We start from the raw sequence: 72,089 nt of genomic DNA, 5'->3' as shown, positions 1-72,089 counted from the left end.
CTCGGCCTAATCCTATCCCCAAGAGTACTTCTTGAGAGTTTTAATAACGACTTGAGCATTTTTTGGTTTTGCCCACGAATCTTAGTGACAATCGAATCGTGAGACTTTGAAGTGGCTTATCCCCCCAACCAAACAAAAGCTTTTCCATGGACTGAGCTCATGAAGATAGTAGAGATTTTACCGACCAATCTCAATAACCAAACGAAACTTTTACCGGGATGAATTCTATAACAGAACAAAGATTTTCATTGGTTTATCTCTAGAACCAAACAAGAACCTTTAAGAGAACCACACTCTTAAAATAACCAAACAAGGGCATGAATACAATATAAAACTTTCCTCAAAAATATTTTTCACTCACAAAATACTAAGGAAACTTTTGATAAAACAAAAATTTCAAATAAGGAGAAGGAGAGTAATTAATAGAATATGATAGAAGAAATCTGAATTCTATTGTAATTTCAAATAAGGAGAGGTCTCTTTTATATAGGAGAATATATGGCTAAAACATGAAATAATCCATGAACCATTTTAATGAGGTAATCTTTTAAACTAATCAATTATTACAACAAAATAATCGATTTTCAAATCACAAATGGAAGGTTTTGATTTCTAACCATTGTCAATCATTAAGAGACTACTCCAAATGATTATAGGCATCACAAAATGAAAAGAATATATCATACCACTAAATTTAGAGTTGTCAAAATGGGTTACCCAACCCTGAACGAACCGTCCCTAACGTCTCCCGGGATTTTTCGAGTCGGACCAAAAAACACTATTGAATATGGGCTCAAAACTTACTACCCAATCCCGGCCCTACACGAGCTTCGGGCCAACCAGGCTTTTACATGCTATTTTTTAAATATATTTTCATAAAAAAATTAAAATTAAACCCCATAATACTTATAATAAATATAATAAGAAAACTACAACATTAAAATTTGTGATTAATTTAAAAAAAATATTTACTTAAAATAACAGTTTGTGTTAGTATTGAGATAATACAGAGAAAAGCATCAAAAACAAATAAAACTACAAATATAAATGACAAAATATAAAAAGATAGGACTAGAGAGATGATACCGAAATATATAAAGGTTTAATCGAATATCGGCCTAGTACTGTCCCCAAGATATCTTCTTGAGAGTTTTAATAATGACTTGAGCTTTTTCTAGTTTTGCTCAAGAATTTTGGTGACAAGTGAATCGAGAGATTTTGAAGTGGCTTATTCCCCCAACCAAACAAAATCTTTTCAATGGCCTGAGATCATGAACATAGTAGAGATTTTATCGGCTAATTCAATAACCAAACAAAACTTTTACCTGGTTGAATTGTAGAATGAAACAGAGATTTCCATTGGTTTATCCCTAGAACAAAATAAGAATCTTTAAAAGAACCACACTCTTAAAAATACCAAACAAGGGAATGACACCAGTACAAAACTTTCCTCGTAAATAGTTTTCACTCATAAAATACTAAGGTAACTTTTGATAAAAGAAAAAAATCAAATAGGGAGAAGGAGAGTAATAAATAGAATATGAGTGAAGAAATCTGAATTCTGGTGTAATTTCAAATGAGGAGAAACCTCTTTTATATAGGAGAAAATATGGCTAAGAAAGGGTAACAATCCAAGAACCATTTTAATGCGATAACCTATTAGCCTAATCAATTATTACAAGATAATAATAGATTTTCAAACCACGAATGGAAGGTTTTGATTTCTAGCCCTTGTCAATCATTAAGAGACTACCTTAATTGATTATATGCATTACAAAGTGAAAATAATCAATTATACCACTAAAGATAAAGTTGTCAAAATGGGCTTACCCAACCCTGAACAAACCGACCCTAAGATGTCTCAGGCTTTTTAGAGTCGGGCCATTAAATGCTATTAAATATGGGCTCAAAATTTACTACATGAGCCCGGTCCTACACGAGCTTCAGGCCAACTAGGCTTTTACGTGCTATTTTTTAATTATATTTTCATACAAAAATTAAAATAAAACCACATCATATTTATAATAAATATAATAAGAAAACTACGATATTAAAATTCTTGATTAATTTTAAAAAATATGTTTACTTAAAATAGCAGTTTGTGTTAGTATTGAGATGATTTCATAGAAAAGCATAAAAAATAAATAAAACTACAAAAATAAATGACAGAATAAAAAAGATAGGACTATAGAGATGATACCAAAATATAAAGAGGTTTAATCAAATATCGGCCTAGTACTGTCCCCAAGATATCTTCTTCAGAGTTTTAATAACGACTTGAGCTTTTTCTCGTTTTGCCCAAGAATCTTGGTGACAAGCGAATCGAGAGATTTTGAAGTGGCTTATACCCCAACCAAAGAAAAGCTTTTCAATTGCCTGAGAACATGAACGTAGTAGAGATTTTACCGACTAATTCCATAACCAAACAAAACTTTTACCATAATGAATTGTAGAATGAAGCAGAGATTTTCGCTGGTTTATCTCTAGAACAAAACAAGAATCTTTAAGAGAACCACACTCTTAAGATAACCAAACAAGGGAATGACACCGGTATAAAACTTTCCCAACAAATAGTTCTCACCCATAAAACAGTAAGCCAACTTTTGATAAAAGAAAAATATCAAATAGGAAGAATGAGAGTAATAAATAGAATATGATAGAAGAAACCTGAATTCTGGTTTAATTTCAAATAAGGAGAAACCTCTTTTATATAGGAGAAAATATTGCTAAAAAAGGGAAACAATCCATGAACCATTTTAATGTGATAATCTATTAAACTAATCAAAGATTACAAGATAATAATAGATTTTCAAACCACGAATGGAAGGTTTTGATTTCTAGCCATTGTCAATCACTAAGAGACTACTCCAATTGATTATAGGCATTACAAAGTGAAAATAATCAATTATTCCACTAAAGCTAGAGTTGTCAAAATGGGGTTACCCAACCCTGAACGAACTGGCCCTAACATGTCTCAGGCTTTTTAGAGTCGGGCCAAAAAATTTCTATTGAATGTGGGCTTAAAATTTACTACACGGGCCCGGTCCTGCACGAGCTTCAGGCCAACCAACCTTTTACGTGCTATTTTTAAATTATATTTTCATACAAAAATTAAAATAAAACCCCATCATATTTATAATAAATATAATAAGAAAACTACAATATTAAAATTCTTGATTAATTTTAAAAAATGTGTTTACTTAAAATAGCAGTTTGTGTTAGTATTGAGATAATTTCAGAGAAAAGCATAAAAAATAAATAAAACTACAAAAACAAATGACAAAATATAAAAGATAGGACTAGAGAGATGATACCGAAATATAAAGAGGTTTAATTGAATATCGGCCTAGTACTGTCCCCAAGATATATTCTTGAGAGTTTAAATCACGACTTGAGCTTCTTCTGGTTTTGCCCAAGAATCTAGGTGACAAGCGAATCGAGAGATATTGAAGTGGCTTATCCCCCCAACCAAAGAAAAGCTTTTCAATTGCTTGAGATCATGAGCATAGTAGAGATTTTACCGGCTAATTCAATAACCAAACAAAAATTTTACCGAGATGAATTGTAGAATGAAGCAGAGATTTTCATTGGTTTATCCCTAAAACAAAACAAGAATCTTTAAGAGAACCACACTCTTAAAATAACCAAACAAGGGAATGACACAAGTACAAAACTTTCTTCACAAATAGTTTTCACTCATAAAATACTAAGCCAACTTTTGATAAAAGAAAAATATCAAATAGGGAAAAGGAGAGTAATAAATAGAATATGATAGAAGAAATATGAATTCTGGTCTAATTTCAAATAAGGAGAAACCTCTTTTATATAGGAGAAAATATTACTAAAAAGGGAAATAATCCATGAACCATTTTAATGTGATGATCTATTAGACTAATCGATCATTATAAGAGAATAATAGATTTTTAAACCACAAATGGAAGGTTTTGATTTCTAGCCATTGTCAATCATTAAGAGACTACTCCAATTGATTCTAGGCATTACAAAGGAAAATAATTGATTATACCACTAAAGCTAGAGTTGTCAAAATGGGTTACCCAACCCTGAACGAACCGGCCCCGCACGGTCCCTAGGATATCTTCTTGAGAGTTTCAATAACGACTTGAGCTTTTTCAAATTTTTCCCAAGAATATTGGTGACAAGCTAATCGAGAGATTTTGAAGTGGCTTATCACCCCAACCAAACAAAATCTTTTCAATGGCCAGAGATCATGAACATAGTAGAGATTTTACCGACTTATTTCAATAACTAAACATAGCTTTTACCAGGATTAATTCTAAGAACAAAACAAAGACTTTCATTGGTTTATCTCTAGAACCAAATAAGAACCTTTAAGAGAACCACACTCTTAAAGTAACTAAACAACGACATGGAACCAGTAAAAAAAATTCCTCACAAATAGTATTCACTCACAAAACACTAAGAAAACTTTTGATAAAAGAAAAATATCAAATAGGAATAAGGAGGGTAACAAATAGTTTTCATTCACAAAACATTGAGGCATTTTTTGATAAAAGAAAAATATCAAATAGGGAGAAGGAGAGTAATCAATAGAATATTATAGAAGAAATCTGAATTCTGGTGTAATTTCAAATGAGGAGAAGCCTCTTTTATATAAGAGAAAATAAAGCTAAGTTAGAAAACAATTCATGAACTATTTTACTTATACAATCTATTAGAATAATCTATTATTACAAGAGAATAATTGATTTTCAATCCATAAATGGAAGGTTTTGATTTCTAGCCATTGTCAATCATTAAGAGACTACTCCAATTGATTATAGGCATTACAAAGTGAAAATTATCAATTATATCACTAAATCTAGAGTTATCAAAACAGGCTACCCGACCCTGAACGGACAAAAAAAAACTCAATTGTAATATCGGCTCAAAAATTACTACCTGAGCCCGGCCCTGCATGAGCTTTGGGCCTACCTGGCCTATACAAACTATTTTTTAAATTATTTTTTCATACAAAAATTATAATAAATCCCCATAATATTTATAATAGATATAATAAGAAAACTACGATATTTAAAATTCATGGTTAATTTTAAAAAATCTGTTTACTTAAAGTAGATGTTTGTGTTAGTATTGAGATAATAGAGAGAAAAGCAACAAAACTAAATAAAACTAACCAAAGAAATGACAGAATATAAAAAGATAGGGTTAGAGAGATGATACCAAAATATATAGAGGTTAGGTCGAATCTCGGCCTAGTCCTGTCCCCAAGATATCTTCTTGAGAGTTTTAATAACGACTTGAGCATTTTTTGGTTTTGCCCACGAACCATGGTGACAAGCGAATCGAGAGATTTTGAAGTGGCTTATCCACCTAACCAAAGAAAAGCTTTTCAATGGCCTGAGCTCATGAATATAGTATAGATATTACCAACTAATCTCAATAACCAAACAAAACTTTTACCAGGATGAATTCTAGAATGAAACAGATATTTTCATTGGTTTATCTCTAGAACCAAACAAGAACCTTTAAGAGAACCACATTCTTACAATAACAAAACAAGGGCATGACACCAGTACAATATTTTCCTCATAAAACACTAAGGAAACTTTTGATAAAAGAAAAATATCAAATAGGGAGAAGGAGAGTAATAAATAGAATATGATAGAAGAAATCTGAATTCGGGTGTAATTTCAAATGAGGAGAAGCCTCTTTTATATAGGAGAAACTATGGTTTAAAAAGGCAACAATCCATGAACCATCTTAAAGAGATAATATATTAGACTAGACGATTATTAAGGGAGTATAATTGATTTTCAAGCCATGAATGGAAGGTTTTGATTTCTAGCCATTGTCAATCATTAAGAGACTACTCCAATTGATTATAGGCATTACAAAGTGAAAGTAGTCAATTATACCACTAAAGCTAGAATTGTCAAAATGGGTTACCCAACCCTGAACGGACCAAAAAAAACCAATTGTAATATGAGCTCAAAAATTACTACTCGTGCCCGGCCTTGTACGAGCTTCGGGTCAACCAGCCTTTTACATGCTATTTTTTAATTATAATTTCATACAAAAATTAAAATAAAATCCCATAATATTTATAATAAATATAATAAGAAAACTACGATATTAAAATTCTTGATTAATTTTAAAAAAATTGCTTACTTAAAATAGCAGTTTGTGTTAGTATTGAGATGATTTCATAGAAAAGCATAAAAAATAAATAAAACTACAAAAATAAATGACAGAATAAAAAAGATAGGACTATAGAGATGATACCGAAATATAAAGAGGTTTAATCAAATATCGGCCTAGTACTGTCCCCAAGATATCTTCTTCAGAGTTTTAATAACGACTTGAGCTTTTTCTCGTTTTGCCCAAGAATCTTGGTGACAAGCGAATCGAGAGATTTTGAAGTGGCTTATCCCCCCAACCAAAGAAAAGCTTTTCAATTGCCTAAGATCATGAACATAGTAGAGATTTTATTGGCTAATTCATTAACCAAACAAAACTTTTACCGGGACGAATTGTAGAATGAAGCAGAGATTTTCATTGGTTTATCCCTAGAACAAAACAAGAATCTTTAAGAGAACCACACTCTTAAAATAACCAAACAAGGGAATGAAATCGGTACAAAACATTCCTCACAAATAGTTTTCACTCATAAAATACTAAGGCAACTTTTGATAAAAGAAAAATATCAAATAGGGAGAAGGAGAGTAATAAATAGAATATGATAGAAGAAATCTGAATTCTGGTGTAATTTCAAATAAGGAGAAACCTCTTTTATATAGGAGAAAATATTTCTAAAAAAGGGAAGCAATCCATGAACCATTTTAATGTGATAATCTATTAGACTAATCAATTATTATAAGAGAATTATAGATTTTCGAGCCACAAATGGAAGATTTTGATTTCTAGCCATTGCCAATCATTAAGAGACTACTCCAATTTATTATAGGCATTATAAAGTGAAAATAATCGAATATACAACTAAAGCTAGAGTTGTCAAAATGGGTTACCCAACCCTGAACAAACCGGCCCTAACATGTCTCATGCTCTTTACAGTCAGGTCAAAAAAACGATATTGAATGTAGGCTCAAAATTTTATACCTAAGCCCGATCCTGCACGAGCTCTGAGTAACCCAGGCTTTTACGTGCTATTTTTTAATTATATTTTCATACAAAAATTATAAGAAAACCCCATAGTATTTATAATAAGTATAATAAGAAAACTATGATATATTAAGAAATCTGTTTACTTAAAAAAAATAGCAGTTTGTGTTAGTATTGAGATGATACAGAGAAAAGCAACAAAAATAAATAAAACTATAAATATAAATGACAAAATATAAAAAGATAGGACTTGAAAGATGATACCGAAATATATAGTGGTTTAATCGAATATCTACCTATTACTGTCCCCAAGATATCTTCTTGAGAGTTTTAATAACGACTTGGGCTTTTTCTAGTTTTTTCCCCAAGAATCTTAGTGACAAGCGAATCCAGAGATTTTGAAGTGGCTTATCCCCCCAACCAAACAAAATCTTTTCAATGGCCAGAGATCATGAACATAGTAGAGATTTTACAAACTAATCTCAATAACTAAACATAACTTTTACCAGGATGAATTCTAAGAACAAAATAGAGATTTTCATTGGTTTATCTCTAGAACCAAATAAGAATCTTTAAGAGAACCACACTCTTAAAGTAACTAAACAAGGGCATGATGTAACAACCCAATTTTAGTAATTATTTCTTATGTTAGTATTACTATATTTTATTTTATTTATTTGGAGTGTTAATTAATTAATTGGTTGTTAGGTAGTATAATAAGCGATTATATTAATTAATTTGGTGTGTTAATTAATTATTTAGTTGATATGAGATATAATGAATAACGGAATTAATTAACTTGGTGTGTATATTGAGTTGGTTTGATTTATTTGAATTAAATAGAGATATTTAAATATTAGGTCTTATTGGGCCTATTAATTAAATTAGAGGTATCATGCTTTAAGCCCAAATAGAATACTAGTATATAAGAGGTGAGGAGAGTGAGAATTAGGATTCATTTGATCATTTGACAACAATAGAGAAAGGGAAGAGGAAAAGTAAGGAGAAGAGGGGAAGAACAAGAGAGGAGCTAGGGTTTCCAGAAAATTGAAGAGGTAATGGGGATAATCCTTATTATTATGGGTTAGTATAATTGGGGCAATGGGTAGAAATATGTTTAGGTTGAAATCCCTAAATTGCATGGTTTTGGAATTGTTAGGTCTTGATGAATATTCTCGATTTGTGGTGATTTGATTGTGTTAAAACTGTAAATTAATGTTATATACTTAGAGTATTGTATGAGTCATAATTTTCTGAACGTTGGGCTTTTTACGGAATCGAAATCGGAGGTCCGAAAGTCCTCCAATGATGAAAAACGCAGAAAATTTTGCATTCTGTTTTATGTTAACCGGTTACCCACCGAGCGTTAACCGGTTACTTGCTTGAAAATCTGCGCAGGAAGTTGATTTTGTTTTATGTTAACCGGTTACCCACCGAGCGTTAACCGGTTACTTGCTTGAAAATTTGCGCAGGAAGTTGATTCTGTTTTATGTCAACTGGTTACCCACCGAGCGTTAACCGGTTACTTGCTCTGTTTTGTGTTAACCGGTTACCCACCGAGCGTTAACCGCTTACCACTGTTGAAAAATGAAAAAATTGAGATTTTAAAAGTTGTATTCATTTTGAAATGAAATCTAAGTGTGTGTAGTTGATAATTAACCTATAATTGTGAATGATATATTGTTATGAATGTGTATATGTACCATTGGTGGATAATTCATAGAGTTGAATTATGGTGATATGTGGAATGTTAAGATAGTAGAGATGATCTTAATTGCATATGTGTTGGTATTTGCACATTCATTCATGACATGGTCGGCTTCATGGTGGAAGCGGTGAAACTGTGGGTTCACATGGTAGCATACGTTGATCCTTAATTGGAAATAGGCGTAGTAGACGTTGATCCTTGAATGGAAATAGACGTAGCATACGTTGATCCTTAATTGGAAATAGACGTAGTAGACGTTGATCCTTGAATGGAAATAGACGTAGCATACGTTGATCCTTAATTGGAAATAGGCGTAGTAGTGGCTTTGATTTTATCCGGATCGGAAGCGTGGCTTGGATTCTAGATATTGAATCGGAAAGTGGTGAAACATTGGGTTCACATTGCGGTACCACATGCATAGAGTCACATGTCTTGCATTGAGTCACATTAGAGTTATGTGATAATTGAGTGTATGCATTATTGTGATTGTGATGCGTGTATGAGATATGGTAATTGAATTTGATGATGTTTGGATACATAACTTGGCAAAGTATATGATTATGTGATAATTGTAGTTATGTGTATTTTTGGGAATATAATATTGGATTTGAATATTATACTCCTTGAGTTTTATGTGTGCTTGAAACATGTGAAATAAATGTTGGTTAATATTATTTACATGGTTATATGAAGTGTGATGGATTCCTTTAATTGTTGATTTAATCATTGTGCTTTATTATACTTCTTCATAATGATTTGAATTCTCACCCTTCTGTTGAAATGATGCTTTACATGGCATCGTGCAGATACTCCGGAATAGTATTGCTGAAGTAAGTGGACGGTAGCTCACTCGAGATTAGCGGAAGAGTTTCCGTATTTTAGTTGAGGACTAGGTAATGAGTCAATGCTCTGGTCATGTAACACGGGGTCGATTAGTAGTATTGAACTCATATCTTATTTGGATATGCATTATGTTATTACTTATTGTAGCACCTCAAATTTGCACCCTCCCATTTGTACATTCATTTCATATTAGGTCATAACATAACATGTCCACTGCATAACATTGCATTGTCCATTTGCCCAAGTGCAAGCTCAATTGATGGATTGGGTAAGACTGATCAGGAGAATCAGTCAATCAAGCAAGTGAGTGCCATTTTCATTGGGACAAGGCCCTAGGGTTGATTTATCCAGCTCATATGGTCTAAGGATCATTTTGAAGTGGTTTGGCCAAAGGTTGGATGCTCAGAAGTCACCAGTCATTGTTCAGTCAATCAGAAACCCTAGAAAGTCAACTATGGTCAACTGTGCCCGATTTTATGGATTGGAAGGTGGGAAATGGTTTGAAAGGCCTCATTCATGTCCATATGAGTCTCATTTGACATATCAAAGACCAAGGTTGAAGATTGGGAGGTCAGACAGAAAGTTTCCAAAAATAGCAGGTGACCTGTAATTTCAGCTGCCCAAAATGGAAACTTTTTCCCCTCAAGATAACTTCATCATACAAGCTTCAAATGGAATTTTGTCCAACATGAGAGTTGAAGATCTTGATCTCACCTTTCCAAAAAGTCCAAGAACTTGAAAATCCCATTTATGGTTTGCAAGATATGGCTCAGTGAATTTCAAAAAAGACCCGTAATCAGGAGGGCATAACTTCCACATGGTTTGTCCAAATTGCAAGTTCTTTATATGCACAAACTCCATTTGACATGTACTTTCATGGTGCATAATTGGATTTTTCCAAAAGTGCTCAATGCAAAAGGTCATTTTTGAAGTGAACTAATTAAAAGTGAGGGGCAAAATGGTCCAAAATGCAAAGTATGAAGAATTTGAAGATGACACCAATGCCATTAGCTTCCAAATGATATTTGCAACTTGTTCAAAGTGAGAAATTACTGCTGCAAGGTCTCTAACCATTCAAGGGCAAAAAAGGCCAAATGCACATAAGCTCCATTTTGCTAATTACCAAATTTTCACTAATCTTGATTAAGTGGAGGATTAGGAGCACCATATATAAACATAATTGTAACAGAAACTGCACTCACTAATCATTTTCACAAATCTAACAGAAAAAATCCAAAGCAAAACTCTCAAATTCTCCCATTTTGCTCAAAATTTTCATAGCACTTTTTTCATCAATTCAGCATTTTCTACTAATCTTTGTGCGATTCCATGATCAATTCATCGTCTACAGGTCCTGTGTAGTTGCTGTTTGCAGAGATTGAGGAGAAAAATCGAGCAAGAACTCCACTGCCAAAGCTGAAGAACATTCATGGCAGGCGCAAATTTTTGATTCTTGAAGCGCAATCGAACCGTTCTGAAGCCTCCTCGCACATCCATAGCTGTTGTAGATCACCTGTTTCTGCGATTCGAAGCTCAATACGCACGATTCCGGTACTGCACGTCAAGAAGGTTCGGATTCGATCATCACCATTTCAAAAATTATGTTGTGGTTATTGTAGAGTGTGATGTGTAGAGTACGTAGCAACTTGTAGAATCAAAAATCGTTAGGATTTGAGAGAGTAATCGTGAATCTAAGCTTTGATGCAAAATCTTCTTTCGCTCGATCTGTGCTGTATAAAAAGAATTAGGAGAAATCGTTGTTATATTTGAGATCTACGCATTAAGACCTTTCCAACGCATATCCATTTGTGAGTTTTAGTGGTGAAATGAGGAAAACGGATTTGGAAAGTGATGAACACATTTGGCCACGCGAAGAAGATGATAGAATGCTGCAAAACCCGTGCGTTGATCCTGTTTCTCGCGTTTTCAATTTGAATGGCTGTTTCCCGCTGGATTGGGCGAATCGCGTGCCGCCAACACATAAAAACCACACGACGCCGTTTTTGGCTTGGCTTAATTATTTACAGAATTGCCATTTTCGTTCCAATTAATTAATTAATCCTATATTAAACTTAAATAAATATTCAATAATTATTTCAAAACTTCAAAAAATCATAGATTAATCAATATTCATCCAAAAAATGTGAGGTTTTTTTCTATGAACTCCATTTTTTCTGTATAATTTTTTAGACATAGAAACTGAAATTGTGCTTGGTAGAAAAATTAATTGGTATAGGGATGTTCACAATGTATGCAATATTCACATGTTTTGCTATTTTAATCACAAAATCATCATGCCTAATCCAAATGAAATGAAATTTTAGGTGTAGATTCTTGACACATTTCTGGAGATTTTGACATATGATTTGTAATTTTTGGACCTCTGGTTTGCTAGATGTGATTAATTCTTTTTGAGTGTGACAACATGTGTCACACTTTGATATGCTGAGTTCATGTATTATTTTTCCATGCTTCCCTTTGACCTATGGCCTTGATTTTTTGCATGAGATACCTCTGACATGTTAACTTTCAATATGAATTTTTGTGGATTTTAATAATCCATTTTCTAATTAATTTGGCATTTTGTTTGCTGCTTAGCATCTTTAGAGTTTCGCTTGTGTAACATTTTTTCCTATGTTGCCAAATCCTCATCCCTAACCCTATGAGTATGAAATTTGGTGAAGTAGTTCCTGACATGTGTAGCTTTCATTTGGCTTTGGTCCTACTAATTTCCCATTTAATTTCACTGTTTACCATTTGATTGAAGTTAGTGTACATATTGTGACCTATTTTTGGTTGTGTTTTTGCATGCCTTAACATGTTGAATTAATTCCCATAGCTCCACTAATCCAAATGGCATCAAAATTGACATGTAGCTTGTTGAATGTCCTCTGTTTAGGATATAATTTTTGTGGAATTTTCTATGCTGTTTTGATATTTTTTTGGATGCAATCATTCTGATTGTCCATATGTGATTCAACATTGCTTACTTTGACTTAGATTGTGCATAAAATGAAATTGGTGTATGGTTTGGATATGAGACCAATTGGGATCCCTTTGTAATTGAATTATCTTGGTTTTGATTATGATTTGCTTGCTGTTTTAGGATTTTTCCACCCTTTGGACCCTAGGCTTGGCCTAGTGGTCTAGTTACTTATGTTTGAGCTTGACTTTGACTTTTCAGGTTAAAAAGCTAATGCCTTAAGGAGGTTGATACATGATTGAGTTGAATTCATTTGACTAATTGTTTGTGTTGTAGGGTGCTTGGTTCACATGGACTTGGTGCTATGCACCTCATTATTTGATTGTTGATTGATTCTTATTGTTGTTGTCTTGTTTATGTTGGGATGCTGATTCTGTTTGACTGTTTCCAGGTACCCCTAGTTGCTCAGTTCTCTTAAGAACTTGCATTGCTTTGCTTATAAGCAATTAGCATTGAGGTATTGCACTTTCTTCTTCATGTAGTCTGGAGACCCGGCTGTTACCGGGCCGGGCAAATGTCTGAAGTCCTCCTTAAGAGGCAATGATTGTGGTTGTTTATTTTTCGTGCCAAGCAGGTAAAGACCTCTATGAGGCAATTGGTGGAAGGTAGGGATAAGCAATCTATCCCCCACTATTCTGTGAGTCTTCTCCTTGCTCCCATTACATGGTTGTAGCATTGAGATCCAAACCCAAGATATATCGAGTCTAATCGGGGAAAGAGTTCCATCTTTCTGAACTCCCCCACATTCTTATATTTACATGCTCTCTCGGACCTGAGATAGAAGCAATGAGGCACACCCCTCATCACCTTTCATCTAGCTTCACCTTAGCCCCTCAATGGCAAGGTTAAGAGCTAACCTGACCCCGATACAGAGGCTTGTTTGTTGAGGTTGATATGACCCCTCGACTAAAGCCTAACCCTGATGTTTGAGCCCCTTGTTGGTGTGTTTATTTCATGCTGTATATGTTTGTATGGTGTGATTGTATCCCCTAGGTTTGCTAGACTCCGCGTAGTCTCGTTTGCATGTCAATTAAGGTAGCACGGTTCCTTCGTATAGGACTTCCTTTCTTGCTTGAGCTTTCCTAAAACACAAACAAACATTATCCCCTCTTAAGGATACGTCAACTCCTTCTACTACAGGTGAGTAAGTCTCCAAAGGTCGAGCATCAGGTAGATTGCGTAGTGACGTTGTCCACTTAAAAAATACAAACCAACAGGAATAGTTTAGCCGAACTACGGCAACTCTGATTCTCATGCCCAGATGAGATACGTAGGCACGAGATGCGATGTCTTGTCGAGTTTGACTAACGACTAACACTAATTCTTTTCTCTCGCCCTCGTTGCGATTGAGACCTCCCCTTTCTCTTGCCCTAGTCGCAATCGAGACCCTTCTTCTTCCTGTTTTGGTTCGGATGCTGATGTAAGCCCAGTGATTGGCATTCAGGCTCCACGTTTGCCTTCTTGTGTGTGTTTTGGTTCGGATGCTGATGTAAGCCCAGTGATTGGCGTTCAGGCTCCATGTTTGCCTTTGCCTGTGTTTGTTTGTGTGCGTGTTAGCCGAGCTACGAATGCTCTGATTCTCCTTCGTCCAAAGGAGATACGTATGCATAGGATGCGACATCCTAGCGAGCATGTGTCGTTTCCCCAGTCCGAACTACTTTGACTCTGATGTCTATGCCTGATAGACTAAGTAGGCCCAGGATACGATGTCCTGCCGAGTCAGTTTCAGTCTGTTTTCTTGTGTCTCTTTCAGCCTGTGTAGATGTTTACTTGAGCAGTGTTTTAGCAACCATTTTCCTTCCTATTGTGCGTGGATCCCGTCGAGTACGACGGATGCGTAGGGGTGCTAATACCTTCCCTTCGCATAACCGACTCCCGATCCCATTCTCTTTGGTCGCGAGACCATGCTTTTTCCAGGTTTACTCTGAGCGTTTCCTTTCCCTCTTCTGGGATAAATAACGCACGGTGGCGGCTCTGTTGTTCTTTGTTTTCCCGCCGGTTTTTCGCGTAATGCGACAGCTGGCGACTCTGCTGGGGACCTAAGAAGTTGACCTGTGCTGGTCCATCTTTCCTAAGCGAGTCTCTCCTAGCGCTCTCTAGGTTAGGGCCTTGGTTGCTTTGTGCTGTTATTTATTGCACTCATTGTATATATGTGCATTTATTATTTGCATTTATTGTTTGCATGTATGTTTGCATGCATCATACTGTCATTGAACTGTCTCCTGTGCAGGTGGTTCTTCTGTCTGGGGTGGGTGTTCTGAGTGGGGCTAAAACCCAGGCCCGAGTATACACCTAGGATTAGTGTGGGTCTCACATTCCTCATTTGCTAAATCAGCATGATGTTGTAACGTGACATACCACAAGCCGGACGAGGTTCATCTGATAGTGCTTTCCATTGTGGAATATTCCACTTTGGTTGAGTTACTTCATTTGAGCTGTTGACTCTGGTGACCGATCATTTCCCGGATCTTTGGTTTAGACGATCTCAGGAGAGCTACGATGGCACACCCGAAAGGGCAAACCCATTGAGTATCTCTGCCCGATAGTCGAGACTATTATCCACCCTAGGATGACCTTGTTAGAATTCACCTGTGAGGGGCGGGTTTGATGTTTGCCAGCACAGTTTCTGCCTGTGATGCTGTGATAGTGACTATGGTTCAGCCGGATTTATGGATCTCTATTTTTGGACGCCGGAGGTTTGACCTTGGCCAGTATCAGAGGGTTCCGTTTATTTCGGATCCCTGGGCTGAGTGTGAGGTTGCACAGATGTAGGTTTGGTTCTTCAGATTGGGCTCAGATGACAGTTGACCAGATGACTTTGGGGTTTCAGACGAATGGGTGATTCTGAGTTCATGCCGGAGTTTTGATCCTGTGTCGTGTGACACGCAGCTGACCAGTCATGTCTGCATAACTTGCATCATAGCATGTCTATCTTCAAAAAAAAAAAAAAAAAAATACAATATATGCACAGAAAAAGAAATGTAATCTGCATATGCATTACGCACATCATATACATATCATTCTCGCATAACAGGTGTTCTAGTTCGGACTTCTCACTCTGGTTCCTATGTCAGGCAGGATAGCTGATCAGAGACCGCACCGGTATTCTACGAGACTAAATCAGCGAAGAAGTATGGATCAGGTTCAGACCGAGCTGGCTGAGATGAGGGCGAACATGGCCCAATTTTTGACAATGATGCAAGGGGTTGCTCAGGGTCAGGAGGAGCTCCGTGCTTTGGTTCAGAGACAGGAAACGGTTATTCAGGCGTCTAACCGTGGTTCACCCGTTGCTCCACCCGGTTATGAGAATGTCAACGTTGCTGCTGCTCCTGTTTATGGTTACGCCACTGGAGAAGAACTCAGAGGTATAAGGGTTGATGGTCAGCCTCTTGCTGCAGAGGTCAATGCCAGAGCTACCAGGGCTCCGGCGCGTCATCCAGCTCCTCTTGTTGACAGGCAAGAGGACATGTTCACGATGATGAGTGAGGACGATGGTGATGTTGCTAGAATGGAAGATAGGGATCGTAAGGTCGATGCCCTGGCTGAAAAAATTAGGGCGATGGAATGCCAGAATTCTCTTGGGTTCGATGTCACGAATATGGGGTTGGTCGAAGGTCTGAAGATTCCCCACAAATTCAAAGCGCCCACCTTTGACAAGTACAACGGTACTTCTTGCCCTCGCACCCATGTGCAGGCTTATTATCGGAAGATCTCGGCATATACAGATGACGAGAAAATGTGGATGTACTTCTTTCAAGATAGCCTATCTAGGGCATCTCTGGATTGGTACATGGAACTCAAGCGAGATTCTATCCGATGTTGGAGGGATCTGGGAGAAGCTTTTCTCCGACAATATAAACACAATATGGATATGGCACCGAGCCGGACTCAGCTGCAGAGCCTGTGCCAGAAGAATAATGAGAGCTTCAAGGAATACGCCCAGAGGTGGCGTGAACTTGCTGCCAGGGTCCAACCCCCTATGCTGGAAAGGGAGTTGACTGATATGTTCATTGGCACGCTTCAGGGAGTGTTCATGGACCAAATGGGGAGTTGCCCATTTGGAAGCTTCTCTGATGTTGTTATCTGCGGTGAAAGAACTGAGAGTTTGATCAAGGCCGGGAAGATCAACGATGTGGGTTCCTCTTCATCAAAGAAACCTTTCTCTGGGGCACCTCGCCGTAGAGAAGGTGAAACCAATGCTGTTCAGCACCGCCGAGGTCAGAACAGAAATCAGCATCAGTATAGACAGGTTGCTGCAGTGACCATTCCTGCATCGCAACAACGTCAACCTCCGCAACAACCCAGACAACAACAACAACAGCAGCAACGTCCTTATCAGCCGAGGCAGAGGCTGCAGCCTGATAGAAGGTTTGACCCGTTGCCCATGTCGTATGCTAAGCTTCTACCTGAGTTGCTCAAATTGGGTTTCGTAGAATTGAGAACGATGGCTCCGCCAACTGTTTTGCCACCTGGGTACGATGCAAATGTCCGGTGCGATTTCCATTCAGGGGCACCAGGACATCATATAGATAAATGTCGGGCTTTTCAGCATAAAGTCCAAGATCTGATCGATTCTAAGGCGATCAATTTCTCCCCTGTGCCGAATGTTGTGAACAACCCTATGCCTGCGCATGGTGCTCATAGGGTAAACTGTATCGAAGGGGTCGAATCTGAAGATCTGGTGATCAGTGTGGATGAGATTCAGACTTCTCTATTGGTTGTCAAAGACCGTTTGCTGAGTGGTGGTGTTCATCCGGGCTGTGATGAAGACTGTTTGGGCTGTGCCGAGGCCGAGAATGGGTGTGAACTACTGAGGGCTGGTATCCAGGGTTTGATGGATCAAGGCTGTGTTCAGTTTGGTAGGGCCGACAATAGAGATCATGGGGCAGTGTCTACTGTCACAATTTTCTTCAAGCCGTCTGAAGGACGGGCGCCTACAACAAGTGGTACTCCAGTTACCATTTCCGCACCAGTTTCTACCAACACTCCTACAACAATCGTCGCTCCGGTAAGAAGGGCCGTGGACAATAATGCTGTGCCTTGGAGGTATGACAATGCCTACCGAAGCAACAGAAGGGCTGAGAACAGGGTCAAGCCTTCAAATCAAGCGCCTGTGACAATTTTTGCACCTGCTAGCAAAGCTCCGGTCGTTGTGAATCCTGCCGTGGACAACGTGGGTGGACCAGGAGGCTTTACCCGTAGTGGTCGGCTGTTTGCGCCTCAACAGTTGAGGGATGCCAATGCTGAGGCATCTGCTAAGGCTAAGGGCAAACAGGCCGTTGTTGATGAAGTCCCTGCTCAAGCGAATGTGCCTGGTGGCTTGTTTGAGAAGGATGTGGAGGAATTTATGCGCATAATCAAAAAGAGTGACTACAAGATTGTAGATCAGCTCAATCAAACCCCCTCCAAGATCTCTATCCTTTCTCTGCTGTTGTGCTCTGAGGCACATAGAGACGCCTTGCTGAAAATGTTAAATATGGCGTATGTACCTCAGGAGATTTCTGTCAATCAACTGGAAGGTGTAATTGCTAATGTGAGTACCCGACACGGCGTGGGGTTCACAGATCTTGATTTGACACCCGAAGGTCGGAATCACAACAAAGCCTTGCACATCACCATGGAGTGCAAGGGGGCTGTATTGTCTCATGTCTTGGTGGACACCGGATCTTCGTTGAACGTGTTGCCGAAGCAGATCTTGAAGAAGATACCGGTTGAAGGGGTTGTACTGACGCCGAGTGACCTAGTCGTTCGTGCATTTGATGGATCCAAGCGTTCCGTCTTTGGTGAAATCACTCTGCCTATAAGGATAGGTCCGGAGGAGTTTGACATTGTCTTCTATGTCATGGACATCCAGCCTGCTTACAGTTGTCTTCTGGGACGTCCGTGGATCCATGCAGCAGGAGCGGTCTCGTCGACTCTCCACCAGAAGCTCAAATACGTCTGGAACGGTCAGATTGTGACCGTGTGTGGCGAAGAGGACATCCTGGTGAGTCATCTGTCCTCGTTCAAATATGTCGAGGTGGATGGCGAGATCCACGAGACTCTATGCCAGGCGTTTGAGACGGTGGCTCTTGAGAAGGTGGCCTACGCTGAGCAGAAGAAGCCAGGTGCTTCAATTACTTCTTACAAGCAAGCTAAGGAGGTTGTGGACTCTGGTAGAGCTGAGGGCTGGGGCAAGATGGTGGACTTGCCTGTCAAAGAAGACAAATTTGGCATTGGTTATGAGCCTCTCCGAGCAGAGCAGGGGGCAGCAGGTCCGAGTACCTTCACCAGCGCTGGGCTGATGAATCATGGAGATGTCTTTGCTACTGAGGGTGAAGATGTCGACAGCGATTGTGATCTCGACTGCTGGGTCCGCCCGAGTGCGCCAGGGGAGGTGATCAACAACTGGACTGCGGAGGATATAGTCCAAGTTACTCTTCAGACAGAGTAATTTTCTTTTGTTTTTCATTCTGCACAAAACCCTACGTTCTGCCCAAGACGTAGTGGTTCATTGTAGGGCCACATGTTTTCATTGCTTATCATTAAAAAAGGACGTTTTGCAAACAATTTTGTGATCCCTGTCTTTCTATTTTTGTTTTTCATTTTTCAAAAAAATAAAAATGGCAATGTTTTTGTTTTTGTGACTTTTTTTGAACTCTTTTCTAAAATAAAGCATTAAACATGCAGAAATGATCTTATGGCATCCACTATGAACAAATTTGTTATGGCTCAGTATGATTTCGACAATCCCATCTACCAAGCTGAAGAGGAGAGTGATGAAGACAGTGAACTCCCGAAAGAATTGGCTAGATTGTTGAAGCAGGAGGAAAGGGTCATCCAACCTCATCAGGAGGAATTGGAGATTGTGAATCTTGGTACTGAGGACGCCAGAAGGGAGATCAAGATCGGGGCCGCTCTGAAACCTGAGGTCAAGAGCAGGTTGATTGAAATGCTGTGAGAGTACATGGAGATATTCGCCTGGTCTTATCAAGATATGCCTGGGCTGAATACTGATATTGTGGTTCACAGACTACCTCTCAAAGATGATTGTCCTTCGGTTAAGCAGAAGCTTCGTAGAACGAGTCCTGATATGGCAGTGAAAATCAAGGAAGAGGTTCAGAAGCAGTTCGATGCTGGTTTCTTGTCAGTAACAACTTACCCGCCGTGGGTAGCCAACATCGTTCCTGTGCCGAAGAAGGATGGCAAAGTCAGGATGTGTGTCGATTACCGGGATTTGAATAGGGCAAGTCCGAAAGATGATTTCCCATTACCTCACATTGATGTATTGGTGGATAATACGGCTAAATCCTCGGTGTTCTCTTTCATGGACGGTTTCTCGGGCTATAATCAGATTAAGATGGCGCCAGAGGACACGGAAAAAACGACATTCATTACACCTTGGGGCACGTTCTGCTATAAGGTGATGCCATTTGGGCTGAAGAATGCCGGTGCTACCTATCAGAGGGCAATGACGACTCTCTTTCATGACATGATGCACAAAGAGATTGAAGTGTACGTGGATGATATGATTGCGAAGTCGCAGACAGAAGAGGAGCACCTGGTAAATTTGCAGAAGTTGTTTGACAGGTTGGTCAAGTTCAAACTGAGGTTGAACCCAAACAAGTGTACGTTTGGTGTGAGATCAGGGAAGCTGTTAGGCTTCATTGTCAGTGAGAAAGGGATTGAGGTTGATCCAGCAAAAGTCAAAGCTATTCAGGAGATGCCTGAACCGAGAACAGAGAAGCAGGTTCGTGGGTTTTTAGGGAGGTTGAACTACATTGCAAGGTTCGTATCTCATCTAACTGCCACGTGTGAACCGATATTCAAATTACTAAGAAAGAACCAGGCAATCAAATGGAATGATGATTGTCAGAAAGCTTTTGACAAGATTAAAGAGTATTTACAGAAACCTCCAATCCTTATCCCTCCAGTTCCAGGGAGACCGCTGATAATGTACCTGTCGGTTACCGAGAATTCAATGGGGTGTGTATTGGGACAGCATGACGAGTCTGGTCGAAAAGAGCATGCCATATACTACCTTAGCAAAAAGTTTACCGACTGTGAAATCAAATATTCACAGCTTGAGAAAACTTATTGTGCTTTGGCCTGGGCTGCTCGCCGACTGAGGCAGTATATGCTGAACCATACTACCTTGTTGATTTCTAAGATGGATCCAGTGAAATACGTCTTTGAGAAGCCGGCTCTCACCGGACGTGTTGCCCGTTGGCAGATGATCTTAACTGAGTACGATATCCAGTACATGTCTCAGAAGGCTATCAAAGGTAGTGTATTGTCAGACTATCTCGCCGAACAACCGATCGACGACTATCAGCCTATGATGTTTGAATTCCCTGATGAAGACATCATGTATCTAAAGATGAAAGATTGTGACGAGCCTCTTGTCGAGGAAGGACCGGATCCTGATGACAAGTGGACATTGATGTTTGATGGGGCCGTGAATGTGAATGGTAATGGTGTTGGTGCAGTACTGATCAATCCTAAAGGTGCTCATATACCTTTTTCTGCCAGATTGACGTTTGATGTCACCAACAATGAAGCTGAGTATGAGGCTTGTATCATGGGAATAGAGGAAGCCATTGATTTGAGAATCAAAACGCTTGACATATTTGGAGATTCTGCTCTAGTGATCAATCAGGTCAATGGAGAATGGAATACGAACCAGCCGCATTTGATTCCGTATAGAGATTACACCAGAAGAATACTGACGTTCTTCAAGAAGGTGAAATTGTATCATGTCCCTCGGGATGAGAATCAGATGGCTGATGCCTTGGCTACTTTATCTTCCATGATAAAAGTTCATTGGTGGAATCATGTGCCACATGTTGCGGTGAATAGACTCGAGAGGCCTGCGTATGTGTTTGCAGCCGAGTCCGTTGTTGCGATTGATGAGAAACCGTGGTATTATGACATCAAGAACTTCCTCAAGACTCAAGAGTATCCTGAAGGGGCATCGAAGAATGACAAGAAAACCCTGAGAAGGCTAGCTGGAAGCTTTTATTTGAATAAAGATGATGTGTTGTACAAGCGGAACTTTGACATGGTCTTGCTCAGATGCGTGGATAGACACGAAGCAGACGTGGTGATGCAAGAAGTGCACGAGGGTTCGTTTGGTACCCATGCTGGTGGTCATGCGATGTCAAAAAAGTTGTTGAGAGCCGGTTATTACTGGATGACTATGGAATCCGATTGTTTCAAATACGCTCGGAAGTGCCATAAATGCCAGATCTATGCTGATAAGGTGCATGTACCACCAAGCCCGTTGAATGTTATGAACTCGCCTTGGCCGTTTGCTATGTGGGGCATTGCTATGATTGGGAAGATTGAGCCTACTGCTTCGAATGGACATCGCTTCATCTTGGTTGCGATTGATTACTTCACCAAGTGGGTGGAAGCAGCTTCCTATGCTAATGTTACCAAACAAGTGGTTGCCCGGTTCATCAAAAAAGAAATCATCTGCCGTTATGGAGTTCCTGAGAGAATCATCACTGACAATGGTTCGAATCTCAACAACAAAATGATGAAAGAACTGTGCAGAGATTTCAAGATCGAACATCATAATTCTTCTCCTTACAGACCAAAGATGAATGGTGTTGTAGAGGCAGCTAACAAGAATATTAAGAAGATTGTGCAAAAGATGGTCGTTACGTACAAGGATTGGCATGAGATGCTACCCTTCGCCTTGCATGGGTACCGTACCTCAGTGCGTACGTCGACCGGGGCAACGCCGTACTCCCTTGTGTATGGTATGGAAGCAGTCCTACCAGTTGAAGTGGAGATCCCTTCTCTGAGGGTGTTATTGGATGTCAAGCTGGACGAAGCCGAGTGGATTCGTACAAGGTTTAATGAGTTAAGCCTTATCGAAGAGAGACGGCTAGCAGCTGTGTGCCATGGACAGTTATATCAGAGAAGGATGAAGCGAGCCTTTGATCAGAAAGTGCGTCCTCGGACATTTCAGACTGGCGATCTAGTTTTGAAGAGGATCCTTCCTCCCGGTACAGATAACCGGGGCAAGTGGACTCCTAATTATGAAGGTCCATATGTTGTGAAGAAGGTCTTCTCCGGTGGAGCCTTGATGCTTACAACAATGGATGGTGAAGATTTCCCGTCCCCTGTTAACTCAGATGTAGTCAAAAAATACTTCGCGTAAATTGACCCGCTGGACAAAAAGAACAAAAGAGTCCAGGCAAAAAAGGGCATCCCGGCGAACCAAAAAAACAGAAAGAAAAGGTTCGGGCAAAAATTAGGGATAAAAATGAAAAGAATTTGTACACCCGGTAAGTCGAAAACCCGCAAGGGAGACTTAGGCAAGAATGGGTATCCCGGTGGATTGAAAACCCGAAAGGGCGATCCAGCCAAAAGAGGGATTAAAGCGAAGACTACAGTCCGAGTTACTTGTACTTCATCGCGCTTCGTCAGCTGCCATCTTGAAAGGTGTGATCGATCCAGTCATTCTTCTCAGAAAGCAAGGAGTTGGGAGGAAAACTGATGATCTGTGGGTTATAACAGGATTGGGAAATAGTGGATGCCGTATTCACATTGCCATTAGGATAGGTTATTTTCCTTTTGTGCGCAATTACCTCTTTCTAGGAATTGCTTCCCGTTGTATTTGCCTTTTCAGGCACATTTTCGATCAATAAAAGTTGTTATTCAGATAAATAGCTCTCTTGTTTTTATTTTTTACTGTTTTGTTTGCAAAAACGTCCGAATTTTTGATAAACATTGCATATAATAAAACATGAAGGCTTAACGATAACTTGCAGAAGGATAAAACACTTGAAAATCATTTCGAATGTTGAGGACACTTGAGCATATCTTGTCCATGAACCCCTGGGGCATTGCGTTGTGCTGCTTTACAGGTCGTCTTCTGTGATCATCTCCCCAGCAGGTTTTTCTCCGAGCAAGTTGGAGAGTTGTTAGAGTTGTGTTCCCCTGCAGAGATACCTGTGGACAGTATCTTCTTTCCTCAGCAGATCTAAGGATTGCCTACCTCCAGCAGGCTTGTGTTGGTAGTTTCCCCAGCTGAGATCCCCGCTGAGTGCCTGGCAGATGTTCCCCAGGAATTCCCCCGGTGGAGTTTTGTCATGAGAATGTTGTTCCCCAGCAGTTGGGTTTGTGATATGTTATCCCCAGCACGACCGTGAGTGTTTCTCCCAGCAGGGTTGTGAAGGTCTGTCTCCAGTATGATATGATGTGATATCATCCCCACCAGAGTTGTTCTCCTCGGCAAAATGGTGTGGGTTTGTTCTTCAGCAGCTCCCCGAGTGGAGCGGGTTTCGAAGAAATATTTCTCCAGCAGAGTTCATCCTACTTGTGGATTGGACGAGTTCCCGTGGCAGATCCGTATTGGTATCCTCAGCTAAGTTTAGTCTACCTAGGGATTGTGTGGGTCGTCCCCAGTGGAGTAGAGGTTATTCCCCAAAGCAGAGTGGTCCTACCTGAGGTTTGGTTAAGTCTTCCCCCAGCGAAGTGGTATATCATTCCCCAGTAAGGTGATCCTGTTACTCCTCAACGAGTATCATCCCCGAAGAGTTGCTTGGTGTTATCTTTCCCAGCGGAGTATTGAGTGCTTCCCAAGCGGAGTCCCCAAGTGGATTGGATCCTGTGAAGGATATCCCCAGCGAAGTCTATCCTATTCCCGGCAACAGTTTTGTTTCTCCAGCATGAGTGAGAAGTCGGTGCTTTCTCCGCAAAGCATCCCCAGATGAAGGCTCTCCCCGCAGAGTATTCCTCAGTCAGAGTCTCCCCGCCCAGTTGGAGTACCTGATCTTTTGGCTCCGTAGCCAGGGTGCATTTGCATTTTGCATGTAGTAATCATTGCATCCTCAAAACGCGTAGCATTTCCATTCAATGTGGAGCATTACGCCATAGAAAAATTCAAACATATGCGTTCATGTGTTCCAAAACCCAATCAGACCGTATCCCCGGCAGAGGCGGATGTTTGTTTAACTTGTACAGCACGTTTGCTACAGTTGCTCCTGACAGCATTCAGGATTAATAATCCCCACAGAGGTTTATTTCCTCATCCGTTGGTTAAAGGAAAGCATGTTTCTCCCCAGTGAGACCCCCTGCCAGTATGTGGCCTTGCCCAGACATGTAGATGTCAGTATCCTGTCAGCACCCGCGTGTGTTGTTTCTTTGGTGTCGGTAAACACCATCTTTCGGTGATTTCCCAGTCATGCGTAGTGTCTGGTATTCTTTGGTGTCTGTAAACCTCATCTTTCGATGTTCATAACGTCGTCCCTTCCCTAGTGAAGTTTACTCCTCTCCGTTGGTGTCGATAAACGTCGAGTTTTTCCCAATTATCCGCTGATAATTTGGTTGTGTTCTCACTCTTCCCTAGTGAAGTTTACTCCTCTCCGTTGGTGTCGATAAACGTCGAGTTTTTCCCAATTATCCGCTGATAATTTGGTTGTGTTCTCACTCTTCCCTAGTGAAGTTTACTCCTCTCCGTTGGTGTCGATAAACGTCGAGTTTTTCCTATGCGTCCGTTGGCGTATAGTTGATATCTTTCCCCACAGGGTCGTCCCCAGAAGTTTACTCCTCTCTGTTGGTGTCGATAAACGTCGAGTTTTTCCTGTGCGTCCTATGACGTATAGTTGATTGTTCCCCGCAGATCATTTGGTAATACCAGATGATTCCCCTCAGAATGTTCCTCCTCTCCGTTGGTGTCGATAAACGTCGAGTTTTTCCTAGTCATCCTATGATGTCTAGTTGTACCTTTCCCCAAGTGGATTTACCTCCCCGTTGGTTTCGATAAACGTTGTGTTTTTCTCATTCGTCCGATGACGTCTGATTGTATACCCTATTCCCAGTCATTCATTAATGTCTGGTTGATTTCCCAGCCAGAATCCCCAGCAGACGTCCTATTTGGTGTCCGGTTGTGGTCTCCCTTTCGTCCTATGACGTCTGGCTGAGTTTTCTCCTTCTCCGTTGGTGTCGATAAACGTTGAGTCTCCCTTTCGTCCTATGACGTCTGGCTGAGTTTCCTCCTTCTCCGTTGGTGTCGATAAACGTTGAGTCTCCCTTTCGTCCTATGACGTCTGGCTGAGTTTTCTCCTTCTCCGTTGGTGTCGATAAACGTCGAGCTTCTCCCTTTCGTCCTATGACGTCAGGTCGAGTCTTCCCATTCATCCTATGATGTCTGGTTACCTCTCCGTTGGTCTTGGTAAACGTTGAGTCTTTCCCATTTCGTCCGCTGACGTATGGTTGTATCACTATCCTTCCAGTCATTCATTAATGATTGGTTACCTCTCCGTTGGTCTTGGTAAACGTTGAGTTTTTCCCCATTACGTCCGCTGACGTATGGTTGTATCCTTTCCTGGTTATCCCCAGTAGAGTTGAGTTACCTCTCCGTTGGTTTTGGTAAACGTTGAGTGTTTCCTAGTTGTCCGTTGGCATCTAGTTGAGATGATTTCTGTTCCCATTCATCGTGTGTCGATGTCTGGATGTGCTTTACCCTCAAAAACAAGAAAACAAAAAAAAATTCCCAGCAGTGTGCAAATTCTACGGTACTTGGTATTCAATCCTTGTTTACCCTGAAAGTCTGACAGCCGTTGCTCTCATCCATTCGGGTTCCCAGCTGATTGAATAGGGGCAGCTGTAGCACCTCAAATTTGCACCCTCCCATTTGTACATTCATTTCATATTAGGTCATAACATAACATGTCCACTGCATAACATTGCATTGTCCATTTGCCCAAGTGCAAGCTCAATTGATGGATTGGGTAAGACTGATCAGGAGAATCAGTCAATCAAGCAAGTGAGTGCCATTTTCATTGGGACAAGGCCCTAGGGTTGATTTATCCAGCTCATATGGTCTAAGGATCATTTTGAAGTGGTTTGGCCAAAGGTTGGATGCTCAGAAGTCACCAGTCATTGTTCAGTCAATCAGAAACCCTAGAAAGTCAACTATGGTCAACTGTGCCCGATTTTATGGATTGGAAGGTGGGAAATGGTTTGAAAGGCCTCATTCATGTCCATATGAGTCTCATTTGACATATCAAAGACCAAGGTTGAAGATTGGGAGGTCAGACAGAAAGTTTCCAAAAATAGCAGGTGACCTGTAATTTCAGCTGCCCAAAATGGAAACTTTTTCCCCTCAAGATAACTTCATCATACAAGCTTCAAATGGAATTTTGTCCAACATGAGAGTTGAAGATCTTGATCTCACCTTTCCAAAAAGTCCAAGAACTTGAAAATCCCATTTATGGTTTGCAAGATATGGCTCAGTGAATTTCAAAAAAAGACCCGTAATCAGGAGGGCATAACTTCCACATGGTTTGTCCAAATTGCAAGTTCTTTATATGCACAAACTCCATTTGACATGTACTTTCATGGTGCATAATTGGATTTTTCCAAAAGTGCTCAATGCAAAAGGTCATTTTTGAAGTGAACTAATTAAAAGTGAGGGGCAAAATGGTCCAAAATGCAAAGTATGAAGAATTTGAAGATGACACCAATGCCATTAGCTTCCAAATGATATTTGCAACTTGTTCAAAGTGAGAAATTACTGCTGCAAGGTCTCTAACCATTCAAGGGCAAAAAAGGCCAAATGCACATAAGCTCCATTTTGCTAATTACCAAATTTTCACTAATCTTGATTAAGTGGAGGATTAGGAGCACCATATATAAACATAATTGTAACAGAAACTGCACTCACTAATCATTTTCACAAATCTAACAGAAAAAATCCAAAGCAAAACTCTCAAATTCTCCCATTTTGCTCAAAATTTTCATAGCACTTTTTTCATCAATTCAGCATTTTCTACTAATCTTTGTGCGATTCCATGATCAATTCATCGTCTACAGGTCCTGTGTAGTTGCTGTTTGCAGAGATTGAGGAGAAAAATCGAGCAAGAACTCCACTGCCAAAGCTGAAGAACATTCATGGCAGGCGCAAATTTTTGATTCTTGAAGCGCAATCGAACCGTTCTGAAGCCTCCTCGCACATCCATAGCTGTTGTAGATCACCTGTTTCTGCGATTCGAAGCTCAATACGCACGATTCCGGTACTGCACGTCAAGAAGGTTCGGATTCGATCATCACCATTTCAAAAATTATGTTGTGGTTATTGTAGAGTGTGATGTGTAGAGTACGTAGCAACTTGTAGAATCAAAAATCGTTAGGATTTGAGAGAGTAATCGTGAATCTAAGCTTTGATGCAAAATCTTCTTTCGCTCGATCTGTGCTGTATAAAAAGAATTAGGAGAAATCGTTGTTATATTTGAGATCTACGCATTAAGACCTTTCCAACGCATATCCATTTGTGAGTTTTAGTGGTGAAATGAGGAAAACGGATTTGGAAAGTGATGAACACATTTGGCCACGCGAAGAAGATGATAGAATGCTGCAAAACCCGTGCGTTGATCCTGTTTCTCGCGTTTTCAATTTGAATGGCTGTTTCCCGCTGGATTGGGCGAATCGCGTGCCGCCAACACATAAAAACCACACGACGCCGTTTTTGGCTTGGCTTAATTATTTACAGAATTGCCATTTTCGTTCCAATTAATTAATTAATCCTATATTAAACTTAAATAAATATTCAATAATTATTTCAAAACTTCAAAAAATCATAGATTAATCAATATTCATCCAAAAAATGTGAGGTTTTTTTCTATGAACTCCATTTTTTCTGTATAATTTTTTAGACATAGAAACTGAAATTGTGCTTGGTAGAAAAATTAATTGGTATAGGGATGTTCACAATGTATGCAATATTCACATGTTTTGCTATTTTAATCACAAAATCATCATGCCTAATCCAAATGAAATGAAATTTTAGGTGTAGATTCTTGACACATTTCTGGAGATTTTGACATATGATTTGTAATTTTTGGACCTCTGGTTTGCTAGATGTGATTAATTCTTTTTGAGTGTGACAACATGTGTCACACTTTGATATGCTGAGTTCATGTATTATTTTTCCATGCTTCCCTTTGACCTATGGCCTTGATTTTTTGCATGAGATACCTTTGACATGTTAACTTTCAATATGAATTTTTGTGGATTTTAATAATCCATTTTCTAATTAATTTGGCATTTTGTTTGCTGCTTAGCATCTTTAGAGTTTCGCTTGTGTAACATTTTTTCCTATGTTGCCAAATCCTCATCCCTAACCCTATGAGTATGAAATTTGGTGAACTAGTTTCTGACATGTGTAGCTTTCATTTGGCTTTGGTCCTACTAATTTCCCATTTAATTTCACTGTTTACCATTTGATTGAAGTTAGTGTACATATTGTGACCTATTTTTGGTTGTGTTTTTGCATGCCTTAACATGTTGAATTAATTCCCATAGCTCCACTAATCCAAATGGCATCAAAATTGACATGTAGCTTGTTGAATGTCCTCTGTTTAGGATATAATTTTTGTGGAATTTTCTATGCTGTTTTGATATTTTTTTGGATGCAATCATTCTGATTGTCCATATGTGATTCAACATTGCTTACTTTGACTTAGATTGTGCATAAAATGAAATTGGTGTATGGTTTGGATATGAGACCAATTGGGATCCCTTTGTAATTGAATTATCTTGGTTTTGATTATGATTTGCTTGCTGTTTTAGGATTTTTCCACCCTTTGGACCCTAGGCTTGGCCTAGTGGTCTAGTTACTTATGTTTGAGCTTGACTTTGACTTTTCAGGTTAAAAAGCTAATGCCTTAAGGAGGTTGATACATGATTGAGTTGAATTCATTTGACTAATTGTTTGTGTTGTAGGGTTCTTGGTTCACATGGACTTGGTGCTATGCACCTCATTGTTTGATTGTTGATTGATTCTTATTGTTGTTGTCTTGTTTATGTTGGGATGCTGATTCTGTTTGACTGTTTCCAGGTACCCCTAGTTGCTCAGTTCTCTTAAGAACTTGCATTGCTTTGCTTATAAGCAATTAGCATTGAGGTATTGCACTTTCTTCTTCATGTAGTCTGGAGACCCGGCTGTTACCGGGCCGGGCAAATGTCTGAAGTCCTCCTTAAGAGGCAATGATTGTGGTTGTTTATTTTTCGTGCCAAGCAGGTAAAGACCTCTATGAGGCAATTGGTGGAAGGTAGGGATAAGCAATCTATCCCCCACTATTCTGTGAGTCTTCTCCTTGCTCCCATTACATGGTTGTAGCATTGAGATCCAAACCCAAGATATATCGAGTCTAATCGGGGAAAGAGTTCCATCTTTCTGAACTCCCCCACATTCTTATATTTACATGCTCTCTCGGACCTGAGATAGAAGCAATGAGGCACACCCCTCATCACCTTTCATCTAGCTTCACCTTAGCCCCTCAATGGCAAGGTTAAGAGCTAACCTGACCCCGATACAGAGGCTTGTTTGTTGAGGTTGATATGACCCCTCGACTAAAGCCTAACCCTGATGTTTGAGCCCCTTGTTGGTGTGTTTATTTCATGCTGTATATGTTTGTATGGTGTGATTGTATCCCCTAGGTTTGCTAGACTCCGCGTAGTCTCGTTTGCATGTCAATTAAGGTAGCACGGTTCCTTCGTATAGGACTTCCTTTCTTGCTTGAGCTTTCCTAAAACACAAACAAACATTATCCCCTCTTAAGGATACGTCAACTCCTTCTACTACAGGTGAGTAAGTCTCCAAAGGTCGAGCATCAGGTAGATTGCGTAGTGACGTTGTCCACTTAAAAAATACAAACCAACAGGAATAGTTTAGCCGAACTACGGCAACTCTGATTCTCATGCCCAGATGAGATACGTAGGCACGAGATGCGATGTCTTGTCGAGTTTGACTAACGACTAACACTAATTCTTTTCTCTCGCCCTCGTTGCGATTGAGACCTCCCCTTTCTCTTGCCCTAGTCGCAATCGAGACCCTTCTTCTTCCTGTTTTGGTTCGGATGCTGATGTAAGCCCAGTGATTGGCATTCAGGCTCCACGTTTGCCTTCTTGTGTGTGTTTTGGTTCGGATGCTGATGTAAGCCCAGTGATTGGCGTTCAGGCTCCATGTTTGCCTTTGCCTGTGTTTGTTTGTGTGCGTGTTAGCCGAGCTACGAATGCTCTGATTCTCCTTCGTCCAAAGGAGATACGTATGCATAGGATGCGACATCCTAGCGAGCATGTGTCGTTTCCCCAGTCCGAACTACTTTGACTCTGATGTCTATGCCTGATAGACTAAGTAGGCCCAGGATACGATGTCCTGCCGAGTCAGTTTCAGTCTGTTTTCTTGTGTCTCTTTCAGCCTGTGTAGATGTTTACTTGAGCAGTGTTTTAGCAACCATTTTCCTTCCTATTGTGCGTGGATCCCGTCGAGTACGACGGATGCGTAGGGGTGCTAATACCTTCCCTTCGCATAACCGACTCCCGATCCCATTCTCTTTGGTCGCGAGACCATGCTTTTTCCAGGTTTACTCTGAGCGTTTCCTTTCCCTCTTCTGGGATAAATAACGCACGGTGGCGGCTCTGTTGTTCTTTGTTTTCCCGCCGGTTTTTCGCGTAATGCGACACTTATGAACATATTTATTTGCAATTGCTGTTTGAGAGGCCGTAGTGTCAAATATTTTGGATATGCTCTTCTTTTATCTTGAAGAGATTATTGAGAGATGATCATGGTATGGGACATGGATCATTTTATGAAATGCATGAGTATTCATTATTTTCCGCTGCGAACGCATATTCTTGAATATTCATGATAATTAAAAAGGTGTTATTTTAAATGACCAGGTGTATTGTATATTGATGATGAATGATGTTGGTTTTTGAAAGCTTCTAGTTTTTGAAAACGTCGATGCGACGCCCTTTTCTTTATATGCGCTCTGATTATATGTTAAGTATTTTGGGTTAGAAAAAGGGGTGTTACACATGACCCCAGTAAAAAACTTTCCTCACAAATAGTATTCACTCACAAAACACTAAGGAAATTTTTGATAAAAGGAAAATATCAAATAGGAATAAGGAGAGTAACAAATAGTTTTCAATCACAAAACATTAAGGTAACTTTTGATAAAATAAAAATATCAAATAGGGAGAAGGAAAGTAATAGATAGAATATTATAGAAGAAATTTAAATTCTGGTGTAATTTCAAATGAGGAGAAGCCTCTTTTATATAAGAGAAAATAAAGCTAAATTAGAAAACAATCCATGAACCATTTTACTGATACAATCTATTAGAATGATTGATTATTACAAGATAATAATTGACTTTCAAACCATAAATGGAAGGTTTTGATTTCTAGCCATTGTCAATCATTAAGAGACTACTCCAATTGATCAAAGGCATTACAAAGTGAAAATAATCGATATAACCACTAAAGTTAGAGTTATCAAAACAGCCTACCCGACCATGAACGGATCAAAAAAACTCAATTGTAATATGAGCTAAAAAATTACTACCCGAGTCCGGCCCTGCATGAGCTTCGGGCCTACGTGGCTTATACGAGCTATTTTTTAAATTATATTTTCATACAAAAATTAAAATAAATCCCCATAATATTTATAATAGATATAATAAGAAAACTACGATATTTAAAATTCATGCTTAATTTTAAAAAATATGTTTACTAAAAATAGTAGTTTGTGTTAGTATTGAGATAATAGGAAGAAAAGCAACAAAAATAAATAAAACTAAAAAGATAAATGAAAGAATATAAGAATATATGGTTAGAGAGATGATACCAAAATATATAGAGGTTAGATCGAATCTCGGTCTAGTCCTGTCCCCAAGATATCTTCTTGAGAGTTTTAATAACGACTTGAGCATTTTTTGGTTTTGCCCATGAACCATGGTGACAAGCGAATCGAGAGATTTTGAAGTGGCTTATCCACCTAACCAAACAAAAGCTTTTCAATGGCCTGAGCTCATGAATATAGTATAGATATTACCAGCTAATCTCAATAACCAAACAAAACTTTTACCAGGATGAATTCTAGAACGAAACAGATATCTTCATTGGTTTATCTCTAGAACCAAACAAGAACCTTTAAGAGAACCACATTCTTACAATAACCAAACAAGGGCATAACACCAGTACAATATTTTCCTCACAAAACACTAAGGAAACTTTTGATAAAAGAAAAATATCAAATAGGGAGAAGGAGAGTAATAAGTAGAATATGATAGAAGAAATCTGAATTCGGGAATAATTCCAAATAAAGAGAAGCCTATTTTATATAGGAGAAAATATGGCTTAAAAAGGAAACAATCCATTAACCTTCTTAAAGAGATAATATAGTAGACTAGCCGATTATTAAGGGAGTATAATTGATTTTCAAGCTACGAATGGAAGGTTTTGATTTCTAGCCATTGTCAATCATTAAGAGACTACTCCGATTGATTATAGGCATTATAAATGAAAATAATCAATTATACCACTAAAGCTAGAGTTGTCAAATGGGTTACCCAACCCTGAACGAACCGACCCTCACATGTCTCAGGCTTTTTAGAGTTGGGCCAAAAAAACGCTATTGAATGTGGGCTCAAAATTTACTACACGGGCCCGGTCCTGCATGAGCTTCGGGACAACCAGGCTTTTATGTGCTATTTTTTAATTATATTTTTATACAAAAATGGGTTACCCAATCCTGAACGGACCAAAAATACTTAATTGTAATATGGGCTAAAAAATTACTACCCGAGCCCGACCCTGCACGAGCTTCAGGCCAACCAGGCCAGTACAGACTATTTTTTAATTATTTTTTCATACAAAAATTATAATAAAACCCTATAATATTTATAATAAATATAAAAAGAAAACTATGATATTTAAAATTCGTGTTTAATTTTAAAAAGTCTATTTACTTAAAATAACGGTTTGTTTTAGTATTAAGATAATATAGAGAAAAACAGCAAAAATAAATAAAACTACAAAAATAAATGACAGAATATAAAAAGATGGGGTTAGGGAGATGATACCGAAATATATAGAAGTTTGATCGAATCTTGGCCTAGTTCTGTCCCCAAGATATCTTCTTGAGAGTTTTAATAGAGACTTGAGGTTTTTTCTGGTTTTGTCCAGAAATCTCGTTGACAAGCAAATCTAGAGATTTTGAAGTGGCTTATCCCCCTAACCAAACAAAAGCTTTTCAACGGCCTGAGCTCATGAACATAGTAGAGATTTTACCGGCTAATCTCAATAACCAAACAAAAATTTTACCGAGATGAATTCTAGAACGAAACAAAGATTTTCATTGGTTTATCACTAGAACCAAACTAGAACCTTTACGAGAGCCACACTTTTAAAATAACCAAACAAGGGCATGAACCAGTACAAAAATTTCCTCACAAATAATTTTCACTCACAAAACACTAGGGCAACTTTTGATAAAATAAAAATATCAAATACGGAGAAGGAGAGTAAGAAATAGAATATGATAGAAGAAATCTGAATTCTTGTGTAATTTCAAATGAGGAGAAGCCTATTTTATATACGAGAAAATATGGCTAAAAAAGGAAATAATCCATGAACCATTTTAATGAGATGATCTATTATACTAATCGATTATTACAAGAGAATAATCGATTTTCAAGTCACTAATGGAAGGTTTTGATTTCTAGCCATTGTCAATCATTAAGAGATTACTCCAATAGATTATAAGCATTATAAAGTGAAAATAATTCATTATTCCACTAAATCTAGAGTTGTCAAGACGACCTACCCAACCCTGAACGAACTGGCCCTAACGTGTCTCAGGCTTTTTAGAGTCGGACCAAAAAAACTCTATTGTAATATAGGCTAAAACATTACTACCTGAATGTAGCTGTAAATTTTTTTTGAGATTAAGCTATTGATTAACTTAACCCATAAAGCAAGAGTCACCACTAAGCTTTTATTATTTCCAAAGGAAAGGGAAAAAGAACGATCAAAACCCAAACATAGTTTAAAAATAAAAACTAATAAAAAAGAGATAAGGGTCTGTGGGTTAGTTATGCAAATAGAATGTATTATCACCCTAAACATCTATAGTACTCTATAGAAACCTCTTTGAAAATTTGTATATTTTAGGTTAAAAATGGTGTTGTTTGCAAAAGATTGGGGAGATGAGAAAAGAAATGAGAAGAAGAGACTATCCTAGAGCATAAAGTAAAATCTAGGGAGGAAAGATCTAACCAAGAGATAGCAAGTTTTAGGACATAAGTCTAGCAAGAATCTCATCCTTTGGATTAAGCCTCAAGCAAGCCAAATAAGCAAAGAATAAACCATGCATCAGATGAAACCAAAGTAATCAAGTCAGGTCTTCAAAAGAAGTCCAAAGTCAAAGGTACCAGATGAATCCAAAGGTCTCAAATCACAAACTCCTAAAGCAAGGTTCAAGGTCCTAGTTCTAAGTCCATAACTCCACAGCAATGCTAGGGATAGTAACCATAAGTCCATGAATAAAGAGAACCATTTTTTTAGAGTTTTTCCTTTTATTAATGTCTTTAAAAGAAAGAGAAGTTTAAATGGACCAAGAGCAAATAACACAAGTATAAACAATATCATATGAGATGCTAAAAATAAAAGCATAAAGTAAATGACAAAAGAATAAAGAGCATAAGGTAAATGACATTAAAGTAAAAATAATACAATAATATGTTAGTAAGTGATGTAAGTGATAAAAAATAAAAAGATGATTTGCCTTTTTTTAGAGAACACTCAACTATTCACCCATAAGTATGAAATAATGGATCTCTACATCACCTATGAGAAGGACTCCAACTTGGATAAAATCAACAAGTATGCCACTAGCTCTCATAAGTGAAAAGGAGACAATATTTTTCATACAATACCATGAGGAGTAGTAGACTTACAATCTCACTTATGAAAATGACTTGCTTTCAGGAAAAATTCAGCGCTATGTTAAGCACTCGTAATTGGACTTATATAGAAGTCACAACTATCTGAGGTTAATCAATAATAATGTTTGTGTTAATACCTGCTAGAGAAATGATATGTAAATCATTCTCCTAAAGCTATGTCACACAAAAAAAGAAAAGAGAATTGATCAAGCAACAAGGCTAAGAGAATGGTGCATTACATCAATCAATACTTCATAGTACTTAGGACAAACTTATGCATCACTCTAAAGTACCTTAAATGATTCATGATCAATTAGGAGGTAGATTTGAAATGATGAAAGTTCATCAAGCACCAATCCACACATCATGAACAAGATGGACGCAAATCATCCAATTGATCAAGAGGAAAAGAAAGATATGAAGAAGAAGAGGACAAGAGAGATCACACCCAAATTGGATCAAAATCTTGATCAAGTCATCATCAAAATCAACCATCCATTTTGGTGGATTAGGGTTTTTACCCCATCAACACCCAAGATCCATTGAGTTTAATGAGACCTATGATAAAAACAATCATGATCCAAGGTCAACAGAAGTCAACAAAATGCCTTAAAAATCATAAAATCCATTGAGTTTAATGAGACCTATGATAAAAACAATCATAAAATGCAAAAGGGATAAAATAAAATGCCTTAAAAATATTTTTAAAAGGGAAGTAAAATAGAAAATCCATAAAGCCCTTCAAAACACCAAATAAATGGCCAAGAAAATTATGGAAGGCTGAAAATGAAATGAGAAGCATAAAATAAATTTTCTAGAATTTTAAAATGCATAAAAGTATTTTTAAACCAATAAAAACAAAGGAAAAAAGAGAAAATCCATAAAAAAAATAGAAAATAAAATATTGAAAAAATAAAAATCAGATGAAGAAAAATAAAAGAAAATTTTAGAAATTATTTTGGTATTTTTTGGATGCAAAATGAATTTTCTATGAATTTTAAAAGAAAAAACAATTAAAACTAAAAAAGAAAAAGAAAAAAAAACAAAGCGTTAGATCTGACATCATTAATTGATGTGGCAGATCCAACATTCCTCAAGTTGGAGCGCACGATGGAAATTAGCAAAAATGAAACACGAGATCCAATTTAAAATAGGCCAATCAAAACATTTAAAATAGCCAACGTGGATGTAAACTCAGATGACCTGAGATAAACTCTGGTCATTTTCCCCGATGATCCCTCATCAGAGTTTCATCGTTTGGTAAATTCAGAACACAAGACTAACACCAATGTGATCACCTCATCATCATGAAATCGACCTCATGCTCAAAATTTATTTATCTAAACTGATCATGGAGAATTTCAGAGAAGTTTCAGAAGCAAGCAAGCCACGAAAAATAAAGTTAAATGATGAACACGATCAATCAACACCAGATAAGGTATGGGAAAACATCAGAGAGTGAAGGACTACATTGTGGTAACTTGTTTGAGTTTAAATGATGCTCAGAACTACCTTATCCAGATGGTGATTAGAAGTTGATGAAGCTTGATCTGGTCAGGACACTTCAGAAAGTCTTAGAGCTTGGGAATTGTTGTAAAAGCTTCAGAGACGATCGAACATGCTAATGGAATCAAGAAATTGGAGTGAAACAAGCTGGAATTCAAAACACGATATTTCAAATTTTTGGAAACATTTCAGAGTGAAACATGGATTTCTGGGCTCTCAAAAGCTTGGAAATGAACACAGTAGCTTCCTCTATTAATAGGGAATGTGTTTGGATCCAAACACGTGTGGAATCAAGCTTAATTTGTGCAAAACAAATTTGATCAGAATGTGTGGAAAGTGTGAATTGTAATCCATCAAAACTCAACTAAATCATGTGTTTTAGGAGTCAATTAACTTCTGGAGACTTGGTTAAACATGTTTAGGTCCAAACAGTGTGGTAATTTAGCTTGCAATTGAGATTAGTGGAGTTCAAATTTCAGATCATGTTGATTTCTCCAGTTCCAAGTCACCATGTTCAACTCAATGGGGCATCTTGCTCAGAAGGCTTTTTGATCTCATTCTTCTTGCAATTTGTTGACATCATATCAAAGATTACAATGTTCTAATAAAGGTTGCATTTGGATGCTTGAACACAAAGTTATGACATGTCGAAGTTGGCACGAAAACCTGGTCATGCAACTTAGAAAGTTTTAAGTCCCAAGTGGCTAAAAATGACATGTAATGTTTCAAATAATTCCATGGCCTTCCAAGCATAATTTGACTTTGATCCTTGAAGCAAACTTGTAGAGGGCATCACAAATGATATTTCGCAACAATAATCAGCCTCAATTGTTGAAAATTGAAGAAGTTGTAATCTTTGAAAATTGAGAAAAAGTCACTTGGAAATAGGTCAAATTTCACTAAGTCCACAAATGACCTATAATGTCTCCAAACTTTTGATGATTCTCCAAGCATAATTGACTCTTATCATATAAATAGAATTTGTAGAGGATATTGAGAAGAGTCTTATGCAAAAATAAGCATTCAAAAATTTTAAGAATTGAAAGAGTTGTGATCCTTTGAACTTTGACTTCAAATGTTGACTTTTTGGTCAAACCTCTTGGGATAAACTTGTGTACTTGGACTTTTCTTGCATTTCAAGGTACATGGATGATCATATGAACCAAAACTAAGATGTCCTTGAATGTATCTTGATTTAATTGCCCAAAGTTTGAGGTAACTTGTTGAAGAAGACACGGAAATAAACTCACGAACCTTTGACTTTTCTTGAGAAATAAACCACAAGACTTTGAGATACTCTTTATCACAATGAGATTTAAAGGTGCTTGAGAAACTTAGAGACCATGCTTTGAGAAATGAGCCCCTTTAAGAATTAATGCTTGAACATACTTTGCCGAGGGATCAAAGAAAACCCTAGCTGGGGAGCCATGTTTGATGCCCTTGAAAAAAAGCCATACCTTGCACAATAAACTTAAATAAATAAAACATATTTTTGCTATTTTGAGTAGTGGTTAGATAAGCAATGAACATATAAACACAAGGTAAAACACCAACAAAGAGGTGATTAAGGATCCCGGCAAAAGGCAAACCCCAAAGATGAGAGGGAGAAGACCATGATATGATCTTGTTTGTATGCAAGAATGCAAATGGCACGTGGGATCTTAGGTTTAAAAATTAGGGTATGACACTGAGCCCGATCCTGCATGAGCTTTAGGCCAACCAGGCCTATACATGCTATTTTTAATTATTTTTTCATACAAAAATTAAAATAAAACCCTATAATATTTATAATAAATATAATAAGAAAATTATGATATTAAAATTCGTGAAATTTTTTTAAAAATCTGTTTACTAAAAATAGCAGTTTGTGTCAGTATTGAGACAACACAGAGAAAAGCAGCAAAAATAAATAAAACTACAAAAATAAATGACAGAATATAAAAAGATAGGGTTAGAGAGATGATACCAAAATATATAGAGGTTGGATCGAATCTCGGCCAAGTCATGTCCCCAAGATACCTTCTTGAGAGTTTTAATAACGACTTGAGGTTTTTCTTGGTATTTCCTATGAATCTTGGTGACAAGTGAATCAAGAGATTTTGAAGTGGCTTATCCCCCTAACCAAACAAAAGGTTTTCAATGGCCTGAGCTCATGAACATAGTAGAGATTTTACTGGCTACTCTTAAAAACCAAACATAACTTTTATCGGGATAAATTCTAGAATGAAACATGCATTTTCATTGGTTTATCTCTAGAACCAAACAAGAACCTTTAAGAGAACCATACTCTTAAAATAACCAAACAAGGGCATGACACCAATACAAAGCTTTCATCACAAAACACTAAGGAAAATTTTGATAAAATAAAAATATCAAATAGGGAGAAGGAGAGTAATAAACAGAATATAATAAAGGAAATTTGAAGTCTGGTTTAATTTCAAATGAGGAAAAGCCTCTTTTATATAGGAAAAAATATGGCTAAAAAAGGAAGCAATCCATAAACCATTTTAATAAGATAATCTATTAGACTAATCGATTATTACAAGAGAATAATCTATTTTTAAGCCACAAATGGAAGGTTTTGATTTCTAGCCATTGTCAATCATTAAGAGACTACTCCATTTGACTATAGGCATTACAAAGTGAAAATAATCGATTATATCACTAAACCTAGAGTTTTCAAAATGGGCTACCCGACCCTGAGCGGGCCGACCTTAACGTGTATCGGGCTTTTTAGAATCGTACCTAAAGAACGCTACTATAATATGGGCTTACAAAGTACTACCGAAGCCCAACCCTGCACGAGCTTCAGACCAACCAGGTCTATACAAGCTATTTTTTAATTATTTTCTCATACAAAAATTAAAATAAAACCCCATAATAATTATAATAATTATAATAAGAAAATTATGATGTTTAAATTTTTTGATTAATTTTGAAAAATCGGTTTACTTAAAATAGTAGTTTGTGTTAGTATTGAGATAACACAAAGAAAAGCAGCAAAAATGAACAAAACTACAAAAATAAATGACAGAATATTAAAAGATAGGATTAGAGAGATGATACCGAAATATATAGAGGTTTAATCGAATCTCGGCCTAGACATGTTCCCTAGATATCTTCTTGAGATTTTTAATAACGATTCAAGCTAACTCTGTTTTGCCCACGAATCTCGGTGACAAGCGAATCGAGAGATTTTGAACTGGCTTATCCCTCCAACCAAACAAAGTCTTTTTAATGGCTTGAGATAATGAACATAGTAGAGAATTTACCAGCTAATCTCAATAATGAAACATAACTTTTATCAGGATTAATTCTAGAATGAAACAGAGATACTCATTGCTTTATCTCTAGAACCAAAAGAGAACCTTTAACAAAATAACACTCTTAAAATAACCAAACAAGGGCATGAAACCAGTACAAAACTTTCCTCACAAATAGTTTTCACTCATAAAATACCAAGGCAACTTTTGATAAAAGAAAAATATCAAATAGGCAGAAGGAGAATAATAAATAGATAATGATAGAAGAAATATGAATTCTGGTGTAATTTCAAATGAGGAGAAACCTCTTTTATATAGGAGAAAATATGGCTAAAAAAGGAAACAATCCATTTTCCATTTTAATGACATAATCTATTAGACTAATAGATTATAACAAGAGAATAATCAATTTTCAAGCCAGAAATGGAAGGTTTTGATTTCTAGCCATTGTTAATCACTAAGAGACTACTCCAGTTGATTATAGGCATTACAAAGTGAAATTAATTGATTATATCACTAAAGCTAGAGTTGTCAAAATGGGCTACCCGATCCTGAACAAATCGACCTTAACGTGTATCGGGCTTTTTAGAGTTGGACCAAAAAAATGCTACTGTAGTATGGGGTCAAAAATTACTATCTGAGCCCAACCATGCACGAGCTTCAGGCCAACCAGGCCTATACAGGCTATTTTTTAATTATTTTTTCATACAAAAATTAAAATAAAACCCCATAATATTTATAATAAATATAATAAGAAAATTCTGATATTTAAAATTCGTGATTAATTTTGAAAAATCTATTTACTTAAAATAACAGTTTGTGTTAGTATTGAGATAACACAGAGAAAAGCAGTAAAAATAAATAAAACTACAAAAATAAATGACAAAATATAAAAGGATAGGGTTAGAGAGATGATACCGAAATATAGAGAGGTTTGATTGAATATGGGCCTAGACATGTGCCCAAGATATCTTCTTGAGAGTTTTAATAACAATTTGAGCTAACTCTGGTTTTACCCAGGAATCTTGGTGACAAGCGAATTAAGAGATTTTGAAGTGGCATATCCCCCCAACCAAACAAAAGCTTTTTAATAGCCTGAGCTCATGAACATAGTAGACAATTTACTAGCTAATCTCAATAATGAAACATAACTTTTCTCGGGATTAATTCTAGAATGAAACAGATATTTTCATTGGCTTATCTCTAGAACCAAACAAGAACCTTTAAGAGAATAACACACTTAAAATAACCAAACAAGGGCATGAAACCAGTACAAAACTTTCCTCAAAAATAGTTTTCACTCATAAAACACTAAGGCAACTTTTGATAATAGAAAAATATCAAATAGGGAGAAAGAGACTAATAAATAGAATATGATAGAAGAAATATGAATTCTTGTGTAATTTCAAATGAGGAGAAACCTCTTTTATATAGGAGAAAATATGGCTAAAAAAAGGAAACAATCCATTTACCCTTTTAATGAGATAATCTATTAGACTAATAGATTACTACAAGAGAATAATCAATTTTCAAGGCACAAATGGAAGATTTTGATTTCTAGCCATTTTCAATCATTAAGAGACTACTCCAATTGATTATAGACATTACAAAGTAAAAATAATCGATTATATCACTAAAGCTAGAATTGTCAAAATTGGTTACCCGACCCTGAACGGATCGACCTTAATGTGTCTCGGGCTTTTTAGAGCAGACCAAAAAAATGTTACTGTAGTATGGGCTTAAAATTACTATCTGAGCCCGGTCCTGCACGAGCTTTAGGCCAACCAGGCCTATACATGCTATTTTTTAATTATTTTTTCATACAAAAATAAAATAAAACCCATAATATTTATAATAAATATAATAAGAAAATTATAATATTTAAAATTCGTGATTAATTTTGAAATTTTTGTTTACTTAAAATAACAGTTTGTGTTAGTATTGAGTTAACACAAAGAAATGCATCAAAAATAAACGAAACTACAGAAATAAATGATAGAATATAAAAATATAGGGTTAGAGAGATGATACCGAAATATATAGAGGTTGATCGAATCTAGGCCTAGACATGTATGTCCCCAAGATATCTTCTTGAGAGCTTTAATAACAATTTGAGCTAACTCTGTTTTTGCCCACGAATCTTGTGACAAGAAAATCTAGAGATTTTGAAGTGGCTTATTCCCCCAAACAAACAAAATCTTTTAAATGGCCTGAGCTCATGAACATAGTAGAGAATTATCGGCTAATCTCAATAATGAATTTGAACTTTTATTGGGATGAATTCTAGAAAGAAACGGAGATTTTCATTGGTTTATCTCTAGAACCAAACAAGAACCTTAAGAGAACCACATTCTTAAAATAACCAAACAAGGGCATGACACCAGTACAAAACTTTCCTCACAAATAGTTTTCACTTATAAAATAATAAGGCAACTTTTAATTAAAGAAAATTATCAAATAGGGAAAAGGAGAGCAATAAATAGAATATGATAGAAGAAATTTGAATTCTGGTGAAATTTACAATGAGGAAAGCCTCTTTTATATAGGAGAAAATATGGATAAAAAAGGAAACAATCTATTTACCATTTTAATGAGATAATCTGTTTGACTAATAGATTATTACAACAAAATAATCAATTTTCAAGCCACAAATGGAAGGTTTTGAAATATAGTCATTGTCAATCATTAAGAGACTACTCCAATTGATTATAGACATTACAAAGTGAAAATATTTTATTATATCACTAAAGCTAGAGTTGTCAAAATAGGTTACCCGACCCTGAACGGATCGATCTTAATGTGTCTCTGGCTTTTTAGAGTCGGACCAAAAAAACGCTACTGTAATATGGACTAAAGATTACTACTTGAGTCTGGCCCTACACGAGCTTCAGGTATCCAGGCCTAGACAGGCTATTTTTTAATTATTTTTTCAAAAAAAAATTAAAATAAAACCCCATAATATTTATAATAAATATATTAAGAAAATTATGATATTTAAAATTCATGATTAATTTTGAAAAATATGTATACTTAAAAGAGTAGTTTGTGTTAGTATTGAGATAACACCGAAAAAAGCGGCAATTACAAAAATAAATGGCAGAATATAAAAAGATAGGGTTTGATAGATGATACCAAAATATAAGAGGTTTGATTGAATCTCGGCCTAGTCCTATCCCCAGGATACCTTCTTGAGAGTTTTAATAACGACTTGAGGTTTTTCATGGTTTTTCCCACTAATCTTGGTGTCAAGTGAATCGAGAGACTTTGAAGTGGCTTATCCCCCTAACCAAACAAAAACTTTTCAATGGCCTGAGCTCATGAACATATTAGAGATTTTACCGGCTAATCTCAATAACCAAACATAACTTATACCAAGATGAATTCTAGAATGAAATAAAGATTTTCATTGGTTTATCTCTAGAACCAAACAAGAACCTTTAAGAGAACCAAACTTTTAAAATAATCAAGCAAGGGCATGACACCAGGACAAAACTTTCCTCACAAAAAGATTTTACTTAAAAAACACTAAGGCAACTTTTGATAAATGAAAAATATCGAATAGGGAGTAAGAGAGTAATAAATAGAATATGATAGAAAAAATCTGAATTTTGGTGTAATTTCAAACGAGGATAAGCCTCTTTTATATAGGAGAAAATATTGCTAAAAAAGGAAGCAATCCATAAACCATTTTAATGAGATGATCTATTAGACTAATCGATTATTACAAGAGAATAATCAATTTTCAAGCCACAAATGGAATGTTTTGATTTCTAACCATTGTCAATTATTAAGAGACTACTCCAATTAATTATAGGCATTACAAAGTGAAAATAATCGATTATACCACTAAAGTCATAGTTGTCAAAATGGACTAACCGACCTTGAATAGACCGGCCCTAACGTGTCTCAAGCTTTTTAGAGTCAGACAAAAAAAAATGTTATTGTAATATGGGCTCAAAAATTACTACCTGAGTCCGGCCCTGCACAAGCTTTTGTTGGAGACTCCTTCTTAATCTTCTGCCAACCAAGCTCCAGCTTGAAAAGAAATGAATTATTACCGGAATCCATAACATAGTGTGTCCGCTCTGTTTTTCTCAAGACGAAGATGTGAACCATCTCTTATTTTTCTCCCCATTGAGTGTTACATTGTGGTTGAGTATTCATGCTTGACTTGGAATCCCTTTTGTTGATGCATCAGAATCGATTAATCAACACCTTGTCTATTTCAGTTCTTATTTCAATTTCAGGTACATTGATAACTTGCATTGTTTTTTCTTCTTCTGCAATTTGTTGGATTATCTGGTTCTGCGGGAACAACATTCTTTTCAAAGGAGAGACTTTATATTCTTGGAACCTTTTAGATAAGGTTAAGTTCTTAACTTGAAAATGATATCATGTAAAAATCAATGGTTCTTTAAGTTATAAATTGGTTGATTCGTCTATTGATTCAGATAAATACTTTGATTTTAAATCCTAAATTTTTATTTGGATAACTTTGCTGATCTTTTTCCTTGTATCTAGGATTCAGTATCCCTAATACTCATCTTTAATACAAAGAGCATATTTATAAATAAAAAAACACAAGGGATAATGTCTCACAAAACCATCCTAACTTTTGCGAAATATTTGGTCTTAGCTACTCTAGTTAATTGATTTACAATTATATATGCATTTCTTTTAGTGACAAAATAATATAATGAATAAAAGCAGAAAAAAAAATACATGAATATAAGAGGTAGGTTATTAGATAAAACAAGATAGCACATGTATGCTACACAAATTAAAAGTTCTACAAAGTAGCCTACAAAATACTATACAAGTGCAACACAAATTTTGCTCTTTGGTTACCTACACCAATCGCCAATTACACATGCATTTTTCTTCCTTGTGTGTAATATGACGTCCCTTCACCAAGCGTGCTTTCTAATAATGCATACAGTTTGTACCAAGAGGATAAAAATAATAATGCATACGTTATGTTTAAAATGGCCATTATCTTGTGAAAAGAATCTTGAAACTTTTCAACACCACTTCCTCGAGCCCTCATTTTGGTGCAACTTCTACATGTATTTTCTGACTTCTGAGTAGTAATGTCACTTAGTATCTTGAATCATGTCATATTTGTACCTGCAAAGAAAATGCATGAATCTAAATTTAACTCTTATTACTCATGAATTTTATATAGTTATATTCTTTGCGTCTTTCTTCCTACATCCTCCCTTTATCATTGTTTCGTCTTTTCTGATATATATATCTTTTCTGATATATATATATATATATATATATATATATATATATATAATATATATATATATATATATATATATATAATATATATATATATATATATATATATATATATATATATATATATATATATATATATATATATATATAATATATATATATATATATATATATATATATATATATATATATATATATATATATATATATATATATATATATATATATATATATATATATATATATATATATATATATATATATATATATATATATATATATATATCTTTGATAATAATATTTATTTATATTTATTATTAATATAAATAAAAAATTATATTAAAAAATCAATAATTTAAAAAAATATATAATTAGATAATTATTTGAATTAAAAAATAGTTTTGATAATTTGAATAAAATAATTGTAATAAAGTCTATAAGTTTATTAACTTCTTTTTGTAAGATATCTACACAAAATCTCTTTGTCAACAACCAAGATTTTAAAAACATAGAAATTATTAATAAAATGAGTTTTTAGTGGAGTTTTGTTGAATATCATCCATTGTAATTTTTTTATGATTTAAAAATGATTTTTTAGAATATATTTAGCAATAATTTTATTTACAACAATTGATTTTTTAAATTTCATTTTCATAATATCTATCACAATTGATTTTATTTCATCCAATATATTGGAATTAGAAAAACTAATTCTAATACTAAATGATAATTATATGAATCAATTCTAATATAAACTAGTTTTATTAAAAAGAAAATAAAAAGATACTTATCTAACATAAAGTAGTTGTTGGGTCCAAAATTAACATGAAATTTTAGTTTATTACTTCTAGTATCACATAACACTTGATTATATTCTGTCATCGTCAAACTTAAATGAAGTTCATGCTTAATGGACTTGAATCACAAGCAAAAAGATCTCATATCAATTCCCTAAATCACAAGATTTCCAATATATTTAATTTTTTCTAAATTTAAATATCAAGAAACTAATAGTAACAGCATCACCATATATCCCTTGCGAAAAGTACATGAAAGCAAGTTGATATCTAGACCTAGTGGTCCAACACCTAACTAATTTTTTCTTCTAATATTTTCTTCTTTTTTTTCTTTACTTGTGGTGTTTCTTGCTTTAGCAACATTAAATGAGGTTTTTTTTTGTCAACTGTTATATCCAATCAATTTGTTCTATTTCTTGACATTTATGTGTTAATTAATTACAGTTTTGCTAATTTTTATTTTGGCAATCCGGTAGACATAATATTAATTATGCAAGCAACTATAGGCTAAGATAATAAAAATGTATTTAACAAGAATTTAGGTGGCAGCATAACACTTACGAATAATAACCGGTCACTCTTACATGTTTTATCAAACAAAATTTGTTTGATAAAATAATATAATTTTTTGCATTTTTTTAAAATCACTCCTAATAAATATTAGTTCAGTTGACCATGTGGATCTCTACCGACCACTGAGCTGATCATATTGATGTATGACCGACCATTCTAAAGGAGCTACAACTTTTACACAACATTTTCAACACACTAGAACTACCCTACAGATAAGTACAAGAGATTCAACCAAATATTATTAGAAGTAATTCATATTTATTAGTTGTACTATTTTCTTAGCCCCTAAGTTTGTTAGAGGGTATTTTAGTATTTTATCCTATTCTAGTAACCCTAGTTTTAGCTTATAAATAGGGTGACAATCATTGTAACTTTTATCATGTTTTGTAGTCGTCATTCTCTTAATAGAATATTTCCGTTCATCATTTGTTCTACCTTTGCACCAACAATTGGTATCTAGAGCTCCGGTTCGGATTCATTAGGGAAACACGGGAAACACGAGTGAACGTGAGGTCTTGTGTGTTTGATTTTGATTCTTAGATTCGTGTTGAATCTTGAACAAAATCTGATCAGAATTTTAATTCTGTGGGTTGGGAAACACTGTGTGAGAAATCTGAGTGTACTGTGCAAGGTAGAAAGATGAACGGAAACGGCAACATGAACACCAAACTTCCAGTATTTGACGGTAAAAACTGGAATCGTTGGATGATCCAAATGCGTGTACTGTTCGGTGCTCAAGATGTTCTAGATCTTGTCACTGATGGTTATGTTCCGGTAGCAGCAGATGCGACGGATGAACAGAAAAACGCGCAGAAGGAAGTAAGGAAGAAGGATCAGAAAGCATTGTTCTTCATTCATCAATGTGTTGATGTAAATGTGTTTGAGAAGATTGCAGATTCAACGACAGCAAAGGCTGCGTGGGACACACTGGTTAGATGTTATGGTGGTGACGCATCAGTGAAGAAGGTGAAGCTTCAGTCCTTGAGAAAGCAATATGAGAATCTCAACATGAAGAATAATGAGAAAGTTTCTGAATACATCTCCAGAGTGATTCTGATCACTAATGAGATGAAAGCGTGTGGAGAAACTCTTTCTGAAGAAACAATCATGGAGAAGGTATTGAGATCCCTTACCTCTCAATTTGATTACATTGTGGTAGCAATAGAACATTCCAAAGATCTGAGCACCATGAGAATTGAAGAGCTGCAGAGCAGTCTAGAAGCGCAAGAGTTGCGTTTGACTGAGAGAACTTCTGAAAGGGAAGTAGAGCAGCAGGCTCTGAAAGCAACTTCTGATAGGAGGTATCAGAAGCAGTCAGAAGCCAGGAGAAGATCTGATGGTGGTCAGAAGTCAGAAAGCTCAACCTCTGATAGACAAAAGAATGCTCAGAAGGGAAAAGAGAAGTATGACAAGAAGAAGATCCAATGTTACTGTTGTAAGAAGTTTGGTCACTTTGCTAGAGACTGTTGGTCAAACAAGGAGAGAAAATCAGAAGAAGCAAATATAGCCAAAAGTTCTGATGACGAATCTGTGCTATTGATGGCCTCTGAGTCTGATGATATGGATCTGATAGACTGGTGGTATATGGACACTGGCTGTTCAAATCATCTTATTGGAAACAAGAAATGGTTGGTTGACTTTGACTCTGAAAAGAGGACAAAGATCAGATGTGCTGATGACAAATATCTTAATGCAGAAGGTATGGGAAATGTCAGAGTGATTCTGAACAATGGGAAAACAGCATTGATTCAGAACGTGTGGTATGTACCTGGCATCAGAAGCAATCTGATGAGTGTGGGACAATTAATTGAGAAAGGTTTTTCAATTACCATGAAGGACAATCTTCTGAAGTTGTATGACTGCAATCAGAAGTTGATTATGGAGTCAGAACAGGGAAGGAATAGAACATTCAAGGTGAATGTCAGAACTGCAGACTCAGAATGTCTTAGTGCAACAAGTGCTGAGAAGGAGAGTGAGTTGTGGCACAGAAGATTTGGTCATTTGAATTTCAGAAGCTTAAAACATCTGAATTCAGAGAAGTTGGTACATGGAATTCCTGCAATTAAGAAGCCTGAAAAGTCATGCAAAGTTTGCATGGAAGGAAAACAACCATGATTGCCATTTGCATCAGAAACTGCTCCAAGAGCAAAACATGCCTTGGGAGTTGTACATTCTGATGTGTGTGGTCCATTTTCAGTAGCATCGATTGGAGGGAATAAATACTTTGTATTATTTGTTGATGAATTCACAAGAATGACATGGGTATCCCTTATTAAGTTTAAACACGAGGTGTTTGATGAATTCAAGAAGTTCAGAATGAAGGCTGAGAATCAGAGTGGTCAGAAGTTGAAGATTCTTAGAACTGACGGTGGAGGTGAGTATAACTCCAAAGAGTTCCAGAAGTTCTGTGAGGAGAATGGAATTGAGCATGAGGTTACTGCTCCTTATACCCCTCAACACAATGGTCTTGCGGAAAGAAGAAACCGCACTTTGCTTGATATGGTGAGAAGCATGCTAAAGGAGAAGAAACTTCCTCAAAAGCTCTGGGGAGAAGTTGTTGCCACTGCAGCGTATGTACCCAACCGATGTCCTACGAAGAAGTTGAAGGAAATAGTTCCAATACAGAAGTGGACTGGAGATAAGCAAAGTGTTAGTCATCTGAAGGTGTTTGGTTCTGTTTGCTATAAACATGTTCCAGAAGCCAGAAGACAGAAGCTGGATGATAGAAGCAAAGTGATGATTCTGATAGGGTACCACAGTACATGTGCATACAGGCTCTATTGTCCAGAAACCAACAAAATTGAATTCAGCAGAGATGTGATTGTGAAGGAATCAGAATTTTGGAATTGGGATAAGTCTCAATCTGATTCTGATGTTAGAACTTCTGAAGAAAGGTCAGAGTTAAGAATTTCTGAAGTTGGAGTAAACTCTGACGTTGATTCTGATTTTGATAGTGATTCTGACTCTAGAGAAGACTCAGAAGATGAAGGTGACTCTAATGATCCAGACTCTGATGACCCAGACTCTGATGGTAATCCAGATTCTGGTGGCAATTCAGACTCTGGAAATATGCCAGCCCCTGAAGATGGTCAAAGCTCTGGAGGAAGTCAACCATCTGAAGCTAGAAACTCTGAAGCTCAAGACTCTGAACAAGTTCAGAGACCACAAAGAATCAGAAACATCCCCAGAAGATATGCAGAATTTGACATGCTGCAAGACACTGAAGTAGACTCTGAAGGAGAAGTTATTCAGTGTGCCATGTTAGTAGACTCTGAACCCATAAGTACAGAAGAGGCTCTTAAGCAGAAGCTCTGGCTGAAGGCCATGAAAGAATAACTTGATGCTATAGAGAGAAACAAGACTTGGAAGCTGATAGAACTTCCAAAAGACAAGAAAGCCATCAGCGTCAGATGGGTTTTCAAGCAGAAGTTAAAGCCAGATGGTTCAATTGGCAAACATAAAGCAAGGTTGGTAGCCAGAGGATTTCTACAGAAACCTGGGCTGGATTACTCTGAAGTGTTTGCACCTGTAGTAAGACATGAAACAATCAGAATGGTGATTGCAATAGCTGCTAACAAGAATTGGCCTCTGATGCACTTAGATGTAAAATCTGCATTTCTGAACGGTCCATTAGAAGAAGAAGTTTACGTGTCACAACCTCCTGGATTTGTGAAAAAGAATCAGGAAGGGATGGTGTACAGATTATACAAAGCTCTATATGGATTGAAACAAGCGCCCAGAGCTTGGAATCAGAAGATTGATTCATTTTTCAAGAAGCAAGGTTTTCAGAAATGTGAGATGGAGTACGGTGTCTATGTTCAGCATACTTCTGAAGGAAATATGACTCTGGTATGTTTATATGTTGATGATATACTGCTGACTGGAAGTTCTGAACAGGAGATAGCCAAGTTCAAGAAAGTTCTGATGAATGAATTCAAAATGACTGATCTAGGCAAAATGACATACTTTCTAGGGATGGAGTTCAGATACTCTGAGAAAGGTATTATTTTGCATCAGCTCAAGTATGAATTAGAACTTCTGAAGAGATTTAATCTGAAGAATTGTAAGATTGTTGTCACACCTTCTGATACAAATCAGAAACTGGATTCTGACTCTGATGAAAAGGATGTGGACGCTACAACCTTCAAACAGTTGGTTGGTTCTCTGAGGTATTTGTGCAATACCAGACCTGATATTTGTTATTCAGTTGGGATGGTTAGTAGGTTCATGAGTAAACCTAAGTGGTCCCATTATCAAGCTGCTGTCAGGATTCTGAGGTATATCAAGGGAACTCTGAAGTATGGAGTATTATTTCCTTCTGGAAGAAAGGATGAGTCAGAACTTCTGAGTTACTCAGATTCTGATTGGTGTGGAGACAGAGTTGACAGAAGAAGTACGTTTGGGTACTTATTCAAATTTCTGGGAGGTCCCATTTCTTGGTGTTCCAAGAAGCAACCTGTTGTGGCGTTGTCAACTTGTGAAGCTGAATACATTGCAGGTGCTGTTACTGCATGCCAAGCTGTGTGGATTCTGAATCTATTGCAGGATCTGAAGATTAAAGTAAACAAACCTTTGAAGTTGATGATTGACAACAAGTCTGCAATCAATCTTGCCAGAAACCCAATGTTGCATGAGAGAAGCAAGCACATTGAGACCAAGTATCATTTTCTGAGACATCAAGTTCAGAGGGGAGTGTTAGAAGTTGTACACTGCAGCACACAGAAACAGTTGGCAAATGTTCTGACGAAAGCTATCAAGACTGATCAATTTCTCAGATTAAGGGATGGAATTGGTGTTACAAGTTTTGATGGAATATGAATTAAGGGATGGTATTAGAAGTAATTCATATTTATTAGTTGTACTATTTTCTCAGCCCCTAAGTTTGTTAGAGGGTATTTTAGTATTTTATCCTATTCTAGTAACCCTAGTTTTAGCTTATAAGTAGGGTGACAATCATTGTAACTTTTATCATGTTTTGTAGCCGTCATTCTCTTAATAGAATATTTCCGTTCATCATTTGTTCTACCTTTGCACCAACAAATATATCCAACGACTTTCTACAATTCACGCCTAACAAATAATATCTTCTTATTTCCTCTCCACTATATAAAGAGAGTGTGTCAATCAAGTACTCAATTTTAAATTCAATTTTAATTCATTTTTCTCCCCCACATACTGACTTGAGCGTTGAAGTGTTAACCTTGTAGTCAACCCCCTCTCCACTGTATCAGAAACTTTGATCCATCGTCACCACCAATCGTTACTCCATTTCTGGTTCTAATACGGAATAATGGTGGTGTCTGTGGAAAACGATTTTTGATTCCCTCATTTTCCACAGTTTTAATTCCCCGATTCGTCAGTTCGAAACCTTTTTAGGTCACTAGACCAATAGCTCTCGAAATCAAACACGAAGATTCGTCGCGTTCAATCCAACTGAGTAGCTTATCAATATTAATTTCCTGAATTTCCATATCTCTAATTTCTACATTTCTCGATAATGGCTGGATGCTTACTCGCTCCTCCGTGGCACGAGAAACTATTGTCAATACTGCAACAATCAATCAAACACCTCCACCTCATTCGCAAGGTGTTATGATTCCAACATCATAGGTTCTATTACATCAAGATCTACCCCAAACTCCTCGGATAGATGGATATGTTCACGTGCCTCCAATTGGACCTCTGATTCTGCCTCCAGTTTCATAACTTGAGGCATTACTTGACTTCCAACTGTTGCGAGCTAACCTTAGGTTGCAAGGTGCCAAGGAATTGCTAAATAACATGTACAATATCGTTTGACAGCAGAATTCGTTGGCGATAAAAGAAAGGTTATTTTGTCTCGAGGAAAGCCTACACGATGCACCTCTTTGAGGAGGCATTACTAAAGAGGCTATGTCCAGGAGAAGTCAGGTTGTCACTTCGGAATCGACCTCATCCAGAAGAGTTGAATCTCCAAAGTCAAAAAATCAGCAAAGGAGTAAGAAACGCCAAAGTCCTTCCTAAATCCCCGAGGGAGATCGAGGTAGCCACACTTCTCACCGGGATCAGGTAAAAAATAATTCGCCAAAGAACCAACTGAAGAATCCTATGTGCGCTCGCATGTTGGATAACATAATACCCAAATCCATGGAGACCTTTCAAGTTGAGCGAATATAACAGAAAGGGGGATCCGGACGAGCACATGCAACTTCTCAATGGTCGATTGAATTATTTCACTATCAACAAAGCCTCCAAATGAAAGTTGTTCGCACTAACTCTGATTGGGTCGGCCAAACTATGATTCAGTGCTATGTTGGACAAGTGTATTAAATCTTGGATGTGTTTATGAGAAATATTCATTTCTCACTTTACTGCCTTGAAAAGGTATCCAGTGATAGTAACTACTATGATTAGATTGTTCAAGGGAAGAATGAGAGCCTACAATCTTACATTGACCGATTTACACAACTAGTTGTGGGGGGTAGAGGGAGCTGAAGAATGTCTTAAGTGTCGGATATTCGAGAATAAATTCCTACATGATCATCAATTTAGATTGAAGTTATGAAAGAAAGGAGCGCAAATCACACAGGAAATGTTGAGCATGGCTCAATCTTACTTGAACCTATAAGAAAAGACAAACACACGATTTGATAATCCCACTTTTACCGATGCTAACTTTGGACATCTGGCAGGGAAGGAAGAGTCCGACCGGGGAATGTAGGGTTGGTACGACAAATACACGCCACTGAATGCATCACATGAGAAAATATACCAAGACTGCGCTAATACAAAGTTCCAGAAAGGAGGGATTATGCCTCCGTTTCTCATTAGAGAGTCGTCACAAACTTATAAGTCGAAGTACTATCATTTCCATAAGGGTCATTGCCATAACATCAATGATTGCATCCATCTAAAGGATGCTATTGAGGGCTTTATCAAGAGAGTCAGACTGTCTGAATACGTGAATAGAGGAAAAGGAGAAAGGGAAGAATCACCCAAGGGTAAGTCCCCATCAAAAGTTGTTGACGTTGGGACTAGTGGCAAAGATAAAGAGGTCAGCAAGGGGAAGCGCCAATATATTGCTTCCATTATTATAGGAGAACTCAGATCAAACCTTCCTTCCAAGGGGACCATGAAGAGAAATATCTTCGAGATGTTGTTCGCCCATAAGAAAAGATGGGATTTCATCCATGAAATCCCTTAACCGACCTATATTAGGGTTCTAGGACTCATAGAAGGTGGGAGGAACTCCTATCGAAAAATTCCCCTTGGTGATCACAGTAATGATCAGACAATTTGGTGTTTCCTAAATTTTAATTGACGGTGATATCTCATGTGATATTATGTATTCTGAGTTGTTTGAGAAGATGGGCTTAGAAAGAGGAAGCTCGCGGCCATATGAAGGTTCATACTTTCCTACATTCAACGGGACGACTACCCATCCATGGTGGTACATTGAGCTAATAATATAAGTAGGAGAATGGAAAGACATTTGGTTCGTCAATTTATAATTTCTCGTTGTCCCTTACAAGAGCGTTTACAATTACATTCTAGGGAGACCTTTTGCAACCATATTGGATGTCGTAGCCTTGTTGGTGTACCTTAAACTCAAATACCACAATATTCAGAGGGAGACATACATTATCAATGTCTATCTCGAAGGAGCAAAGAGAATTTATCAAGAACTCTAAAGAGACTAAGGATAAGTGTGAATTGATATCAATGTGGCTTCCGTAACCATTCACCTCAACGTTGCTTTTTATTATTTTGCATCATACGATATGTCTATATAACCATCTTTCTCATATGTAGGATTCCTTTTCAAATATGAATGAAATATGGAATATTCTGAGATATTCATTTTTTGTGATTGCGTAAGGTAATAGCGATTCCAAGGTAAGACCAAAGGGATCGAGACCCTAACACAAAGACTCAGGGGTGTTGTCATAAATGTCGCGTGCACATAACTATAAAAATAAATTCCCCAATGTGTAAAGCACACATAAAGAAAGCCAGAAGTGCTATCACAAATGTCGCGTGCATGCGTCTATAGTAATCAATTCCCCGCAGCGTAAAGCACACACAAAGAAAGTCAGAGGTGTTGTTGTAACACCCCGATTTGTAAGTAAATATTTTATTTGATTGTTGGCGTGTTTATTTGTGTATTATTCAATATATTAGAATTATTTCTATTATTTGGTGCTTATGGGTATTTTGGTAATTTAATACTTACTAGGGTTATAGAATTTGAGAGCGGAAGAATAAAATAAGATTTATTGAAATTATTAGAAATTATTAAATAATGTTAATTATTTAGTAATAAGTTGAGAAAATAGAAATTTGGAGACTTTTATAAAAAAAATATTTAATTAAATTTTTTATTTAATTGAAATAATAATAAAATAAGAATATTAAAAGTTTGGTGGAAACTAGAATATATTGAAAATATGAGGCGGAATGATAGAGGATTTGGAAAAGTTAGGCAAAAGTGTATTAATTAAGAAGATTATGAAATTAGGGTAAAATAAATAGTGAAGGTTTGGTAGAGGCTAGGTTATAGTACGTGAAATTGGAATTTTGGAGAGAAGAGGCAACCAAGAGATTGTAAGAGGAAGAGCTAGGTAGGAGAAGCCATATCCAAAAGTTTGAAGGTTTTGCGATTCTAAGGTATGGGAAAATTTCCTTAATAATGGGTGATAATAGGAAGCCAGGGTGGTGGAGGGTCCTTACCCTCCCATCGGCGCCATGTTTTATGTTATGTTTCCTTTTGTACTATGTTTGGACAAATAAGGTTTGGACAGAACCTTATTTGCTCATCGATAAATAACTCAATATTTTGTTGTATTACTGTAGGTGACGATTTGGGATTTGAGACAAATCCCATATGATCACTATAATTGGTTTGTTGATGCATAAACATGTTTGTTTGATATGAATAATAGGTTTGGTTGTAACAATTGTGTTGTAATATAATTTTGATGCTTGTGTATTTTTTTGAGCGATCTATTTTGATGCCTGTCTATTTTCCAAAAAACCTTAGGATCTGTTTTCCCAAAATTTGTAGAAAACCTTACACAATGTATTCGTAAAAGTGTTCCCAAATGTCAGAAACCTAATTTTTTAAAAAATTAGACTTTTAATTAAAAAAAGACTTTTTCACGAAAATCAAAAATAGCAAATTTTGGAAAAAGTTGGAAATTAGATTTCGGGGGGGGGGGAGGCGGCGATCCAGCCAGAGTTGCGCCGCATGTTGGCGATGGCGGTGGTGCATCGGTGCGAGAGGGCCGCGCAGAGGATATCACGGCGGACAGTGGCAACAAAAATCGTGTTGCAGATCGACTGTGACTGGGTTGTGCTTGGACGAAGGCGGTTGGAGGTCGATAGTAGTCACGCAGAAGGTGTCATGAGGTGGCGGTCCGGGTTTCCACACTGCAGTTTGGCGATAGAGGTGTCGCAGCCTCGGGCGAGCGACGAAGATTTCTAGTCCGACGGCGGTTCCAAGCGATTCTGGACGTTTGTGGCAGTTTTTCAATTTCGGGAAGTTTTTCGGTGATTTTTGAGCAATTTTTTATATCAGTGACCTTTTAGTAACCTTAGGGTCATTTCAGAGCAATATGAGTTGAACTTCCAGCCTTAGAGTTAGTAGAGTTATCACTTATGAAAAGTTGCCCTTAGAGCATTTTTGAACACTTTACAGTACATTTGGATACTTTAGAGTCATTTTGAGAGTTGAGAGACGTTATTGAGCTGTCTCTGAGCTTTTTGAGAATTCTATTGAGTTACAAATAATATAATAAAATTTTAAGAATTTATGAGTATTTTGATTAGTTAGAGTTGTTGAGTAATAATGTAACTTTACTCTTTTTGAGATGAAAAATAATTATTTTTGAAATTTTATTTTTGGAGATTAGTAATCCTGAGGGATTTTAGTGACAGCATGTGATTGGAAATATTTTGGTTCAAGAATGGAACCTTATTTTGATGGTGTTTTGATGATGATATTATGATGATATTTTGATGATGACATTTTCATGATTATGCTTTGATGATTTTTGTGTTGCATGCTTGCTTTTATACATGATCATGCATGCATATATTTTGGAGTTAGGTAGGACTTCGATCCAGTGATGACAAGGTTCAGAGAGGAACCATGATGGTCTCATGTCCAGAGAGGGACACGTTTCAAGAGGAACTAGAGACATGGGTAATTAGTAACATACCTATGAACCCAAAACCCTGGTACCACATGCATATTAATGAAGGAGTTAGTGGCATTAGCATTTGTATTACTATTTAAGTTGTGATTGTGTTTTATGCGAATGATATATTTGTGATTGTTGTTATTATCATCTTGCTGCTAATTTTCACCATTATCATTTCTAAGGTGTATTCTCACCCATTTTTTGTTTGTTTTATTGGCTTTGTGCAATTGTTGTATAGATACTCATCAGGAGTAACTGATTATGAGTAGAAGATGGCCTTGGAGCTTTTCTTCATTTATTTATATTTATCGCCATTTTAGTCAGCTTTATATGCTTTGATCTGTAACATAGAAAATTGGGTGTACTATTTATTTTGAGTTGGTGTTTGGAGTTTATTTCTTGAGTAAATTCATTACAATTATTATTTTATGTTTTGAGATATTTTGAGTTCCGCTGTGAAGTTTTTGAAAAATATTCATGAAGTTTCATTACATATATGTGTATGCATCCACTCTCTTTTAGTCTTTTTGTTTCCTTAAACGAAACATGTATTTTTACTTTTATTTTGTTTAATGTCATTTATTGTATTTTACCTTATCATTTATCATAAACTGAACTTTATTTAAAGTCTCTTTCTACGTTATATTCAATTCACACGCACGTGTGTTGACACAAATTGCTTTGGAGATTTTTCGAGTTAATCTCACAGACTTTCCAACTCGTGATTGTTTACCAAAAACACGGGTAAACAAATTAGCACACCCGTCGGGACCCTTTTGTACAAATATTTTTGCAGAAAAGACGTGTCTTACATTATTTTATTTATAATGTCTTCCGTTTTGTGGTTTTTCATGTTGTATGCACTTGAGTAGTGGTAAACGACTTTCCGATCTCTCCCGAAAAAGCTAAACCCCTTCCCAGAGTAATACTCCTTCAGTAACATCATGATGAACTCTCATAGGTTACTCATCATCCATATGAACTTCAATTTCTTCATCACAAAATTCTACAGGGTCATCAAAGTTATAAATTTTTCTAGCATTTTTACCTGCAAGAAAATAGTATGCTCTATGGTTGATGTGCCAAAAGTACCCCACATTAGTAAGGGTTCTTTGAGAGAACTCTTGAACATGTCCATGAGACTTGTAAGTGATATTTGGAATGTCGGTGTTGAAATAATTCAGGATTTTAGTGATCATTGAGACATAGCAAAAAAAGGTTCCTTTGTTGCACTTCTTGATGGAAAACATCTTAGATACAGAGTAGTGTGGCCATTTAATCTTAACCTTGTTCAACATAATGTATAATAAATAAATTTTAGCAAAATCGATTATGGAGAATCCACCATTCTTAGGATGCGGAACATGAGAGACAAACCAAAGTAAAATTCTTGGAACCATCTTCAATTGCACAGTAGTAATAGCATCATAACATCCTTCAACCCGAGGAGCTCTAAGTAAGTCGTTCACATGAGAATTACCCTCATAGTTAACATGAGTGTGAAGATCCATCACCAACGGATCAGGTTCATCCTCATCATCAACATCTACAATAGTTATCCCAAATAGAGATTTCCACAATTCATTAGTGAATTCATAAACCACATCACCAATAGTAACCTTGAAGCAAGAACTTTTTTAATCATGCTACCTGGAATAGAAGACATGGGTGAGGTCCTCATTGTAATATCTAGCAAGTTGCAGAAAATAGTCAATCTTCTGATGTCCAACAAGACCAACCACTACGGGAAGATCTAAACGAGCAATCGTACTTGCCTTCCACACATACTATTTCACCACAAGTCTACCTCTGTGCTTCTCTTGAAACTCTTTAGCACACCTTCTAGATACCAAAGAAAATGAATTTTCTACAGTAGCAGAGGATGATCTATTGTTACTTTTGCCTTTGGCATCACCCTTAGTCTTTGAGAGCTTAGGAGCCATCGAAGATGTTAAGATAAAGTGTGCACTCCAAGTATTTGATGAAATGTTTGAATGAAACGTGATTGAGTATGAGAGGTTTATGAATGGACACACAATCAAGGAAATACACAAATAAGTGAAGATAATGCAAGAACAAGTCAGAATTCGTAACTTTTGTGACTTAGGTGAAGTTGTGCAAAAAATATGCACCAAACGCATCGCACACTCGAAGGTACGATAGAGTCGCCACCGAACTTTATTTATCCCAAAAGAGGGAAGGGAAAATATAGATAAAACCCAAAAAGAATCAGAGAAATGGGTACGGAAGTCGGTTATGAAAGGGGAAGGTATTAGCACCCCTCACATCCATGGTACTCCATGGGAACCGTTTTGAATGCTCTTGCTTGGATGAGTGTTATAATCTTCATGTGCCTGCGAAACAGAAAAGGGGTTAGGAAAAGAGTGCTCTAGGAGGATTGTGGTTCTCATGCCTACATATTCTCATTGTGTAATGAGAAAGTCAGAGCCTCGTAGTTCGTGGAACCAGAGAACAAAGAAAAGAAAGGAAGGTTCTCACCAAGGATTCGCATCCTCGCGCCTATGTACCCTTATAGTGCAATGAGAAAGTCAGAGCTCTGTAGTTCGGAGGAAAAAGTTTGACAAAAATATATGATTGGGGTGGTGTTTAAACCGGAAATAAAAGGCTTACTAAAGCACGGGGACTGACAGTGAATTGACTGAAATTACACTAAAGTCTATGAAAAGAGACAAATACTTTGAGCAACAGGGTCATTCATACCGTACTCAGAGATATTTTAGACAAGTGTAGGGATGATCCCCTCTCACCATTCTCTATTGATTAAGGCTCATGACATGCAAGCCTAGTAAATGTCTGACAAGTTGTTGAAGCAGATTCTCAAGGATGCTTGTGGTGATGAGTTAGATGACTGAGATCTGCTGAGGAGATTTGTAATCCACTAGTAGTCTTGTACTTGTTGAGAGGCTAAAGCTCCAAAGTATTAGAGACAATTCCTATAAAGTGACCAAGGGGCTTATGGTCACTTGACAAATACGAAGGGAATGTAACAAATGAAAAGATCTAGTTGATCGAAGTGGAATTTGATCAAGCCAAATCAAAGGAGTGAGAGTGATGAACAAACAAAATGCATGATAATACAAGACTAGCCTAAGGTCTCATTGTTAGGTAGCCCAAGAGAAATCCATGTGGGTGCAAAGTTTACTGGCCTATGTCTCTTTGTTAGTTAGCCCAAGAGAAATCCATGTGTGTGTAAATGTGTTCTAAGCCTAAGCAGATGAATAGAATAAGAAAGAGGCGTAAATTAGATGAATAAAACCACAAGCTTAAAAGTTCATAGGAGCAGAGCAAACCAAAGTGTCCATAAGGTCCATCCATGGGTCAAAGGTTACTCCAAGTCAATCAAAGGGTATAAAACCTAAGTCAAAGCCCATAGTCCAAGAGGTCATCAACACTCCAAGTCAAACATAGGTTTAAGATCAGGTCAAAGTCACTTTATCATGTTTTGATTCTTTAAGATTAACAAGCAGATCAATCAAACAAGATAAGAAGTAACCGATGAATAAGGAAAGATGAATAAAGTATGAAGTGAGATGATGATTAATGAAACATGAAATTAAAGTGCATTAAGTAAATGGCACAAAAGTAAATGACATAAATTAAATGACTTGAATTAAATGACAAAAATTAAATGGCAATAGTGTAAAGAGCATAAATTAATGTTAGGAGTTAGTGATCAATTAATCATGTCGGAATAATTTAGCGTTATGTTAAGCAATCGTAAGTAGTCTTATGTAGAATCCATATGTAACACCCCGATAATAATATGGTAATTATTTAAATTAAGTTAATAAAATATTTATTAATTTAATTAGATAATTGGATTATTATTATTATTATTTTGGAATTATTGAATTATTATTATTATTGGGATAATAAAATAAAGTGGAAAATATATAAGTGTGAAATAAGGAAAAAGAGTCCCATTTGGTAAAGAAAAGGTTTTCACGTGAAACAGAGAAGCGATTGAGAAAGAGGAAAAAGGGCAAAGAGGCAGAGCAAGAGGAAGAAGATTTGAGAAGAGAAGAGCTTGGAGCTTAGAGATTGCCGGATTAACTCAGGTAAGGGGGGTTTATCGTCGTTTAATGGGTATTATGGGTTAGCATGTAATGGGTAGTGATAAACCGTTGAATTGACCCTAATTGGGATTGTCGAATGCTGAAAATTGTGATGAATATGTTGTGTAAAAAAACTGAAATTGAACCTGTAATTGAGTGTGTTATAATTCCCCTAACGTATAGCTTTTTACGGAATTGGAATCGGAGGTCCGGAAGTCCTCCAACGGCGGAAAATGCGGAGAATTCTGCATTCTGCTTTGTGTTAGCGCAGGAACTACTGTTTTGTCTGCGTTAACCGGTTAACCCAGGGTGTTAACCGGTTAACACTGTTGCGAATTATGAAATTAGTGTTGTTTTGCCTGCGTTAACCGGTTAACCCAGGGCGTTAACCGGTTAACACTGTTAAGTTTTGGGCAGTAAGCGTGTTTTGCCTGCGTTAACCGGTTAACCCAGGGCGTTAACCGGTTAACACTGTTGCAGAGTGGAAAAATTGTTAATTTAAATGTTGTGTGCCTAATTGGTGGTTGCCTATATCGGTGTGTGATATAGTAGGGATTATTTCCCGCTGTTTTGAGCAGTATAGGTATTAGTAGAGTGTGCTAATACTGTGTTTAATTATTTGACATGATATGATATGTTGATACATGTGTTGATGATGTATGATGATATGCATAATGCTGTGAATATATATATATTATGCATGTATTTGTGAATGGACTGTTGTATGGCTTAGAGTGTGAGCATCTGTCCCTTGTGAATTGTTGTTGATGTTGCATTGCTAGATGATTAGCGTGTATAGCATAGCCTTCGGGGCTGTAGCTAATTCCCATGGTGAGGAATTAGTGAGTGAAAAAATCGTTGTGGATTTGTTGTTGATGTTTGCATGCTAGATGATTAGTATGCATAGCATAGCCTTCGGGGCTGTAGCTAATTCCCATGGTGAGGAATTAGTGAGTGAGTCATTAGATCTCAAATGAGTGGGACTAGTGAGCTTAGTAGCCGTATCTGGATTTGATCGGTGAGCTTGAACTATATGTTCAAGAATAGTCGGTACCGCATGTGTGGAGTCTCATTGCATAAATTATGTATGGCGTATAATATGAATGGATGTATTCCAATATTATACGTGTGTGGTGTTGCTAGTGAGTATGAATATGAGTTGTATTGGTGTTGAGTATGATGTTTGAGTTGGTGTGCCGTTACTGAATGTGTGAATACGATTAGGGTGATTAATGTGTTAAATTACTTAACATGACATGATAATTTATAATGCTTATTATATCGATTGAGGAACTCACCCTTACAACTATTTTTCAGGTAACGAGCAATGAGTTGAGTAGAAGCTAATGCTTGGAGTCTAGTGTAGTCTCCCTAGTGGGTCATGCTCTGATAGATGTAACATCGGGAGGGAACATTTTAATTGTGTTGTTGATGATTGTTGAACCAATTTACATGTAGTATGTTACATGTTTGAATGATCGATTTGATCTCTATCCGCTGCGTATTGTGCAATACTTTATGTTTTGAGTTAACTAATGAGCATGACTAAATATTTATGGCGAATAGTGTGAAATATTGTGTGACACCCTTGATTGCATATTACTCTGATTGATATGTTGTTTTATTTTAATTAAATATTTGGGGTATTTTAGAAGGGTGTTACATTAGTGGTATCAGAGCATAGTCGGTCGAGTCGAGTCGTAATTATTCTGTTTCTCCTGTACGGGATAGGTGTTGTGTAACCCTATCAGTACTTATTGTTTTAGCTTGTTGGGTTTTCAGAATAGAGATGGCTGGAAGAGGTAGAGACGATGCTGCGATTGCTGAGGCTCTGGGTATGCTAGCTGGAGTACTTGGAGGGAATCCGAATGTGGTGGGAATGGGAGCTGCTCGTCAACTGAGTGAGTTCCAGAAGAACAATCCTCCAATGTTCAAGGGAGCATACGATCCAGATGGCGCTCAGAAGTGGTTGAAGGAGATAGAGAGAATCTTCCGAGTAACTGAGTGTGCCGATAACCAGAAGGTCAGGTTCGGTACGCATATGCTGTCAGAGGAAGCAGATGATTGGTGGGTTGCTACCCGCACTGAGTTGGAATCTGCTGGAAATGCTGAGATCACTTGGGCTGTGTTCAGAGAGAGATTCCTGAGGAAGTATTTTCCAGAGGATGTTAGAGGGAAGAAAGAGATAGAGTTCTTGGAATTGAAGCAGGGCAATCGGTCGGTTACTGAGTATGCTGCTAAGTTCACATAGCTGTCGAAGTATTACACTCCCTATAATGAGGCTGCTGGAGAATTTTCGAAATGTGTGAAGTTTGAGAACGGGCTGCGTCCTGAGATCAAACAGGCTATTGGATATCAGCGGATTAGAGTGTTTTCTGACTTGGTTGACTGTTGCAGGATTTTTGAACAGGATTCCAAAGCCAGAGCAGAGAGCTATCAACAGAGAGTTGATAGGAAAGGCAAGAATCAGAATGATCGTGGAAAACCGTATGCAGCTGGCAAAGGTTTCCAGAAGCAGAGTGGGATGAAGAGGCCTAGTGGGGGAGACTCTAGTGCCCCTGCTAAGTGTTATAGATGTGGTCGGGCTGGACATCGTGTCCATGAGTGTACCAGCGCGGAGATGAAGTGTTTCAAGTGTGAAAAAGGTGGTCATTTGGCTGCAGAGTGTCGGTTGAAGACTGTAACTTGTTTCAACTGTGGAGAGTTGGGTCATATCAGTCCACAGTGTCCTAAGCCGAAGAAAGAGAATCAGTCAGGAGGCAAGGTCTTTGCCTTATCGGGTTCTGAGACTTCTGCAGATGATCGCTTGATCAGAGGTACGTGTTATATTAATGGCTTTCCTCTTGTAGCTATTATCGACACAGGTGCTACTCATTCCTTTATATCTTTGGATTGTGCTGTGAAACTTAAGTTAGAGATATCTGAGATGCTTGGAAGTATGGTGATTGATACTCCTGCGAAGGGTTCAGTGACTACTACTTCACTTTGTTTGAATTGTCCTTTGAGTATTTTTGGTAGAGACTTTGGGATAGACCTTGTGTGTCTTCCACTAGTGCAGATTGATGTTATCTTGGGAATGAACTGGTTGGTGTTTAACCGAGTTTCTATTAACTGTTTTGATAAGACTGTGATATTTCCTGAGATCGAAGAAGGAAAGAGTTTGTTTCTATCAGCCAGGCAGGTGAATGAGGAAGTAGCAGATGGGGCGGAGTTGTTTATGCTGTTAGCGACTCTGGAGGCTAAAGATAAACTGGTGATTGGCGATCTAGCAGTGGTGTGCGATTTTCCTGATGTGTTTTCTGAAGAAGTGAATGAATTGCCGCCAGAGCGTGAAGTTGAGTTCTCGATTGATTTGGTACCTGGTACTAGACCGATATCGATGGCTCCGTACCGTATGTCTGCTGTTGAGTTAGCTGAGTTGAAGAGTCAGTTGGAAGATCTGTTGGAAGAAATTTATTCGTCCGAGTGTGTCACCGTGGGGTGCACCAGTGTTATTGGTTAAGAAGAAAGAAGGCACTATGAGGTTGTGTGTGGACTACAGGCAACTGAATAAAGTGACGATCAAGAATCGGTATCCTTTGCCGAGGATTGATGATTTGATGGATCAGTTGGTTGGTGCGAGTGTGTTCAGCAAGATAGATTTGAGATCTGGGTATCATCAGATACGTGTGAAAATTGAGGATATTCAGAAGACCGCTTTCAGAACAAGGTATGGACATTATGAGTATTCTGTAATGCCTTTTGGTGTGACTAATGCGCCTGGAGTATTCATGGAGTATATGAATAGGATTTTCCATCCGTACCTAGACCAGTTTGTTGTGGTGTTTATTGATGACATTTTGGTGTATTCGAAATCTGAAGAAGAGCATGCTGAGCATTTGAGAGTGGTTTTAGAAGTTCTACGAGAAAAGAAGTTATTTGCTAAACTCTCTAAATGTGAATTTTGGTTAGAAGAGGTTAGTTTTCTTGGTCATGTGATTTCAAGAGGTGGTGTTGCTGTTGATCCTTCTAAGATAGAAGCGGTATCTAAGTGGGAAGCTCCGAAGTCAGTTTCTGAGATAAGGAGTTTTCTTGGACTTGCAGGTTATTATAGGAAGTTCATTGAGGGATTTTCTAAGTTGGCGTTACCGTTGACGATGTTGACTAGAAAGGGACAAGCGTTTGTTTGGGACTCCAAATGTGAAGAAGGTTTCCAAGAGTTAAAGAGAAGGTTAACTAGTGCTCCTATTCTGATATTACCGAGTTCGTCGGAATCATTTGAGGTTTACTGTGATGCTTCATTGTTGGGTTTGGGTGGTGTGTTGATGCAGAATAAGCAGGTTATAGCTTATGCTTCGAGACAGCTGAGAGTTCATGAGAGGAACTATCCGACGCACGATTTAGAGTTAGCAGCTGTAGTGTTTGTTCTGAAGTTATGGAGGCATTACTTGTACGGGTCGAGATTTGAGGTTTTCAGTGACCATAAAAGTTTAAAGTATTTGTTTGATCAGAAAGAACTGAATATGAGACAGAGGAGATGGTTAGAATTTCTGAAGGATTATGACTTTGGTTTGAATTACCATCCGGGTAAAGCAAATGTAGTGGCTGATGCGTTGAGTCGGAAATCATTGCATATGTCTATGTTAATGGTTAAAGAATTGGATTTAATTGAGCAGTTTAGAGACTTGAGTTTGGTGTGTGAGAGTACTCACAATAGTGTTAAATTGGGAATGTTGAAATTAACGAGTAATATTTTGGATGAGATTAGAGAAGGTCAGAAATCCGATGTGCTTTTGGTCGATAAGTTGACTTTAGTGAACCAAGGTCAAGGTGGTGAATTCAGAGTTGATGAGAATGGTGTTTTGAAATTTGGTAATCGGGTGTGTATTCCGGATGTTACCGAACTTAAGAAGAGTATTCTAGAGGAAGGACATCGTAGTGGCCTGAGTATTCATCCTGGAGCTACGAAGATGTATCATGATTTGAAAAAGTTATTTTGGTGGCCGGGAATGAAGAAAGAAATTGCGAGTTTTGTTTATTCCTGTTTGACTTGTCAGAAGTCAAAGATTGAGCATCAGAAGCCGTCTGGGCTAATGCAACCGTTGACTATTCCAGAGTGGAAGTGGGATAGTATCAGTATGGATTTTGTTTCTGGTTTACCGAGGACAAGTAAGAATTGTGAAGCTATTTGGGTAATTGTTGACAGATTGACAAAGTCGGCTCATTTCATTCCGATCAGAATGGATTATCCGTTAGGGAGATTAGCCGAGTTGTATATTGAGAAGATTGTAAGTTTGCATGGTATTCCGTCTAGTATTGTTTCAGACAGAGATCCTAGATTTACATCGAAGTTCTGGGAAGGTTTGCAGAGGGCTTTGGGAACTAAGCTGAGATTGAGTTCTGCATATCATCCGCAGACTGATGGTCAGACTGAGAGGACGATTCAGTCACTAGAGGATCTTTTGAGGGCTTGTGTTTTGGAAAAAGGAGGTGCTTGGGATTGTTATTTACCTTTGATTGAGTTTACCTACAACAATAGTTTTCATTCGAGTATTGGTATGGCACCGTTTGAAGCTTTGTATGGTAGGAGATGTCGGACACCTTTATGTTGGTATGAGTCCGGTGAGAGTGTTGTGGTTGGACCGGAGATTGTTCAACAGACTACGGAAAAGATTAAGATGATTCAGGAGAAGATGAGAATTGCTCAGAGTCGTCAGAAGAGTTATCATGATAAGAGGAGGAAGTCACTTGAGTTCCAAGAGGGAGATCATGTGTTTCTTCGTGTTACTCCGATAACTGGTGTTGGGCGAGCTTTGAAGTCGAAGAAGTTGACACCTCGATTTATTGGTCCTTATCAGATTTTGGAGAGGATAGGAGAGGTAGCCTATCGTATCGCTTTACCGCCGTCGCTTGCGAATTTGCATGAGGTTTTTCATGTGTCTCAGCTGAGGAGGTACATTCATGATCCGTCGCATGTAGTCCAAATAGATGATGTACAGGTGAGAGATAACCTGACTGTTGAAACATCACCTATGAGGATTGAGGATCGAGAGTTGAAGCAGTTGCGGGGTAAAGAGATTGCCTTGGTGAAGGTAGCTTGGGGAGGACCAGCAGGTGGCAATGTGACTTGGGAACTGGAGAGTAAGATGAAGGAGTCTTACCCAGAGTTGTTCGCTTGAGGTATGTTTTCGAGGACGAAAACTCTTTTAGTGGGGGAGAGTTGTAACACCCCGATAATAATATGGTAATTATTTAAATTAAGTTAATAAAATATTTATTAATTTAATTAGATAATTGGATTATTATTATTATTATTTTGGAATTATTGAATTATTATTATTATTGGGATAATAAAATAAAGTGGAAAATATATAAGTGTGAAATAAGGAAAAAGAGTCCCATTTGGTAAAGAAAAGGTTTTCACGTGAAACAGAGAAGCGATTGAGAAAGAGGAAAAAGGGCAAAGAGGCAGAGCAAGAGGAAGAAGATTTGAGAAGAGAAGAGCTTGGAGCTTAGAGATTGCCGGATTAACTCAGGTAAGGGGGGTTTATCGTCGTTTAATGGGTATTATGGGTTAGCATGTAATGGGTAGTGATAAACCGTTGAATTGACCCTAATTGGGATTGTCGAATGCTGAAAATTGTGATGAATATGTTGTGTAAAAAACTGAAATTGAACCTGTAATTGAGTGTGTTGTAATTCCCCTAACGTATAGCTTTTTACGGAATTGGAATCGGAGGTCCGGAAGTCCTCCAACGGCGGAAAATGCGGAGAATTCTGCATTCTGCTTTGTGTTAGCGCAGGAACTACTGTTTTGTCTGCGTTAACCGGTTAACCCAGGGTGTTAACCGGTTAACACTGTTGCGAATTATGAAATTAGTGTTGTTTTGCCTGCGTTAACCGGTTAACCCAGGGCGTTAACCGGTTAACACTGTTAAGTTTTGGGCAGTAAGCGTGTTTTGCCTGCGTTAACCGGTTAACCCAGGGCGTTAACCGGTTAACACTGTTGCAGAGTGGAAAAATTGTTAATTTAAATGTTGTGTGCCTAATTGGTGGTTGCCTATATCGGTGTGTGATATAGTAGGGATTATTTCCCGCTGTTTTGAGCAGTATAGGTATTAGTAGAGTGTGCTAATACTGTGTTTAATTATTTGTCATGATATGATATGTTGATACATGTGTTGATGATGTATGATGATATGCATAATGCTGTGAATATATATATATTATGCATGTATTTGTGAATGGACTGTTGTATGGCTTAGAGTGTGAGCATCTGTCCCTTGTGAATTGTTGTTGATGTTGCATTGCTAGATGATTAGCGTGCATAGCATAGCCTTCGGGGCTGTAGCTAATTCCCATGGTGAGGAATTAGTGAGTGAATCGTTGTGGATTTGTTGTTGATGTTTGCATGCTAGATGATTAGTATGCATAGCATAGCCTTCGGGGCTGTAGCTAATTCCCATGGTGAGGAATTAGTGAGTGAGTCATTAGATCTCAAATGAGTGGGACTAGTGAGCTTAGTAGCCGTATCTGGATTTGATCGGTGAGCTTGAACTATATGTTCAAGAATAGTCGGTACCGCATGTGTGGAGTCTCATTGCATAAATTATGTATGGCGTATAATATGAATGGATGTATTCCAATATTATACGTGTGTGGTGTTGCTAGTGAGTATGAATATGAGTTGTATTGGTGTTGAGTATGATGTTTGAGTTGGTGTGCCGTTACTGAATGTGTGAATACGATTAGGGTGATTAATGTGTTAAATTACTTAACATGACATGATAATTTATAATGCTTATTATATCGATTGAGGAACTCACCCTTACAACTATTTTTCAGGTAACGAGCAATGAGTTGAGTAGAAGCTAATGCTTGGAGTCTAGTGTAGTCTCCCTAGTGGGTCATGCTCTGATAGATGTAACATCGGGAGGGAACATTTTAATTGTGTTGTTGATGATTGTTGAACCAATTTACATGTAGTATGTTACATGTTTGAATGATCGATTTGATCTCTATCCGCTGCGTATTGTGCAATACTTTATGTTTTGAGTTAACTAATGAGCATGACTAAATATTTATGGCGAATAGTGTGAAATATTGTGTGACACCCTTGATTGCATATTACTCTGATTGATATGTTGTTTTATTTTAATTAAATATGTGGGGTATTTTAGAAGGGTGTTACATTAGTGGTATCAGAGCATAGTCGGTCGAGTCGAGTCGTAATTATTCTGTTTCTCCTGTACGGGATAGGTGTTGTGTAACCCTATCAGTACTTATTGTTTTAGCTTGTTGGGTTTTCAGAATAGAGATGGCTGGAAGAGGTAGAGACGATGCTGCGATTGCTGAGGCTCTGGGTATGCTAGCTGGAGTACTTGGAGGGAATCCGAATGTGGTGGGAATGGGAGCTGCTCGTCAACTGAGTGAGTTCCAGAAGAACAATCCTCCAATGTTCAAGGGAGCATACGATCCAGATGGCGCTCAGAAGTGGTTGAAGGAGATAGAGAGAATCTTCCGAGTAACTGAGTGTGCCGATAACCAGAAGGTCAGGTTCGGTACGCATATGCTGTCAGAGGAAGCAGATGATTGGTGGGTTGCTACCCGCACTGAGTTGGAATCTGCTGGAAATGCTGAGATCACTTGGGCTGTGTTCAGAGAGAGATTCCTGAGGAAGTATTTTCCAGAGGATGTTAGAGGGAAGAAAGAGATAGAGTTCTTGGAATTGAAGCAGGGCAATCGGTCGGTTACTGAGTATGCTGCTAAGTTCACATAGCTGTCGAAGTATTACACTCCCTATAATGAGGCTGCTGGAGAATTTTCGAAATGTGTGAAGTTTGAGAACGGGCTGCGTCCTGAGATCAAACAGGCTATTGGATATCAGCGGATTAGAGTGTTTTCTGACTTGGTTGACTGTTGCAGGATTTTTGAACAGGATTCCAAAGCCAGAGCAGAGAGCTATCAACAGAGAGTTGATAGGAAAGGCAAGAATCAGAATGATCGTGGAAAACCGTATGCAGCTGGCAAAGGTTTCCAGAAGCAGAGTGGGATGAAGAGGCCTAGTGGGGGAGACTCTAGTGCCCCTGCTAAGTGTTATAGATGTGGTCGGGCTGGACATCGTGTCCATGAGTGTACCAGCGCGGAGATGAAGTGTTTCAAGTGTGAAAAAGGTGGTCATTTGGCTGCAGAGTGTCGGTTGAAGACTGTAACTTGTTTCAACTGTGGAGAGTTGGGTCATATCAGTCCACAGTGTCCTAAGCCGAAGAAAGAGAATCAGTCAGGAGGCAAGGTCTTTGCCTTATCGGGTTCTGAGACTTCTGCAGATGATCGCTTGATCAGAGGTACGTGTTATATTAATGGCTTTCCTCTTGTAGCTATTATCGACACAGGTGCTACTCATTCCTTTATATCTTTGGATTGTGCTGTGAAACTTAAGTTAGAGATATCTGAGATGCTTGGAAGTATGGTGATTGATACTCCTGCGAAGGGTTCAGTGACTACTACTTCAGTTTGTTTGAATTGTCCTTTGAGTATTTTTGGTAGAGACTTTGGGATAGACCTTGTGTGTCTTCCACTAGTGCAGATTGATGTTATCTTGGGAATGAACTGGTTGGTGTTTAACCGAGTTTCTATTAACTGTTTTGATAAGACTGTGATATTTCCTGAGATCGAAGAAGGAAAGAGTTTGTTTCTATCAGCCAGGCAGGTGAATGAGGAAGTAGCAGATGGGGCGGAGTTGTTTATGCTGTTAGCGACTCTGGAGGCTAAAGATAAACTGGTGATTGGCGATCTAGCAGTGGTGTGCGATTTTCCTGATGTGTTTTCTGAAGAAGTGAATGAATTGCCGCCAGAGCGTGAAGTTGAGTTCTCGATTGATTTGGTACCTGGTACTAGACCGATATCGATGGCTCCGTACCGTATGTCTGCTGTTGAGTTAGCTGAGTTGAAGAGTCAGTTGGAAGATCTGTTGGATAAGAAATTTATTCGTCCGAGTGTGTCACCGTGGGGTGCACCAGTGTTATTGGTTAAGAAGAAAGAAGGCACTATGAGGTTGTGTGTGGACTACAGGCAACTGAATAAAGTGACGATCAAGAATCGGTATCCTTTGCCGAGGATTGATGATTTGATGGATCAGTTGGTTGGTGCGAGTGTGTTCAGCAAGATAGATTTGAGATCTGGGTATCATCAGATACGTGTGAAAATTGAGGATATTCAGAAGACCGCTTTCAGAACAAGGTATGGACATTATGAGTATTCTGTAATGCCTTTTGGTGTGACTAATGCGCCTGGAGTATTCATGGAGTATATGAATAGGATTTTCCATCCGTACCTAGACCAGTTTGTTGTGGTGTTTATTGATGACATTTTGGTGTATTCGAAATCTGAAGAAGAGCATGCTGAGCATTTGAGAGTGGTTTTAGAAGTTCTACGAGAAAAGAAGTTATTTGCTAAACTCTCTAAATGTGAATTTTGGTTAGAAGAGGTTAGTTTTCTTGGTCATGTGATTTCAAGAGGTGGTGTTGCTGTTGATCCTTCTAAGATAGAAGCGGTATCTAAGTGGGAAGCTCCGAAGTCAGTTTCTGAGATAAGGAGTTTTCTTGGACTTGCAGGTTATTATAGGAAGTTCATTGAGGGATTTTCTAAGTTGGCGTTACCGTTGACGATGTTGACTAGAAAGGGACAAGCGTTTGTTTGGGACTCCAAATGTGAAGAAGGTTTCCAAGAGTTAAAGAGAAGGTTAACTAGTGCTCCTATTCTGATATTACCGAGTTCGTCGGAATCATTTGAGGTTTACTGTGATGCTTCATTGTTGGGTTTGGGTGGTGTGTTGATGCAGAATAAGCAGGTTATAGCTTATGCTTCGAGACAGCTGAGAGTTCATGAGAGGAACTATCCGACGCACGATTTAGAGTTAGCAGCTGTAGTGTTTGTTCTGAAGTTATGGAGGCATTACTTGTACGGGTCGAGATTTGAGGTTTTCAGTGACCATAAAAGTTTAAAGTATTTGTTTGATCAGAAAGAACTGAATATGAGCCAGAGGAGATGGTTAGAATTTCTGAAGGATTATGACTTTGGTTTGAATTACCATCCGGGTAAAG

The sequence above is a fragment of the Lathyrus oleraceus genome, chromosome 6 (assembly GCF_024323335.1).
Source record: "Lathyrus oleraceus cultivar Zhongwan6 chromosome 6, CAAS_Psat_ZW6_1.0, whole genome shotgun sequence".
In the NCBI taxonomy this organism is placed as follows: domain Eukaryota; kingdom Viridiplantae; phylum Streptophyta; class Magnoliopsida; order Fabales; family Fabaceae; genus Lathyrus; species Lathyrus oleraceus.
Note: the sequence above shows the minus strand (reverse complement) of the source record.